Here is a 61,889-nt window from a genome sequence, read left to right as displayed (position 1 = left end):
TCTATGGGACCCACCATGATGCATGTGTTGCATCCAAGCCATCCAACCATTCTGAGAGCTCATTTTATGGCATGAGTTAAAAACTGAGATAGATCTAGGATCAAGTGGACCACCCAACAAAAAGGCATTGGGGATTGAGCTTCTGCCTAGGGGTGCACATAAAACCGGCAGAACCGTGGAACTGGACTGGAACCGTTGGATCGGTCTAGTTTGGTCCGGTTCTATATAGCACCGGTTCCGGTTCCAAAATTTGGAGAACCGTTGGATACGGATCGGTTCCGATTTAAGGTTGTGTAGAATCGAACCGAACCGTTGAACCAAACCGTTGATCCGAACCGTGGCCCGAACTGTAGATCCGAACCATTACCTGAACCGTCGATCCTGACCGTCAAACCATGCCTTGACTATAAAACAAAAAAAAACCCCTAAAGGTGTCTGGACTCTCTACTCGCTACTCTGTTGTCGCCCGCCCCTTCCTGCCCTCTTTCTCTCTCAGTCTCTTTCCCTCTCTCTCGCGCCGTCTCTATTTGGTAAATCAGGCCAGCCCAGCAGTCCCTGCCCAATCACCGAAAGTCCCTGCCCTATCATCGTGCATCCTGCGGCGTAAGCCCTGCCCAATCACTGTGCGGCGCCCTCCCTCTCGGTAACTCTCTCTCTCTCTCTCGTCCTCCCATTACTATTTTTGATGTGTTGCTGCACTTTTCTACCCAAAGATGTGAGATTGTTGATGTGTTGTCGAGATTAGAGACAGAAATTGCAGGAAAAAAGAAACCTGCCTAACCCCGTTTCTGATTACCATACTGCTAAAAAGCAAAACCAATGTTTATTTTCAGGTACATCCAAACAGGACCTAATCAAAACAGGCAGTCAAGATGTGAGATTGCTGCACTTTTCTATTTAAAGATGTGAGATTGCTGATTCCCATATTAACTATTTTTTAGTTCCTTAAAATACTATTTTGGATGTGTTGCTGCACTTTTCTATTCAAAGGATTTACAATCTGCCTCCATACAATTTGGGTTAACCAGATAGATCGATTCCACTGAACTTGAAAGAAATGGAGGAAGAAGAGTAGAAGGCCCTCTTAAATTCAAAATTTTTAATAAGCCTTGAAAGATAATGCTCCCTTATCTGAAACAACCGCCTTTTACCATAATGCGGCTCTTCATCCTGCATGAAAAAACATCTATCTCTGAACAAATCTTTAACTGCTTCACAGATATTACAAGAAAGAAATTCAATACTATTTTTTCAGTGTATTGAAACATGATTTATTTTTATTTTTTTGGATTTTCCCGGTAAGGCTAGAACCGTGGAACCGATCCAGAACGGAACCGGTTTTCATGGTCCGATTCCGGTTCAGTTCCGGTTCTAAAAATGGTGGAACCGTTAGGAACGGTTCGGTTCCGGTTTCACCCCAGAACCGGACTGAACCGACCCGTGTGCACCCCTACTTCTGCCATTAAAACTCCTTTGTTGTCACAAGAGTTTGGATCATTAGGAATTTTGTTTTCCTCTTAATCCAAGTCTGTGTGACCTTATGACCAGATTGGATAGAAAATAATATTATGGTGAGCCTTAAGAATTTTAATGGTGGAAATCATTGTCACCATTGTTATTTGGAGTGTGGTTCAGTTGATCTTTTGATATGATTCATATATATATATATATATATATATATATATATATATATATATATATATATATATAAGGCCCATGTGATTGGCCCATCTTGATGTATTTGTGGCCTGTTGTTGAGGCCCACTTTAATATATATAAGGCCCATGTGATTGGCTCATCTTGATGTATTTGTGGCCTGTTGTTGAGACCCATTTGATGTATTGAAGGCCTATGGGTCAAGGCCCAATGAGATGTACATAAGGCCCATTGTAATGTGATTCCACCATGGTTTATATGTTGACCTTTAGAGCGGGTTATGCCTTGGGAGCAATGATGGTTTGACACCCACATTGTAAGTACAATGTTGGTTAAATGTCCGCATTGTGACTCTCCCTAGGGCCCAATGATAGGTTCATACTTGTTGTGCGTTGGTCGTCTAGGCCCATCTTCATTATGAACAGAGCCCATCACCACATGACATGTTTAGTACAGCTCCATGATTCATGCTCATACGCATCATATGTATGCTTGATATGAGGAGTGACTGATCATAGCATATGCCTTCGAGCAGATTGTTTATGGACTCCCTAATAGGCGAAGTTGCTCTACATGAGCACGCAGTACGCGTAGGATTGTTGCATGTCTGGTAGGGTGATTCATGCACTTGCATTTGTGTGATTGTGACTATTGTATGCCCTAGCGACATCAGGGCCATAGCCTCCACAGACACATCGTGGGTGGTTGGATTGGATACCGAAAATACTGTTTCTAGCATCGGGGCACCATAGATGTCCCTGGGTGAAAATTCCTAAACCTGATGGTACCAGAGGATGACTACAATGTCGAGACCGAGTGGATATTGAGCGCACGAGGGCCGAATACCAGGAGGTCGCGTCTCCCACTGTGTCGTGGTCAGTTGGAAAGGTGTGTGGCCTTACTCACCTGAGGGTAGAGGGCATTATTAGGCTGAGTTTGACCAGCTCGTGAATGGGTCCACTATCGACATGCCGGATAAGTATTGGCAGATTATTGGCCAGGCAGATAATGAGGTTTCTTACGCTCACTTGGACTGTGTGGCTGGGAGAGGGGCAGTGTCATTTGGAGTGTACGAAACCCCGGTGATTATCCATAATGAGAACTGTACTGATATTTGATGAAGATTGGTATACTTGAGTTACATCATACATCGCATGGTCTTGATTTGGCCGATAGCATTCATATCTTGCACCTCATAGCCTCGGTACGGCTGCTTGCATTCATGTACTCATCAGCATGATTCTGCATTACTCTGACCTTGCATTCTGAGCACGCTCATATTGCGCACACACTTACACCACCCTCTAAGCTTTCTATAAGCTTATGCACGATTGATGCGTGCAAGTGACGCCCGGACGCAGCTGTAGCCTCGTCAGAGTTGGAGCGTGCAGTCAAGCTTTTGGAGTTTCTGTTATTATCATTATCTTGTATTTTCTTTCATATGCACTGTATTCAAAGTTTTTGATCATAATGGATTTTGTGATGGTATTCTTGTGGTTATTGTTCATGAGTTATGCTTATGGTTATGCTTATACTGAAACAAAATCATATTTGAAATCCTCCTTGTAGGATCTCAGGATCAGAACCAGGTGTATGGGTGTCGGGAGCCGAGAATGGGGTACTATGGAGGCTGTCGGTGCTGGATTTGGTGATCGAAAATTTTGTGAGCCCGGTTTCCGAGTTTGGGGCGTGACACGAATGCTGACAGCTCTGTAGACATCATCTTTGCCAAATATACTCAAACAAAAACAACTTCTTCAACTTTGCTAAATCCAAAATTAAACCCTCTAAAGCCTGTGCCTACGCATGTCTTTAGCCCTCGATATAGGCAAGAAGACGATTATAATCCTTCTGAAAGTGATTTTCTCCCTCATGTCAATATGATTTCCGTTATGTACCAATATCTATCCTCCTTCACTATAGATATTGAATATCTAAAAAAGGATTTCCAAAAACATCCATTAACAAAATGGTACTTCAAAAACATTCCTAAAGATATTAAAAAAGATCTCAAAGAAAAATGTTATATTCACATGAACCAAAATCAGACAACTATTCCCTTTTTCACTTGGTTTAAAACCTTTAGTGAAAGTTTGCCAAATAATATTCCAAAACAAATTCTTATGCTTCAGAATCTCACACGAAAATGGGATGCTCAAGCAGGAACTCAAATAAGCCAAACTTTTCCTCCCTTTCAACCCATCAAAGTTTCGGGTACTATCGCTTCTCCAATCAAACTTGCTAAAAAAAATGAGTGCTGATAGACCTGTTACCCCAAAAGACCTTGCTCCTATAGTTGAACAAAACAACTATACAAATACTTTCCTTCATACTCTCGGAGAACAATTGACTTTGCAAAAGATGTCATTTTCTCCATCTACACCTTCTTCTTCTTCAGATCAAAGAAAGACTTCTGCCTTCTTTCTTCAAAAAGAATAAGCTAAACCAGCTTTTCCAAATTCAAATATTGTTCGTTCAGATTTCATTGCTGAATTAGCTAAAGAACTAGATAAGGTTAAAAATCCTTCTGTCAATGTTCTTTGTAAATAATCTCATCTGGAAGATGAATTCCAAAGTCTTCAGCTCACTTCTGACGATGAAATTTCTAATCTAGATTCAGCTGAGTCTGATTCAGACTCTAACAAATCTATTTTAGAAAAGGCAAAACATCAATTCCTTGAAATTCAGTAACCCCAAATCCAACCACCTCAAATCCAAAGCATAGTCAAACCAACAAAACATTATTATCACCAACCTACTCTTGTTGATCTTCAAATCGAAGAACAACAAACTTTCTCTCGCCTTCATTTTGATGAAAATCATCTTTATGAATGAAATATTAATGGAGTGACTAAATACCAAATACTCTAACTTTGTACTCAAATGTTGATTTACCAAAATTCTTGCTTAATCTACCATCATTCTATTGTCAACATAGCCACGACCATAGCGTAAGGCTTTACTGGTCAGCTATATGGATGGTGGACTTATTATCTTTCTTAAAATCAGCGTGATGAAATACTCACTGCTATCAAACTTGATGCTAGAGGAACTCCCATCCTTGACGACTAAGGACGAGAAATAGGTGACCAAGTCACTGTCCTTCTAGTAAACATCATTCAACATTTTGTAGGTCCAATTGATGACATCTCTGAGAAAAATAAAGAACAACTAATGAATCTCAGATGTCGGACTCTTACCGACTTTCCTTGGTACAAAGATATTTTTCTTTCCAAACTCTACAAAATTACTTCTTGTAATGATGTCATCTGGAAAGAAAAATTTATCTTAGGGCTTCCTCCCCTTTTTGCTGAAAAGTTCAAAGCCAAATTAAAAGATTCAAATTTCGATATTTTAAATTACAACCGCTATACTTTTGGTGAATTAATCCAAGTAATTTGCCAAGTCGGTTTAAGTATTTGTACGAAAATGAAACTCCTAAAACATCTTAAACGTGAACAATCCAATGGTAGAAAAGAATTAGGAAGTTTCTGATATCAATTTAGATATGATGCGATCATTTCTCCCTCCAAAAGAAAGCATCCCAAAGCCCTTGCTCCTCCTCAAAATTTTATGAAAAGAAAATCCTGATATACTTTTCAAAAAACATTCTCCAAGCCAAAACCTCGCTACAAGCAAGCCACGAAAAGGGCTTATTCCTCTACCACCAAATGTTATAAATGTGATCTTCCGAGTCATTATGCCAATCGATGTTTCAGATCTAACCCTAAAAGACGCGTTAGAGAAATTACTACCGAGCAACGGTCTTCCTCTGATCAACAGTCTCCCAAAGATAATAAAAAATGCAAATGTATCTTTTCTTCTGACGAAGAATCTGATCATTCTTCCTCCTCTTCCAAACTTAATGTCATGGTAATTTTTGCCAAATAACAATTAATTCTTGAACTCATAAATCAAGTTTAAGATCCCAAAGAAAAGGCCAAATACTTAACCAAAGCTCTTGAGCATACTTTACATCAAGATCTTCCAAAAGAAAATCTTAAAGAAAAAGAAAAACCTTTTTCTTTCAAAAAACCTATTGCAATCACTTCTATGCAAGACGTCTATCAACGTCTTACCTTGCAAGATCTCTATGAGGAAGTAAATCTCCTTAAAAGAGAAGTTGTTACACTCAAAAGGGAAGTCGAACTCTTGTAACTTGCTAACCCGGATATGGTGAGACAAATTGAAGATCAAATAGCTAAATATCTTGCTCCTAATATCGTCAATTCTCTTACACATATCGGTTCCAAAAATGCTATACTCCAATCACTCTTGTAACTCCAAACTTCAAAAAAGAAGTCATTGCCTTGATAGATTCTGACGCTAACTTAAATTGTCTTCGAGAAGGATTAATTCCTACTCCTCTTTGTAAAAAAACTAATAGTACAATTTACACAGCTAATAGTCAAGAATCTCACATCGAATATAAATTGCTAAATGTTCATGTTTGCAAAAATAGAGAATGCATTCCGCTCTCTTTCATAATTGTAAAAAATCTGCAACATGATGCCATTCTTGGCACTCCTTTTATCCTCAAAATCCAACCCTTTACTACCACAAGTAAAGGCATCCAAACCAAAATTAATTATGTGAATTTATTAAACCACCTCAAACTGGTTTAATCTCTAAAGTTATTAATTGTGTTTCTTATAAAGAAACTCAAATCAACTTCCTAAGAAATGAAATTTCACACATCCGAATCCAAAAACAGCTCCAACAACCAAACTTTCAAAATCATTTGAAGAAATTCCAAAAAAAGTCTTGAAACTCTTTATTTAGAAGTACAAATGCCTCCTGACACAAAAAAACTCATCTAGTCTCCCTACTATGTGTAGAAGACTTTAATGAAAGCCTAATCCCTGCTAAAGCTCGTCCTTCTCAAATGGACTCTCGACTTCTTCAACTATGTGATGAAGAAATCAAATCTCTTCTCTAAAAGTGCCTTATACGCCCTTCTAAATCTCAATGGAGTTGTGTAGCTTTCTATGTAGAAAATATTGCCGAACTCGAACGAGGTGTCCCACGGCTTGTCATAAACTACAAGCCTCTCAATCATGTCTTAAAAACCATAAGATATCCAATTCCAAACAAAAAAGATTTACTAAATAGACTGCACAAAGCAATTTATTTTCTAAATTTGACCTAAAATCTGGATTTTGGTAAATTCAGATTCACCCAAAAGATTGATACAAAACGGCTTTTACAGTTCCCTTCAGACATTTTGAATGGAATGTAATGCCTTTTGGTCTAAAATATGCCCCTTCTAAATTCCAAAAAAAATTATGAATGATATATTTAATCCTTATAAAGAATTCATTCTCATTTATATAGATGACATCCTCATCTATTCTCAAAATCTGAATCAACATTGGAAACACTTAGAAATCTTTAAGGCAGTCATTGAAAGAAATGGTCTTGTCCTTTCTTCACAAAAGATCAAGCTCTTTCAAACGGAAATACAATTTTCAGGTTTTAACATTTGCTAAAATACAATTAAACCAATCCAAAGAGTCATAGATTTTGCAAACAAATTTCTTGACAAAAAAAAAACTTCAAAGATTCCTCGGATGTTTAAACTACATTTCTAACTTTTACCAAGATTTAGCTAAAGATAGAGCTCTTTTACAAAATCTTTTAACTAAAAATTCAAAATCGCTTTGGTCTGACGACCACACCAAAGCCTTCCAAAATATTAAAGCCAAAGTAAGACACCTTCCTTGTCTTAGTCTTTTTAATCCTGATTTTCCAAAAATCATCCAAATCGATGCCTCTGACTATGGTTATGGAGGTATCCTTTTACAAAAAACGCCAAAAAACCAAGAACAACTTGTTCGGTTTACTTCCGGAACTTGGAACCCCACTTAACAAGATTATTCTACCATTAAAAAAGAAATTTTATCTATGGTTTCTTGTATCCAAAAATTCCAAAGTGATATCTTAAATCAAAAATTCCTTTTACGCGTCGATTGCCAAGCAACCAAAGAAACAACCAAATCCTCTAAACTAGCCAAAATTGCAAGTGAACCAGCTAACCTAGCCAAATATGGAAGATTATCAGCCAAAAGGAAAACATAGGGTTCTAACTCTATATTCTGAACTTGCCAAATTACCAGAGGAACTTCTTATTCCCCAAATCTTCCTCCCTCATAATCATTTTCATCCAAAACATCCAACTCTCTCCAGAAAATTCTATGAAGCCATTCTGGTCCAAACTTATAGTGCGATCTTTGAACACCGCATTAACATAAACCAAACAGAATACTCTTTCTACAAAATAAAAATAGTCAACATCATTTGCTAAAATGAATGGGAAAAATTTCTTTCCCAATTTCAAAATGTCCAAAGCCCAAATGGTCAGTCTCATCCATTTTCTTACTGGGACTACATGGTAGCATGGAAATTTGCTCTCCTTTTTCAAAATTCAAAAAATGGCCATTCATGGTTTTTAAATTTTTCTAGACCATATAGTAAAGAAATTTCGCCTTGGTTTTATACTCAATGGTGGATTTTATTTGGTGGCCAATCTTCAATTTTATCAACGGAACTTCTCTCTCATTATGCCAAAATGGAAAAAATGCAAAATCCTTAATTTCCCAGACATTTTTTCATGTAATATTTTACCACACATGGACTTCCATGGATTCTTAAATGGAAGTATGAGGTTCTACCCACAAAATATCAAAATGCCAAATTCCTTTTTCAATATACTTTCATCAAATGGTGGAACAAATTTGATTGCAACATTGTTCTCGACGCAACAAATAAGCAATCTGCTGCCAAAAGAGAATTGCCAAAATTATTCAAAAAAGTTATCTCAGCTCCTAAACCAAATGACACTGCCAAATTAAAGCAAGAACTAGCAGAGCTCAAATCTGCTTTTATTGCTCTTCAAGATCAGGTGTCTAGTCGATATGGCTCCACCTATCTTGAATCTGAAGGATCTTCTACGGTCGTCCCTGAAACTAATCCGGATGAAGAAGATGTGTTCTTTTAAAGTTCAACACCGCCAAAATATCTACGCTAAATTCACGCCAAAACGAAGCCAAAATCAAGAAGCCAAAGTCACGCCAAATGAAAGCCGCCAAAGTCGAAGCCATCAAGCAACGACAAGCCAAAGTCGAAGCCATTGCGCTTCGACAAAGCACCGCCAAAAACTGCCGAAAGAACTCCTGTAGGGAATCTACTGTAACACTTTTACTATATCCAAACTAAGAATTGTTTGCTCATGGTTTTGAACCCATGGTTTTATGTACAGTTCTGGTTTTTATTTTCTGTAAGATCTCTATATATACAGATCATTTCATTTGTTGTAGTAAAGTTCAACTAGCGAATCAAAATTCCGTCCTAGAGAGTGCTTGAATAGCAAACAAGTGTGAGTAAGTGTTTTCTGTTCTCTCTTCTTTATCTTTCTTCTCTGTTTTAAACTGTTTGCAAGCTGATCCTACGAAATTAGTATGTGTGTGTGTGCGCGCGTATATATATATATATATATATATATATATATATATATATATATATATATATATATATATATATATATATATATATATATGGGAAAAGGTACTATGCGCTCAACCTCACGAGTCCGTCCCATGAGGTCGAGCTGTGTGGGCCCCACCGTGATGCGTTTCGAACATCTACCTCATCAGTTAGATGCACCATTCCATCGTGGGCCTAGGTCTCAAAAATCAAGTTAATCGGTGACTTGTGTGGGCCACACCACATACAAAAGTGGGGAGGGGCCGTGCACCATTAAAACATTCATAATAATTTTTTGGGCCCACCGAGATGTGGTTTACAAATCCAGCCCATCCATTATGTGTGTCCCACTTGGATGAGGGTTCAAACCAAGTTTCAGCAGCATTCAAAACTTAGGTGGGCCCCACCAAGTGCTTTTATATGTTTTAACGGTGTCTTCACATGATTTTAGATGGTATGGCCCACCTGAGTTCCGTATACGGTTGATTTTTGGGAAATCCCATAATTTAGAAGGGACCCATCAAATGCACAGTGTTGATGGTCGACACGCATCACGGTGGGGCCCACACAGCTCGACATCACGGGAGCTTATCGTGAGGTCGCATAGTACCTTTTCCCGTGATGTCGAGTTGTGTGGGCCCCACCGTGATGCATGTCGACCATCAACACCGTGCATTTGATGGGTCCCCTCTAAATTATGGGATATCCCAAAAATCAGCCGTATATGGAACTCAGGTGGGCCATACCATCTAAAATCATGTGAAGACACTGTTAAAACATATAAAAGCACTTGGTGGGGCCCACTTGAGTTTTGAATGCTGCTGAAACTTGGTCTAAACCCTCATCCAAGTGGGACACACATAATGGATGGGCTGGATTTGCAAACCACATCTCGGTGGGCCCAAAAAATGACTATGAATGTTTTAATGGTGCATGGCCCCTCCCTACTTCTGTATGTGGTGTGGCCCACACAAGTCACGGATTGACTTGATTTTTGAGATCTAGGCCCACGATGGAATGGTGCATCTGACTGATGGGGTAGATATTCGAAACGCATCACGGTGGGGCCCACACAGCTCGACCTCATGGGACGGACTCGTGAGGTCGAGCGCATAGTACCTTTTCCCATATATATATATATAGTTATGCTCCCCTGCGCACCTATGCACGTGCGCACCTTTGCACACGTGCTATGGGTGTCTAATCTGAACGGTCCATGTGATGCGGAGTCCCATAAAATCCCATGTGACAAATTTTCACCCTGATCTAATATTCTGTTGGGCCATAGCAAAGAGAAATGCAAATCAAGGGAGGAAACTGTTTTCATTTTTCATGGCCCATCAAAGTTTTAGATCAAAGTAAAACTTGGGCCCGTAGGTTTTAGGAGGTGCTGCTTCACATGAATGGTTCAGATTTTGGATCCACATCACGTATGATGGGTTCTCAAAAAAGTTTGTACGTAGTACGTACGAACTGATTCGTAGGTGAGCGTTTCCGTGTGTGTATATTTCTAACAGCTTAATGAGAGCGGTAATAAGTTCAAACAAAGCTGGCCTGACTGGTAAACAATGAACTTGGGGGCAAACCCAAGCTTAAGTAACTAAATTAATTGTCTTTAAATATAAGTCTCTTTCTCAGGTCCTGTCTTCACACGGTGAATGTTAAACTTAACTTTTGACAAAAACATCACTGAAATTACTTTAAAATTACAATTTTTTAGCACTTGAATTAAAATTTAAAACTTCATTTTCAAAATTTCAAAAGACACTTTGACTTTGGGGCCTTGGGCACATGCAAGCCGCCAAATGAACACCAATGATCTGTCACACGTGTGCCTTTCACCACGCGGGACTGCGTGTAGCTTCGAGTCTCTCTTTCGTAGAAAACGACACACTCGCCGCTGCAAATCCACGTCTCCTAGAACGCCGCCCCTGCAACAGAATCCCCGTCAAAAGAAAATCTGTTTTTTTTTGTCAAAAGTCTCTCTTATTTCTTTGTTTTTAGTTTTTACTGGCCCTCTGTCTTCCCGGACAAAAATTCTCAGTCATTGGGAACCGGATTTACTTTTGCCGTTTCCCCCCTCTCTCTGTCCTTTCGAATCCCAAGACCCCTTAAAAATCTCCATGTCCAGTAGATTTTTTGCTGTTCACGGACAACTGTGTTTTCTTTCTTCTTAACCCCTTTGGCTTTCCTCTTTTTCATTTTTCTTCGTTTGTAACTGTACTTTCTTTCTTTTCACCCCACCTATTCTCCATTCCTAGGAGATATGGAAGTGGGTTTTCTCTCTCTTTACACCGTGTTGCTGTAATTTTCAAATCCAAGACCCATCAATCTCCATTTCTTGAATTTCCTTTTATTTCTATATTACAGGAAAATGGATTTTCTTTCGTTTTCCACCATGGAAATGGTTTTTCTTATTAGACCCCTGTTGTTGTAACTTTCTAATCCATGGCCATTAATATCCATTTCTAGAAGATTTTTTTACATTCACAGGAAAGTGGGTTTTATTTATTTGTCAGTCCCTGTTGCTGTATTTTCTTTAAGAAAAGTCCATTTCTAGGATCCCCATTTTCTCAGAGATGATTCAGCTATTATTTCTGGTTCTTTTCGCTGAGGGTGTGGTGGCATTGCTTCTGATGGTGAAGATTGGTCCCTTGAGGGAGCTTATGGTCAGGGGCTTAGATCAGCTCAAGATAGGCAAGGGCCCAGCGACGGTGAAGACCCTGGCCTGCACGATGTCACTGATCTTTGCGTCGAGTGTCACCAGCATCTTGAAAATCCAGAACCGTGGGGTGAAGCTCGGGACGCTCACGCCTATGGATCAGGTCCTGTGGAGGACACATCTGCTCGAGGCTTCACTCATCGGTAGGATTGAATTCACAGCCATTTTCTTCCATTTTTCTTATTTATGTTGCCTTTATTTTGTTATTTCTGATTTGGGGTTTTACGATATCGATTTGAATTGCTCATGGTTAGGTTGTCCCATTTATTTTTAATTTACTTTTGCTTGAATGGATGGTTAGGGCTGCTCATTATCAGCGTTAGTACTAATGTCGAGAGTACTGCATATGGAAATTATGAAAAAAAAAAGAAGCATGTTATTGGATCTATTGATATATTGTGCTTGATCCTCGACCGGATGAATTGACAATATTAACCCAATTAGGAATGTGGCTTACCTTGGTTCATTGTGCTCGAAATCTGTTGCTTAGCCTATCGTGATGGGGTCCATGTCATGCGTGGGTAGATGATTCAGACTGCCCATCTGGTGGGACTCACAATTCATTTTCCATGGGTAAATTCGTGTACTAGATTGTCATATTATTGTAATTTTATAGTTGCCTGTTAGGAGGGCTACCAAAGGGATAGTTTGGATAATCTGACCATAAAGCCATGGGTGCTCTATCAAGGACGTCCGAGGGCGATGGAAATAAGCACTATGAAGTAAAACCTCAAATTATTACAGTACTCATTAGACCTTGTATCCATTTCATGTAATGATTTGATTTTGATGATATGGATAGTGTTTTTAATTATAGCCGACTGAAATGAGAAAGTAGATAATTATTGGATTGGAGACATGCACTGCAACTGCCGCTTTGATGCAACTTGAGTGTTGAATCAAGTAATATGGTGGGAAGAATCGAAGTTTTTGATGCCACAAGTGACTGACATTGAAGCCTTCACCTGCAATTCATTTTAATGCACTTGGGTGAATTATACTGGCATTCATGTGTTATTTATAGGTGTTAAAGGTGGTATGTGGATGCTAGTTTATTCTCACATTTGGACTGGGTTGAGCCTCATAAGAGGCAAAAACTCAGTTTGGTTTTCCCACTCCTCTCCTGCCACCTCTGGTGTTTTCTCTACAGCCCCATTGGTATATAGAACTAAAGAACGAAGCTGTGTAAATATGTATGACTTTGGAAAATAGTGGCTGAGTTACCTGAATTTCCTTGTTTGGTACCTAACCTGTGTATGTGGGGCCTGTGGTTGGTTTTTCTAAGCCGTTGATATGATGTCATGATGTATGAACCATGCCAAAAAATCTCTTTATTTAGTCATCTCCAATCTTTTCATTTGGTCATCTCCAATGTTTTAAATATCGACGATATCGGCTGATATTTCCCATGATATGTCTTGTATCCCACCCGTGCGATACAAAATGCACGGGTAGTGCTAATATATCCCACATGTTCGATTTGGTGAGCATTTTCAATTTTTGATCTATCTCTGTTTTTTTTTTTTTGGTTGAAATTATGTTAAATCAGTGTCAAATGGTTACACATGCATTGGTTCTTCATGTTTTGCATGAAAAATCATGGAGTTGGAGCTTTGATTTCGATATCCATTGGTTATTCATGTTCTCCATGCTTCTTTTTTTTCGAAATTTTCCTTCAACCAGCTTTCAATTGAGATTGATTTCAAAGTATTTGGGAGTATTTGATGAAATGATCATCAGATACACTATAATTTTTGGAATTTGAGTGTAGGTGGTCCGATTTGGGAAAAATTCAAAATTTCCCCAATTTCTCCCAAATTGCTTGCAATGTTATGCTCCAAACACAATTATACATTATTAATTAAGGTGGTTTGCTTAGAAAGTTGTTGATGTGATAATTATTTGATTTGGTTTATAACTTTATATATATGGATTGGCTTTTGATAAGTGATAATTAATAACTTTTTTTTAACATGCTTGAAAAATGAATAATCTTTTTAGGCATTTTTATATTTATATTTATATTTTGCTTTTTTCTTATTATTTATCATTTTTTTTCATATTTTAAAATTAAAAAAATAGAAGTATCGTGTAGCTCACACTATGCTATTTGCAATACACGCTATACGGTGTTGAACGCTACGCAACACGCCACTGCTATTTAAACCATGGTAATAATAACATTCATCATTTCATATATAAATTGCAGTATGAGTTCATCGATGAAACTATATTAATACAGAATGTATATATTGGAGTGACGCACATGATTCTATCCCTAGCTTGTCACACATTAGGGAGGAAGTAGTGTACTGCATACCCATTCACATACCATGTACGAAAGGAGCTGGCAATGCGATACAGGTAACCTTGGTCTTAGGATGGTAGGAGATGGACAAAGAAATGCATTCCAGAAAATTCTTGAATGGCCGAGTCAATGAATGCCTGCCTCTAATCTATTGAAGATGAAAAATGCAATATGGGCATTTGAGTGACATCCCGGGAGTGACATGTCACGGATCCTCAGGTTAATACTAGTAAGGATTCATGAAACCGCTCTCTTAGACAATCATAGTTACCAATACCGGTTAGAGGTGATGTGCATCACAGATATGCACGGCATCTATATACCAGCGTGTACCCCATGCAAGGAAGGACCATGGGCACCTGCTAGTCCTACGCTGAAGATTCAAAAAGTGTGTAAAAGTACATGTTGAAGAGTTCATTGGTAACATAAAGCTTATGTTGTCCATGACTGGGCAGAATCATTGGAAAATTATTTTGAATAATTTCAGATGATCAAGGAAGTCAAGGTACAATTTGCCATTTCAAAACTAAAGGGGGCAACCCTGAAATGGTGGAACTTGCCAATGACAGATTACAAGGCCTTTTTTTTTTTTGGTTGGGGGGTGGGGGGATTATAATCTGACGTCGGCATGTGATCTAGCAGGATCAGGAATGCAGCAGGTAACTCATTACTAAAGAGGGCTCAAAAGAAGCATTCAAAACAGGATGATGGAGGTCCAACCATAAACTATGAATGAAGCCTATTAGATTGTGATGCAAGTGCAGGAGAAGCACATATGGATGGCAACTGATTCCTCTAATGGCTGAGAGTCTCAGGTCTTATGAATTGTTTGAGCGATATTCATATTAACGAATTGAAGAAAGCCATAGTAGTGAAGATGGGGCAATGTGCAAGATTCTTTTTTATGTTTGGGCAGTTTGGATCCAAGGTTACCTAGACTACTGGTAACTTTTCTTGGGTACGTTGTATGCTAGGGGTAGGGTCATGTTGGTTTGCTCCAGTACAAGCACTAAGCAGATGCAATATAGTTCTATTTAAGAATTGAAATTGTGATTTATGTATGAAATGGTGAATGTTATTACATATCCTGAATGCATAGTATTATACTATATGCATTCTATCTCATAAATTAAAAGCATAAATTTCTAGATTCTATGAATAATTCTCTGTGACAACTTAATCAACACCAAGACTAGATTTCTTATTCTCCTCCTCCTCCTCCTCCTCCTCCTCCCTCTCCTTCTTCTCCTTCTTCTCCTCCTCCCTCCTCCTCCTTCTCCTCCTCCTCCTCCTTCTCTCCTCCTCCTCCTTTAAATAAATTTCGGATGAACAGAAAAATTAAGGGGTTTGTCAATTTAGATAACGTTGTCTGGATCTCATGTTCTCATTCTTTTCTATTTAGGGGGGAATTACTGGTCCCAGTCATGCAGGACGTTTATATTGTCTTGAGATGTCCTAGTGCATGCAGAGGTTTGGTAAAATACACACGTGATCTGATGTGTCCCTCCTTGGATAGGGTGTCCCATAAATCTCCCATATTGGAAGTTCCTAGCCATCCAATCTCAGACTGCACTCCCTCCCCCCCCCACCCCCCCACATTGACTTTAGGCGCTTCAACATCCCATATACAGGAGCAGAAGAGTTCCTCTTATTTAAAACACAAATATCTAGGTCGACATTAATGTGTCAGCACATTTTCCATTTTGGTCTTGCAGGCTATTCTCTCTTTCTCGGATTCACCATTGACCGCTTGCACCTCTATCTCCGGAAACTGACAGGTCTGAGGATGTCAGTCAGAGCGTCCAAGCAGGAAATCGAAAAGCTTCGGAAAGAGCATCTCCATCTCAAAGAGAAGGAAGAGAGAGCTTCCAACGATGCAAAGCTGCTACAGGAAGAAGTCTCCAGCATAAAAGAGAAGCTGCAGAAACTAAAAGTGGAAGCTGAAGAGAAGGAGAAACAGGTGGCATCTGCAGAAGCCCACGTTGTTGCCCTTCAGAAACAATCCGAGGATCTCCTCCTTGAGTATGACCGCCTGTTGGAGGACAACCAAATTCTTCAGAGCCAAGCTCTTGGATTTCAGGACTTGAGGTAGCCCATCTTAAGAGTAATTTGGGAACTACAATTGCTGGATTGAGTGTCAATCAAGAAAAGAAGAACTGGGTTTCTTTTGGGTCGATCAGATGTCCCACCGATCAGATCGGATTTGGCTATGGGAACTGGAAATTTTCATGTAGATGAGCCGAAAGTTGGAAACAAAACACTTGTTCTCCAAGCGGCATTTCGAAAAATCTTGTAATTCCTAAGAATCTAGGAAGATTTTCTCATCTACCCTTTGCAGTGTGTTTTTGTTTTCATTTGGTTCCATGGAACAGAGCTGATTTTGAATTACAGTGGAAGAAGATACCTGAGATAGGAGAGGGAAATGAGGATTATTAAATGGTCTTTACTTTTAACATGTTGTCTTGAAAAGGTGCAAGAAAATTGTCAGTGAATGATGGCTTGGTTTGTTTCCAGTTCTTGTGGCATATGAATAGTTTAAAATTGGATGGATAGATTTGTATTTTTTATTTTTTGGTGTGTGCATTGGGTAGCCCAGCCTATTGGATCAACGGTCTAGATCACTGAACGATGAGCCCTGCTCTTATAAGTTCACCTTCGGTTGGTTATCAGTCATGGCACTTGCACATGCATCTCTCATATTTTTGTGGCGGAATTTGAGGGTTATTCGATGCGTTATAAAGTGAATGGTTATCACTATGGGCCACTTTAGTAGGGGGTTTTGGCTCCGTTGATATGATGGGCCACAAGTAAACGGGGTGAACCCAAGTTCAGCAGAATCTCGAGCTTGGTGGGTCCTTTCCTTCACACGAGAATGTAGCTGTCGGCTGTGCATGCAGAAGCGTCTTCTTACTTGGATACATGATTTTATCTGTTGCAATGGAATTCACAACCAAATGTGTCTCTGTTCCAACCACGCTTTAAGTCTCCCTACATAGGATAGGCTGGTTCGCTTGAGGAGAATATTTTCTATGGTCAGACCCGAATTATGTTGTGCATGAACAGGCTCCATAAAATCCGGCAGAATAATGAGCTAGAGATATTCAACCAAGGGATAGGAACTATATTAAAGAAAGTGACTAAGCATGTACTTCATTTTTTTTTTCCTTCCCTTTTCGAATAAATATTTAAGTTACATCAAATCATCAAGTTACTATGTAATGTGCAGCTATGCAAGATAACGCGAGTAGCACATGGACATTTTTACTTGATTAGTTTTTCCATAGGGAGAACTTGAACATTCAAAGGATAAGGAAAAACATTTTAGATGAAGTTGAGGATATTTTGGAAATTAAAAATTATGACTAGCCATTGGAGGTTCACCCACTACACGGCAAAAAGCGAGTATTTGCATTTAAGCCATTTGGATACCACCAAAAAAGTTAATTTTTCTACTTACAACAGTAGATAAGTGACTTATTTTAAATAAGTTTGGTTTATGATTAGTTATAAGTAACTTTTTTTTACTTAAAAGTACTTAATCACTTCAGTTAATTTTTTTAGCTTTTCTGCTATTCATAAGTTGTTGAAGAGAGGCAAGAGAGATGAAAGAGAGGAGAAGTTGGTAAGTATGTTGTTTGCCAAACATGCTTATTTTCTTAATAAGTATAAACTAAGATGAGCTACTTGTGGAATAAGTAGCTTATCTTAAGCAACTTAAGATTCAAACAGGCCCTAAAAGTAGAAGAAAAAAACAGGAAAAACTGGAGTTGTCGCATTACCTGAGACATTCATAATAGAAACCAGAGAACAAAAGAGTTTTGTTGAACTAATAACATGGCTTCTTGACTGAGTATGAGTCAACTCGGATGGGTCGCATTCGGCTTTGACAAGTTGGCAGTCCATGACTAATGCGCTACTGGTCCTGTTTGGTTGCCACTCATAATGAGTTCATGTCATTTTTTTACAGTAATCATGTATTAGAGATTGAAATGATTAAAATTTCTGATAACCCATAACTAAAATAAGATGAAATTAAGTTGCTAAAAATGGCTTAAATTGATGGCCATAAATTAGATTTTAAGATCAATTTCAAGCCATGCTATATCAAGGGGCTTGTGATTCTAGATGGTTTAGATCTTGCATGGCTAGGCTTGTCCAAGGGGTGGCCCTGCTTCGGACCATGCTTGAACCTGTCATATATGGCCCAATCACTTCTCGGGCTGGGCCTAGTATTAGGTTATTTTAGCCAAGCCCCACTTGGTATGTATGTGTTCTATTCAACAAACATGCAAGTCCAGTCTGATTAAGGGATGCATTAGGTCAGGCCCTGTTTGGGTATGGCCTCAGGGTTTGGGCCTTAGCATCAAGATAAGGCCTAGCCCATATGTGGCCATGGCCATCCCTGGCTTGTTTGGCACATGACCTGACCATGGTATTTAAGGAACTGGTAACATGTGGACATATCCATCAAATGTGCCACCCCCATTATCCTAGGGCCCAAAAATCAGCTCAGGTGGGTTATAAGTAGGGGTGTACATCGAGTCGAACCGGGTCGAGCTGGCCTCAGCTTGACTCAACTCAGCCACTAGCTGACCTCAGCTCGAACTCGGCTTGGTCCTCGAGCCTGATTGGCCAGCTCGGCTCGGTTCGGTCAGTAGCTTGGGCCAATTCGAGCCAAGTTCGAGCCAATATCGAGCCAAGTTTGCCATTGCAGCATTTTCACGAATACCTGGACTGCACCTTCAAAACTCACTATATTTGAGATAGCGGCTATGGTTTTATAGGTATTTTATCAAACACCTTCTAAGCAACATAAAAATCAAGAAAAAAAGGGCATCGGCTACATATACATACATTCCTTGCCACCAGCCACACTTCTTTGAGTCATTTCATCAAAGTAACCGAGTCATTGAATTGGTTCGATCCAAGTTCAATTCGAGCTGGGTTCGATTTGAGTTGAGTCGAGCTGGGGCCAGCTTGAACTCGGCTCAAACTCATTTTCGAGCTCAAAAAATCAGCTTGACTCGGCTTGAACTCAACTTCAAATCGAGTCGGATTGAGCTTTTTCGAGTCAAGTCGAGTGAGCGAACTGAGCTAGCTCAGTTCGTGTACACCCCTAGTCATAAGGGAGCGGAACTTTTGAGGCAAGACAAAAATCAAGCTGTACTGCATCTCAGCATCTCACCTTGTTCCCTTTGTTGTGGCCCACTAGAGTTTTTGATGGAGCTGATTTTTGAGCACCATAGATAATTTGAGGGAATGCATCTGATGTACAGGTTGGATGTGATATATACACCACATAGGCCCCACATTACACTTAAGTAATTCCATAATTAGGCCATTAGTGGCTAAGTAGACAGTGGTACAAATTCAATGAACTGTTATTGCGTGGAATTAAAACAAAAAATCCAAAGCATGCTTACGATCTTGTTCGGATGTCAGTATTTGAGAAAATTTACCTTACCAAAAAACACAACATGATCTATTATTAAACTTCCTCTTAACATCTCCTCTCATTTTTTTTTTTCTACACATGCACACACCACCAGACACTCACGCCGTAGTGGGATTTCACCACCTATGGATACTTGAACCCTTGACCGGGTGTTGAAACTCCCGAGAGTCTACGACCGGAGCAAGAGTAAGGATCCTACGTTATGAACAATTGGAATAGATGACTTAGAACTCTATTACAACAAATGAGAACTGTGCATTTTCTTAGCCATTGATTGGATTGCTAGAATTATCCAATTAAAAGAGATGGACAACCAATTTGTTAGCCTAACGTGATGGATGGTCCAAATCACTAATTGAACCCTATCTAGTGTAATAAATGTGGGCCATCCTTTCTTTCCACCAGTCATTGATCAGAACCTTTTTTTTTTTTCAAATGGATCGGCAACCAAAGGCATGATGTACATTTATCAAGTAAAGCTAGCCAAAGGTTATATAAGATCTTGACTCCTCCCATGGTCTGCCAACATTTTGAAAATGGTGGTGACTCATCCTTACCTCACATGGGGCATTCATGTAGTGCATCCAGACCATCCAAATAGTGGGACACATTACAGATGGGGCATATCTCTAAAACCACACTAATCAAGCGATCCGATCCATCAAATAGACTGCCATCGGAAAAAATAGTGTTGAATCTAAAATAGTGACTGATCAAAATCAAATGGGTTACTACCTATCTCACTGTATATTTTTGTTTATACATAATCCACCATTAGGTCCATGATTTGAACGGTCTGGATTGCTTGTCCAACTATTGTATATGCATGTTTGAAGAGTCACCACCATGTATCAAGCAGCTCCAAAGATGAATGGTAGAGGTCAAAAGACCTAAATGTATCATTGTCTGATGTGCGTCCCCTATTTTTTGTCTCCAACAAGGCCCATGGGCCCCACGTCATGGATCATGCAATTCCAACCAATACAACCATTGGTTTGCATGTGAAAATGGCATCACCCATCAGACAAAAGAGCCAAAGGGATATTGATTGGTTGATGGTGGTTACACAAGGAAGGATGATGGTTTGCCACCACATACATAAGCATCAAAGGAGGGAGGGGATTTCGTTTTGCCTCTGTCGCGATTTTGATTCCAGCGTATATCGCCAACCACTGGGGCCCACATGCTATGTGGTCTCACAATCGGAGCCGTCCATTTTGTGAATCCGTTCCACTATAGGAAAATTTCTCTGAAGAAATGATTTTGACCATCAATCTCTGTAGATGAATCTAGAACAATAAAAAGAATTATTTTCAATGGCTGGATTTAGACTCATCAGTGAAGCTTGAATATTGGGAAATTTCTTACTTGTAGTAGTAAAGGAAATACGGACGGTTCAGATAACCTTACCATCTTAACATGTGGACCCTGGTGGGCCGAGATATTTCGGCCAAATGAACTGAGCGTGAGCGTGAGTGATTTCTTTCTTTCTTGAGCTAGATAACAATGTGCGTTCGTCACGAGATAATTTGTGGTGTCAATAATCCAGATACACGTGGCAATGTGGCATCGATGCAGTGAATCCACGCTGTTGATATTGTCGGAACAACTATGGATGGTTTAAAACATAAAAGATAGGACGATATTAACCGTATAGTTGGTAGCAATCAAAATGGACGGTTAAAAAATTGTCAATCTTCCAGACTCAATTCGGGCAGAAATCGATGGTTCATATCATTGGATCAATTAGATTCTGAGATTTTACGGCCCACCGCTAATTTAACGGTCTAGATGATGGGCACGTATGCGTGCTTGCATTCTTTGGATTGCCATGGTAATTTTTGTGGCAAACGCGTATTGAAGTCTTAACCTTCTTTATATTTTTTTAAAAACAAAGGCCAACCAAAGATCATGTGCCATACCGCTTAGGATCAATGGGAAAATGGATGGTCTGGATCAAACTATAGGTGTGGCCAAAATAATGAATAGATCAGCCTTATTTTCAAGATGGGTGATCTTTATGGTGGGGCCTATCATTTTGATGGTTCTGATTTGCTACGCAAATGCCAAGTTGGTGGGAAAGATGGTAAATTTTCAAACGTTGCATGGAAGTGATCTACTCTCTTTGGGGGCATGATCGATTATATGTGCGGTCGGGATTTGAACCGTTTGGATTACGGACACCGTAGTCTTATTTATACAAACTGAAAACGAGCTGAGTTCTACACCACATTAGACCCTCCAAAATGTAACTTTTACAAGTGGGGCCCACTGCTTAGTGATCAGGGCTGTTGATCCAGTGGCCTCCAAAGTGGGCGTCCTCCCGTACATCATCCTGAGTGGAAGACCGGAGCATTAAATGGATAACCATCTATTTATAAAGCTTTAACTCACAATGCCTTTGTGTGGGGCCCACTGTGATGTGTGCATAACATCCAATCCGTACATCACGTGCGTCCCCTCATTTTCACTTTGGCCATTAATGAATCAGGTCCATCCAAAAGTCAGGTGGGCGACACCATAGGGAGCAGTTGGGATGGAAACGCCCACCATTAAGAGCCTTTCAAATTGTGTGGTGCTCACCTTGTTTTGTATATGCCATCCAATCCATACATAAGATGGAACCCACCAAGGGGCATGGTCACCTCAAAAATTATGCTATTCCAAAATTCAGGACGGCCACATTACCCAATTATAGAGCCATAAGTAATGATTTTGCATGGTGTGGCCCACCTAAGTTTTGGAGTGGACTCATCTTTTGAAATCCAAGGTGAACACGAGGGTTGGTACATGATGGACGGATTAGATATCATGAACACATCAAAGTGGGCCCCACAAACCGATTTGTAGGCAAAGCACAACCTCCAATGCTTTGCAGAGGATCCGATCAAAGGGTCCAGATTGTTCCATCATGTATAACTGCTGTGGGTTCCACTTTAAACAGCCCCACTTGTGCCTATTCCAATGTGGAGTGGCGATAAAATGAGATAATTTCAAAATATCGCGATAAATGGCTTGCGCGGAAGGAAAGCGGTCAGATCGCATAGAGAAGCGGGCACCCTTGAAAAGCGAAAAAATCAACTAACAACCTGGCACGTGTAAGCATCAGACTGACGTTAGGCTGAGACGGACCGGAAACCTATACAACACCTGTTCTGGCACCGCGCAAAACGCCCAACCTTGTGGAGCCTACCATGTTGTATATGGAAAATCCATTCCGTCCATCAGGTTCTGTTTCTGATTTAGGACCTGGAATAAATAAAATCAGAGATATCCATAATAAAAGCGGGCCACACCACAGGAAACGATAGAGATGGGATTCAATCCATACGTTTTTGTGTGGGGTCACCATGGATTATATTTTTAATCAAAACCGTTAATCGGATGTAACTCACGAGGATGAATTGTAAATAAAAACATCAGTATGATCAACGCACTACGCGAACAGAGATTCTAGGAGCAGTTTTACATTATTCCCATAAATGTAGCGTAAGAGAGCTTTTTATCGATCTGATAATCTGTATATACGATTAAAATGTCTCTCACCTGTTGGACGGAGTAGATTTACATATAATTCAATGTGGGCCCCACATAGCTTGGCTGTTTTACGAGCTGTGTAAAACACTCCTCAGACGCGTGTGGTGTAGATGGCCCCACCTCATGCCACGTGGACGATCTGAACCAGCTCCCCTACCCTTCTCAACCTCTCTCTCTCTCTCAGTCTCCACCACCTTCCTTCGTAGAAGCACCTCTCTCTCTCTCTCTCGTTGTGCAGAAATCTCTCAAAGGAAATCCCATGCAACCCTCATCCATGCAACTCTCTCTGTTATTCATGGAAAGAAATGAATTAGAAGAATCCCTCCTCTAACAAACTCCTGTTTTTAGAATCATAGCTTTTGTAAGACTCTCTCTCACAGTTTTCTTGTCATTTTCACAAAACCCATATAAGAACCCGTAAGGAAATCTCTCTCTCTCTCTCTCTCTCTCTCTCTCTCTCTCTCTACATAATCTTTCTCTTTTTAAACAAAACCCATAAAAGATATTCTCTCACTTAAGAAAACCTTCCAAATCCAAATCCTCATTATATATATAGTATAGAGAAACTCCGTCTCTCTTTGTTTGTAAACATCTATATATATAAATATATACATCTATTAATCAATAGAGCGACGCTATTCATATCTCGGCAATGGCTGGGAATGAATGGATCAATGGCTACTTGGAGGCGATCCTGGACAGTGGGGCGGCTGCGATCGATGATCAAAGTCCGTCGCCTGTCAATCTTCGGGAGAGGGGCCATTTCAATCCGACCAAGTACTTCGTCGAGGAGGTAGTGACGGGCGTCGATGAGACCGACCTCCATCGGACCTGGATCCAGGTCGTCGCCACTCGCAACACCCAAGAGCGCAGTAGCCGCCTCGAGAACATGTGCTGGCGCATTTGGCACCTGGCCCGCCGAAAGAAGCAGGTTTTGATTTATTTTATTTTTTAAATACAATTTTCTTTTCTTTGTTAGTTGTATGAAAACAGAGAATTCTGATTTTGTTGTGATTCCTAATTTACATTTCTTTCACATCTTTCTATTCTAATGTGTGTATGATGTATTGTACATTTTATTGTGGTATAGGAAAATTTCCAAAATTCGGTTTTGTTGATCCATGGCACTGGTTTGTTGCGTCCCACCGTGGATTGATCATGCCCAAAAAGTTCCCTTGATAGGACAATTGCAGCCCTTCGATTTCTGGCCTACAAATAGACGGCTGTAAAGGGGAATTCCATAACGGTCCACTTTCAACTTAAAAATGTTCAAAGATTTGTTGGCTAGGATCTTCCAATCTGTGAGATTTTGGGGGCAAGGTCCATTCACACTGGGAGACTACACAACGGCGACCTGTATTGCCAAATCATGGGCCCCACTTGGCAAAATTGAGAACCTAGATATACGGTGCGAAGTGCCAGGATGCATATCCTATAGCTCCTTTTTTTATCAATGAAAGCTCCTTTTTTTTATCAATGAAAGATGGTTGATTTCTTTCAAATTGTAGCGATCTTGATTTTCTGATTACATTTGTTTATTGGGCGGTTGTAGGGCAACACAAATTTTGGATGGTAATTAGGAAAAGAAATGATATTTTTTTAATGGATAGATTTTTAGCATTTTGAGCTCAATTCGAAAGAAAGATGGTCGGTCAATTTGTTAGTATTCATGGAGAGAGAGCACAACAGTATCACAATTAAAATCAATATCAGAAAATGGGTTTTATTTTATTAGGCTGCATTTCGCTCATGGCATTTCCGAATTGGAAAAAAGCAGTTTGTGATTTCTGAATTCGTACTCTTTAGTAGAATTTTCAAATATTACAAAATGGGGCTCTTTTAGGCTGTGTTGTAAAGAAAGATCTTTCTTTCTTCTTTTTTTTTTGGTGATTTTTTGAGATTCTACTGAGAGTAGAAACAAATTGTTTTTCTCGTAGCCAAACCAAACGCATCCCCAAACAAAATTTGTAGGCATTGTTTGAAATTCCATAGATTTGAAGCATGATTGAGCAATGTGCAATACAGTTCGAAAAATAATTTATGAGTGAATACACTGTTTTTTTCTAAAAAGCAACTGATTCCAATCTCAAAACAACGCATGTGGCCAAACGAGCAGCTGGAATGGGAAGATTTTCAACGAATGGCAAACCGGAGGCTGGAGCGGGAGCAAGGTCGGAGGGATGCGACTGAGGACATGTCGGAGGACTTATCGGAAGGGGAGAAGGGGGACACGTTGGGGGAGTTGACATTGAGCGAGACCCCAAGGCAAAAGTTTCAAAGGAACCTCTCCGGTCTCGAGGTGTGGTCTGACGATAACAAGGGGAAGAAACTCTATATCGTCCTCATCAGGTTTGTTCCTCTCGAATAAGCTGTGACGTCGGAGTGTCAATTATATGTGTTTCACCTATCTATCGATTTGAATTTGAATTATTTAGCCCGTGTTTGGGTGCACAGATGAAATTGAATTCTGAATATCCAGTTCAATCAAGACGAAATGACAAATTGTGATTAGGGGCCTGCTCATCTCCGTTTCTAATTATTGCAATTCGATTCAACACAGCATCCAAACACAACATTAGTATGTGAAATGAGAAATGCTCCAGTGATCTCGGAGAGTACTATAAGTTTCCTTGGACAGTACGATCAATAGATCTGAATTGACCATTAGATACAAAACATATCTCATAGGCTACCATGCAAAAATCACACCCATCCGATGATCCAGTTTATCCCTGATCTGGACTCACTTTTATAGCCATCCCGTTTTTAAGCCATGGATGGGATGGTTATGAATTCTGATTGCCTAACAAAATTGATTCTTTAAAATCACAAGAATCCATGATGGGCCGTAATATATGGATGGAACAAATTGTTGATTGGACATATTTACTTTTTGTAATTGGTCTTAACAGTCCATATTAAAGCCCACTGATCAAATGGTTGATATTTGTGAAATTATATGATGTTTGCATGATAGCCCATGAAACGTGTGCTGGACCTAATAAAAAGTCAAGATCAATGGATTGGACTATGTCCCCAATGCAACGACGAACACTATAGCATACCTCTTCTATTAGAATCTGCATCCGTTGTCTCCAACAACTGAATGTGGATGGTGATAACGATACTGATTCAAATACAAAAAGGATCGGATTAATCCTTCTAAGTTTTTTTTTTTTTTTTTTTGGGAAGAAGATCAACAGAAATTTGTAACTTCTAAGTTTCCATCGAGGACTCCTTCATGGATGGGTCTCCTTTGGTGTCATCTGTGGATATCCTCACAGATGGAGAAGACTAACCGGACATACAACACAGGCCGCATTTGGATGCTTTATCGGAGTTAATTGCGATAATTTATTCAATACAGAGGAAATTTCCAAATTGTCATTACTGTCATTAGTGTGTCCGATAAAGGCTAAGATCTGCAACTATGTTATTTTCAAGTTGGAGTTGAATGGAATGCAATCACAATTTAAGGGCTGGTTTCCTCCTTATGAATATTAGGGTGATTGTGTTTTGGTCATTTCCTCTCTATTGAACTAATTCTCGCAATTTGGTTTGATAATGCATCCAAACACGGCCTTATATTGTGAGCATTGTTACATGAATATGGCCAATTCACTGATGATTCCACTTCATTTACCAGCTTGCATGGTCTAGTCCGCGGAGAAAACATGGAGCTGGGCTGCGATTCTGATACTGGCGGTCAGGTGGCTTTTCTATATCCTGCTATGCTAAATAGGAATGGTCACAGACACCAACAAGTCATGTGACATCGAAGCGATAGGAAAGGTGGGCCTCACCAGAAAGATCAACCTGGCACAAGACCTGGGCTATTGGCTGATTAGACCCATATGGAAAGGGTGGAGGGTTTAAATCAGACCTGCCAACAATCTGGTCCATTGCACCTGCCTGATGAGTGGACCAGACTGATTCTACACCAGGTGATCTTCATCATGGGGCCACCTTTCACATGACTTGGATGTCATCCATATATGATGTGTTGGTATGTGTGATATGGGTGTGCTGGTATCGGCTCGCATGTGATGGGCCTATTTGGTACAATTTTCAGGTGAAATATGTGGTTGAACTTTCTCGAGCACTCGCCATGATGCCGGGGGTCTACAGGGTAGACCTTTTCACTCGCCAGGTATCATCGCCCGACGTCGACTGGAGTTATGGAGAGCCCACGGAGATGCTAACCTCAGGTTCATATGATGGTGATGGTAATGATGTTGGAGAGAGCAGCGGGGCCTACATCATACGCATACCATGTGGCCCTAGAGATAAATACCTCCATAAGGAATTGCTGTGGCCCTACATTCAAGAGTTCGTAGACGGAGCTCTGGCCCACATACTTAACATGTCCCGGGTGTTGGGCGAACAGATTGGTGGGGGCCAGCCCGTTTGGCCCTACGTGATTCATGGTCATTATGCTGACGCGGGCGACAGTGCGGCCCTCCTTTCAGGCGCGCTCAATGTCCCGATGGTTCTTACGGGCCACTCGCTTGGGAGGAACAAGTTGGAGCAGCTTCTTAAGCAAGGACGTCAGTCGAAGGAGGATATCAATACAACTTACAAGATAATGAGGCGTATAGAAGCTGAAGAGCTCTCTTTGGATGCTGCGGAACTTGTCATCACAAGCACTAAGCAAGAGATCGATGAACAGTGGGGATTGTATGATGGATTCGACGTCAAGCTCGAGAAGGTGTTGAGGGCCCGGGCCAGACGTGGAGTTAACTGCCATGGGCGGTACATGCCAAGGATGGTGGTAAGTGCAATTTCAAGCAGTGTTTCTAGCTTGATATGGTGGGTTTTTTTTTTTTTTTTGGAGTTATATCTTCATCGAACAGAGGAAACATATAGGTATGATTGGGTGGTGTTATAGGAGTGGAGTCCATGTTTGGTGGTCAATACTGTTGACCAGGCAGGTCCCACAGTGACAGTGGCCCGAAGATCTCGTCAATGGGATAATCATAACCCTTCCATTGATAGCCTGCAAAGAGATGGTTAATACAAGAAATACAGCAATGGTCCACATTCAACCAAAAAAAGGCCAATGATTAGGTAGGTAGCCTTGTTTTCCATTTAAGGAGATTTTTGGTGCCCATCAGTCCATGGTGGGGCCCATCAGATCAGAGGTCCAATAGAACCATGTCTGCTTGTCCTAACTACAAACCGAATACATGTTGATAGGCCAGAAAGCATATTCATATTGGTGTTTCAATCATATAGAGGAAACTGGCCTGTTAGAATTTGTACCAGTGGGCCCCCATTGGTTTATCAATCCACATTGGTGGGATGATGGGCTCCATGCCAAATGGGACTTGCCTGGAAAAGCTCCATGTTTGAAAAATCATCACGATTCAATCGCTGGCTTCTTTTTCTGGTGAAGGTGGACTGGTGTTGTATATTTTACTTAACCATCATTCCAAGCAGAAGATCAAAGGGTAGGATTGCTCCATTGGACATCTCTCAAGCATGGTCCACTAAAATCATTGGTCTAGATCACTGAATCCTGGGCCCAGTTCAAATTCATTCAAACATTGATAGCCGCTGGAAGTGGCCATCATCCTAATGCATGTCACATGATATTTACAGGTTATCCCTCCTGGAATGGACTTCAGCAGTGTTGTCATTCAGGAGGACACAGTTGAAGCTGAAGGAGAGCTCGCAACACTCGTCGGTACTGATGGGAGTTCTCCGAGGGCGGTCCCACCCATATGGTCTGAGGTAAGTGGCCCATTTTGACAACCACCTTAAATGTGCCCATTATCCATGTTTACAAGAGGTAGTGTATGATGATCGATCGAAAGAAATATAGTGGTTCCTTCATCAGACGGTCCTAGCCATCTGATAGAAATGGACATCACGACTAATGCTTTGGACTCATGGGGTTCCAATTGGACAAATAGGATTACTCGGTGGGAGAGATTTATGGATCATCTCCCGTCCCACCAAGAGACACACTATAATAATGACCTGGATCATGAAAAGGTGGGGCGTACATGTGCAATTGCCCACAATTAATGGATGGACTGTTAGGATCATCCAATGAGGGAGTATCTTCTCAAGCCACTTCACATCCACCTTGGTATGCATCATTATGATGATTGGGGTTACCAAATGGTGGGCCCCACATGCACAAGATCACATGTTTCCTTGCTAAATGAATCATTATCCTGCAGGTGATGCGGTTCCTCACGAACCCCCACAAGCCAATGATCTTGGCCTTGTCACGTCCAGACCCAAAAAAGAACATCACCACGCTCTTGAAAGCCTTTGGCGAATGCCGTCCATTACGAGAGCTTGCAAATCTTGTGAGGACATTGCTATGGTAATTCAGCATCATATTAAGCAATGGTTTTGCTTATATTGATCTAATGCATATACGCAGGTATTGATAATGGGAAATAGGGACGACATCGAGGAAATGTCGGCGGGAAATGCCAATGTCCTCACGACAGTTTTAAAGATGATTGATAAGTATGACTTATATGGGCAGGTGGCCTACCCGAAGCATCATAAGCAATCCGATGTCCCGGATATCTACCGCCTTGCCGCGAAAATGAAGGTTTGTATAAATCCCATTTTCTATCTAACTTGATTTTTTGAATTAGAATGATATACACCTTATATTTGTTAATCCACACACCCTTTTTTCTACTTATGGTGGACCATTGAAAAGGGATGGTTTAGATTTTTCAAGTTTTAATCGATAAAAATTATGGCAGGGAGTCTTCATCAATCCGGCTTTGGTCGAGCCTTTTGGCCTTACATTAATCGAGGTTAGTTTTGATTGTAATATCCAATTCTCAATATACTCTTTTGTTCAACACATGAAAATCTCTAATTGTTGGGAAACAATACAGGCGGCTGCACATGGTCTTCCAATGGTGGCTACTAAGAATGGCGGGCCAGTCGACATCCATCGGGTAAAAACTAGCCTATATCTCATTTATATTCAGCCTATGATGCTCTACCAAACAGAACCTTTTTTTCCTGGATATCCAGATTGTTCACCTTGTGGGCCCCATCGTGGATGGGCCATGCCCCAAAAGTCACCTCCGTAGAATGATGTTAAGTACTTAAGATGGGACCTATGATGTAGGACTTTTTTTTTTTTTTGGTTTGGGTTGCTTTTTTGGAGATCCAGCACTGTTCATCCAGTGGTCCACATTGTGGATGGGCAATTACCCAATGTCTCCTCCATAGAACAATGCTAAGTTCTTAACGTGGGGCCCACCAGATGAAAGTTTACGAAAGGTGGCCCTCTTTACGTTTGGCCAGGCATTGTCTATTAATTGCAAATATATGGTTGACTCTGTTCCAATGGCTGTGATGATATTTTTTGTTATGGCTTTCGGATGATTCTAGGCACTGAACAATGGGTTGCTAGTGGACCCACATGATTATAAGGCCATCGCGGACGCACTACTGAACCTAGTCGCGGAGAAGAACCTATGGCTTGACTGCCGGAAGAATGGATGGCGGAATATACACCTATTCTCATGGCCGGAGCATTGCCGGACGTATCTGACGAGGGTGGCTGCATGCAGGATGAGGCACCCACAGTGGCAGACAGACACGCCGCTGGAAGACATGGCTGCAGAGGAGTCATTAGGAGATTCGCTCAAGGACGTCCAAGACACGTCTCTCAGGCTTTCTGTTGACGGTGAGAAATGTTCACTAAACGGATCGTTGGAGAAAAATCCCACTGAATTACAGAAGGTGGCTGCAGGAAAGGACGATCCCGAGCTCCAAGATCAGGTGAATTGGATACTGAACAAGATAAAGAAGCCGGTGGTGGACGTGCAGGAGGCGGATCCCACAAAGAAACAGCTCGAGAATGCGGTTAATACATCTAGTAAGTATCCAATGCTGAGGCGAAGACGGAGGCTGTTTGTGATTGCTGTGGACTGCTACAACAATGACGGGTATCCCGACAGGAAGATACTACAGGTAAGAATTTATAATAGGGTAATGATCGGTGATTTCATTTATACCACAATGGGACACTTGGACACTCGATCGATCTGGACTGCCCATTAGATCTAGCATACGTTTCATGGGCTACGATGCCAGAGAGAGAGAGGGAGGGAGCTGACCATTTTAACCATCCAATCGATGGCCTATAAGACGATCTATTTCCAAAGAATCAGTTTTCTGGACAGTCGGAATGAATCTTATTCATGGCTTGCAAAATGGTTATTATTATAGCAGCCTTTATTATACTTCTTTTCTTTCTTTTCTTTTTTTTCAGGTCATACAGGAGACATTCAAGGCCGTTCGATCAGACTCTCAAATATCTAGATTTTCAGGATTTGCACTATCGACAGCAATGCCTGTCTCTGAGGTGCTTGAATTTTTGAAATCCGGAAAGATCCAACCAGCGGACTTTGATGCTTTGATCTGTAGTAGTGGAAGTGAGGTGTATTACCCAGGTAGTTATCAGTGCATGGATGATGGAGGGAAGCTGTGCCCGGACCCGGACTACACATCTCATATTGATTATCGGTGGGGATGCGATGGCCTTAAAAGGACCATCGAGAAGTTAATGAGCTCACAGGATGCTAAAGGTTCGGGTCTGATTCAAGAAGATGTGAAATCAAGCAATGCACACTGTGTTTCTTACATGGTCAAGGCTTCCACCAAGGTATGGCCTTTTTTCAGCTCAGCAACTTTACAGGTGGGACGCACCTTTTAGGTGATCCATGCCGTTCATCTGGTGGCCCATTATATATTGTACGTGCCCAAATGACCATCCGAATCAGCTAATCAGAGTTCTGCAGACATTGACACTCAGCTAGAGAAGTTTCAATAGTCTCATATAAGGAGGTTTCTCATACATAAATGTCAATGTGTTCAATGTGTATCGCATCCAAACCTGTCCAAAAGGTGGGCCACACCACAAAGAACACCTAACAGGAAAGTTAGGCAAAGCCACTCAAATGGTGGGATAGTAAAATGCAATGGGCAACCATACAATTGGTCCAAGGTGCACAAGTGGCCCACATTATCAGTGGATTGGCCTGATTTGTGTTAGATGATCTTCATGGTGGGCCGCCCAACGCGTCGGATAGGTTGGATGTCACAACCACATGACACAGGCAATTGTGCACTGGATGCAACTTGGTTTTTTGTGAGACTTCTATAAGTGAGACTTTTGTGGCATGGATTGTAGGGCTGAAAGTCGGCCAGGATAGGTCAGGGTGGTTCCTATATCTCAATCCTAACCCAACTCAACCCAACCTCGGGTTGGGAATTCTCAACCCAAGCCCAACCCAAGCGGGCTTGGTCAGGTGGATACATGCTAATATTTTCATTATTACATTAGTTTATTATATTTTCAATATACATCTTATTTTTTGTATGTATGATTTTATTAATTATATATGTAGTTATTTATCATAAAGAACTCTACCGTATCTTGTTAGCTTGAGTCATCGGAAATAACGTGGACCAATGAAACCCGTGATCTGCACTCAATTTTAATTTATAAATAACTTGTAAATATCGATCTGGTTCGGGTTGGGTCGGGCAACCCAAGACCTCAACCTGAGCCCAACCCAAGTTTTATCGGGTTGGTGTTTGTATAGCCCAAGCCTGAGACCGAACCCAATACATCATGCCTGAGCCCAACCAAATATCAGGTCAGGTCCGTCGGGTTGAACCCACCCGACTTTCAGCCCTAATGGAGTGTACATGATGGGACCTACAAGATGAACTGTCTGGATTAGAGGGTGATCAGCCTAGCATTGTATACTTTTTACTCACGGAGAATTTACTGGTTTTGGTTTTGTCTGATGTTGGGGTTGGGGTGGCCCACTCATTCAGGCAAAGAGAGTGGATGATCTGAGGCAAAAGCTAAGAATGCGGGGACTCCGCTGCCATCTGATGTATTGCAGGAACTCCTCGCGGATGCAAATCATTCCACTCCTCGCATCTCGATCACAAGCTCTCAGGTATGGACTTTCAGATCAACAGCAATTAATACTCTCCATGACGCATGGACTAAAACGAAATTCAACATGCCACGTGTATGGTCAACGGGCCGTTGATATGCTGGACCATCATGTGGATGTATCGTAACTAAAAAAATCAAGGTGATTGGACTGCAGCAGCCATCTGATCCAGACCATTCATGTGGTGGGCCTCCACACTAGAGTAGACAATTGATCAAATACTATCTAGTGGTCTATATTCAACTGGATTGGTCGGCCGAGATTTGTCTTTCACCAATCTACTGTGGGCCCCACCAAATCAAAACGGATTAATCTCTTCTCATGATCATTAATTAGGTACCTGTTTGTTCGGTGGGGATTGAACGTGGCGAACATGTTCGTGATCCTGGGTGAGACGGGCGACACGGATTATGAAGAGCTGATATCGGGGTCCCACAAGACGGTGATAATGAAAGGGGCGGTGGAGAAAGGTTCTGAGGAGCTGCTGCGGACGGCTGGGAGCTACCAGAAGGATGATATCGTACCTGGGGAGAGCCCGCTCAGAGCCTACGCTAGCAAACCGACAGCTGCAGAGATCTCAAATGCACTGAAGGCTGTCTTTAGATCTCATTCTGGAATGCGGTAATGCGAGTTTCAGATAATCGATGATGCTAGTGTAAGTCTTTCATCTTTTATATATATATTACTGTGAGCTAGACGCGTATGATCTGTTCCGGTAGAATGCGAATCAGTGTCCACGAAGAAAATCATTACTCTCATATAATTACATAATTATGATCGACGTGTAAAAAATCTAGTCTTACTTTGTGGAATGGACGGTCTATGATTTCTTTTGCTGTAGTGTAATTCTTGTGGGTAAAAGATCACTGAACGTTGCTGAATGTTTCTTTCTTCTGGAGTGTAATTCCTTTGAAAAATTGCATCTAGTTTATTGTAATTGACTGAAACTGGCTATGGTTATTCTGTTTGACTCGGTGAGTCGACTCGAAACTCGACCGAGTTAACTTGAGGTGGTGTGATTTTTGAGCCATGACTCATTCGGGTCTTCACAAGATTCATCGAGTCAACTCAAAAACTTATCCGACTCACTTAAGCCCGGTCTGCTGTCGGATCGGAAGAGCCAACCTCAGTTATGAAAATGAGGTTCTACCATTCGGAGTGGGGCCTGCGTCCAGGAAGGGGCGCTGGAGGGCCCACCATGATGTACGGGTTTTATCCATGCTGTCTTTCCATTTTTCTAGATTATTTTAAGGTGTGATGTCAAAAAATGAGGCAAATTCAAAGCTCAAGTGGACCACACCACAGTAAGCTGACCGTTGAAACCTTCCTAGGGGCTACCTTGATGTTTATTTTCCATCCAGCCTGTTTATATGGTCATATAGAATTGGATGAAGGGAAAAACACAACTATCATCTCGATCCAAAACATCTGCAGCCCCCAAGAAGTTTTTTATGGTGGGCGTTCAATACCCACTGTGTGGTCCACTTGAGCCTTAGATCCACATCATTTTTGTGTTCATACCCTAAAATGATATGGAAAAATGGATGGACGGCGTGGATAAAGCCCATACATCACGGTAAGGATTCACGGGGGAACTCAACATCCAAGGGGACTGGTTTTCATAGCGGTCCTCTATGGTTACTGGTGGTGTGGCCGGCAGGTGGACAAGCTTAACCAACGGTCCAGATTCTGCGGGGTAGGATTTTCCCATTGTAAATATTTTGGTGGCAGCGGCAAGTAAACCACTCATGATGAGTCCGACCGGATGGTCCATCTGGATTACAGAAGGATCGTGGCCACTGACCCACACAGATGGTCCACACATTTATCTTGAATGCTGACGACCAGAGACCGTTAAACCATCAATCATCATGATCCTCTTGGTGATTTGATGGTCCTGTTCTTTGCCATATTACAAACAGGTGGGGCCCACCTGCACATCTGTCCGATTGATGGACATTTGTTCGTTGAATTAGGATCAATGGTTATTTTATTTCAGTTCCAACTTCCCACTTGACTGCCAAAGACAGGCAGTTGGAATCATTCGAATGGCTAACCTACAGTGGGCCACGCCCAGCCCCGTGGCCTTGGCCCTAAAGAGTGAGTGAATGATCAAAGGTCTGAAGTAGTGCATTGCGGCCGAGTTTCCCGTTTGTCATGAACAGGCAAACTTCCTTGTTTGGTACTAAATCTGTGCATGAAGTCGGATGCCTACTGAATAAACTCTGTTGGGCCCACTGTGAATGTCTGCAGTTTATCCACTCCGTCCATCTGTTTTTACAGCTCATTTTAAAGGTTGAACCCAAAATTAAAACATATCCGTAGCTGAAGCGGACATTTCCACCATTGAAACCTTGCTAGGGCCCACAGTGATGTTTATTTGTCATCCAACTTTATTTGTCATCCAACCTGTTCTTAAGATCACACAGACAAGGGAAAACACAAATATCAGCTTGATTCAAAACTCCAGTGGCCCCCAAGAAAGTTTCAACGTAGATGTTCAATTCACACTGTTTCCTGTGGTGTGGTCCACTTGAGCTTTGGGTATGCTTCATTTTTGGGCTCAATAAAATACATAAATCATGGTGGACCCCACTACGCAGTCCGCTTCCTTTATCCAGGCCATTGATTTGATGTCTCGCATCATAGATCAACCATGCCCAGAAAGACTATCGGTGCATTTCTTCTTAACCATGTATATGTTTTTACAGGTAGACAATGGAGAACTAGGGACTCAATTTGCACGGGTTGGGTTCAGTTGAGGGTCAACCCAAGCCCAACCACAAACATCAGGAGGATCCAACCTGTAACCTAACCTGAATTTTGGATCACATGGATGGTTCAGATTTTACACTCATATCACAGGAGATGAGTTCTCAAAAAGTTCTCATTAGAACCCGTGAGCATTACTTTCTCTATATTTAAGTGTGTATCAAAAATATAAAAAATTAAAAATTAAAAACTCACCAATCAGCCTTTTGCCATCAAATCATCCTTTTGCCATCAACACATCCAAGTTAACCATATAATTAAGGATTCTTATCTTTCCTTTATTTTGTCTTTCAAAAAATTTCCCTTTAATAATTTATGTTCTCATTACCTTTCTTGATGGAGAAACCCTTTTTTTTTTTACACACGCACACATCTCACACACTCACGCACTCAACCTCATGTTAAAACTCTTGTGAGTCTACCACGGAGGCATGAGTAGAGACCCTTAAAAACATTATTCCACAATATTATTTAATCTTTTATAATAAATAAATAATTTACCTTTTCTAAACAATTCTTTTTCAATTTTAAAAGTCTTTTTATCTAAATGATTCTCAAAGTCCCCCACCAATTTAAAAACAGAAGAGGCAAGCCAAGTAAAACTTAAAATAGAAGAGATTGGAGTATAATTTGAATCTTGAATCCTAAATCATGATTCAATCACAGGATTCAAATGATAGAATTATAGTATTCATATATAAAAAGAGATTCAAGGTAGGATTTAAATCGTTTTGCTTTATATTCAAATCAAATCATAGATGGTAGGATTCTGACAACACCGTCTACATGGAATATTTTTCCCTCCTCGGCTCTTTTCCCTTTGTGAGCATCCTGCCCACAGATGGGCCGGCCTTTCTAGATTATGGCAGGGACATGTTCCCGCCACGCCCATTGGATGAATAGCCTTCAACACATGTTACAAAGAAATTAACTCATCAATTCAACAAGACAATCGCAATGCCATTCCCCATAGGATCCTCAAAATGAAAAGACAAAAAATTAAAAAAAAAAAGGAAATAAAAATTATGGGAAAACAAAAAAGATTAGTCCGCCAGTCTCTCGGGATGTTAGCGGTTAATCTGAACAGAAATTTACAGCAAGGTGGATTTACATATACATGAATGTATAAATGAAAAACAAAACAAAAGATAGACGCTATCAAGATGATGCCGGGACCCGCAGCTTGTCTGCAACATACAGGAGGTGACTGATATTCGTCGACGATGGGTAATTCTGCAGCAGCTTGAGGTTAGACGTGAAGTCGCCTGCCAGTAGACGTCTCCGTATGAGTATCAGCATTGCACAGCATACTCGAAGCAATGTTTCCTGCACCCAAAAAAAAAAAACTTTCCTCATTGGTTTCAGAGGAACTGGAGATGAAACAGTTATGACCTGGCCCAACTCAGTCAGAAGTACTGTATCAGTCCATCTCATTTTGGACCAAAACCATGATTTTTTAACCATGCTCCCGACGTTACATTATATCCATTTTGAAGCAATCAATGCCCATACACTGCCAGGCATCCAGGCTGTGCACCAGCTGGGCCCCACCGTCTATGTAGATAGACTGGTCCAAGAATCATGCCAATCAACTGCTCAGGAGGGCTTCCAATTTAGAAAACAACTGATGATTGGTGGATCCTGCCTGTTCGTTTGGCCGGGTCATCTACATGATTAGGCCCACGCGATGCACTGCATGGTGTCCCACACGGGTGTCGGGTTGGCATGTGTGATGGTGCATGGAGCTGTGTAGGCTCCCATAAGCAAATCTGGAGCATCCCAAATCCACCGACCAATCGAAGAGAACTCACCTGAGGACCTTCCGGGTCACTCAAAAGCGTGTCCCAGATGTGGAGGCTATCAGCAAAGTTGAATTCCTGAGTAAGCAGGAGAGTTATCCACCTAAATGCATAGAACTGCGGATTGACCTGCAATTTCCAAATGAAAGAGAAGCTAATTATTTTCAGGATATGATGGTTTAGTGATCCACAATTGTTTCAATCACTGAAATGCTCAAAACTGGATTCAGATGCAGTAAATTAACAGCCATCAATCAGTTTCTGAGTTGGTACAAGGCAAGAAAAATTGCATCAAGCACGGTGGTACACAGAGGGAGAATCCGAGCATCTAGACAGCCCAAATCGCGGACCCCCTGTGAACAGGCAAATTCCTCTACAACAGTTGCAGAGGAGAATTTCATACAACTAGCTGCATGTGGGGCCCGCAATGGTGGGTACACCCCAAAAAAACCAAGCCAATCGAATCTTCATGTCACCCACTGCAAGAATTTGGAGGTTTTGGGGGTGGTGGTCCATCGTTTTCTTTGGTGCAGCCAACTATTTTTGGAGCATCCCATTTTCATCATGGGAAGTCCCTGCTGAATGGCTTGGATGCTATACACACCAGCAGGACCCCCCATGCTGGCTAGTTGCATGAAATTCTCGTCTACATGGTTCATTCTGCATCGGTTCATCAAATACCACCCGAATCTTGCGTTTTGATCCCCGTAATAGGCCTACATCAAATATAAAAAGGGTTTTCAAGCTTCCTATATGTTTGAAATGAAGAAACATGTGAACAAAATAAAGAAGGCAGGATTTTCTTTTTTAATCTTTTTGAATTGGCCATTGTGGCTATATCGGCCAATACAGCCCATTGTTTCCACACGGACTGGTTCACCCCTGTACATCTTCGATGGACCAATACGGATATGATACAGCTGATACAGCTATATCATAACGGATATCTAAATCCATGAATACAAGCGATACTTTTTTCTTTTTCTTTTTTTGGAGAAGATGACACTATCATCGATCAATCATCAAAAAACACAAAGCACAGAGGTGACCCTGTTGTCACTCCAATGCGGAACAGAAACAAAAGCAGAAAACAGAAACACTAGCAATGAGCAAATAAAACAAAACAGCAGCCCAAAACTTCAGCCTATCACCCAAGAATAATTGGCTCCCAGTTACTCTTAAACTCAGGCACCGAGATTCCAGAGAATTCTGGGAGACAAACTGACCCAATTCAGAACCTTTGATACAAGAGAGAATATGACAGAACCAACTGAACGCAGGTGATACTGATTTGGGAAGAAAAGCGCCCTGGCTGACTGAAAAATCCCGGACATCTAAATGCTAGACTAAAACAGAGGAAATATTACAAATAGCTAACAACTACAGAAGCATGCAGAAGTCCAGTAAAAAATCGTGATGTCACAATCGCACCCCCTTCTATTTTTCAAGTTAACATACTGTTGGCAGGCCCAAATGCCCAAATAAACCTCCCCCCAGCCTTTGTATAGTCAAGCATTTATTCAGCACAGGCATACATTACATGCACCTTCAGGATTCTCTCAGAGTGCAACTTGCAAACACAGCAATCAGTGAAATCAAAATAACAGATGCGCCACCACTAATTAAGAAGAGAACAGGAAATAATGAGACACCCAAATCAGAGATAAATAGTTTAAGTTTGAAAGTTTAATGAGATGTTAAAGTATCCAATGCTGGATGCAGATATCTTAGCTAGTTATCAAGCTCTATATAATGAATCAAATGTTATGTGTGTGTACGTATATCAAGCACTCTTACATCCATACCCATGGCCTGCATCTTCGAGATCCAGACCATTCATCTATTTCGGTCCACAATCATGGGTGACCCATACCCCAAAAATCAAAATGGTTGGGCGATTCTAGTCACTGATTGGAGGGATCTTGCCCATTGAATGCTGACAGTTATTGAACTTCATTTCTAACCACCCATTACAAACCACAGAAGTCCTCCAAATCAGGACCTGCAACCATCCAACCAGTGTGCTTTTAGGGTACACCTGTCCACGGTCGGGGACCCAATAGATAAGAAACATGGATAATTCATGTAGTGCATGTGTAGGATATAGTGCTTGATAACTGGCTTGGATACTCATGTCTTGGACCAGATACTAGTGAAATGTAGCGCATATTTTCAGCATTAAAATCATTTCTTACTTTGGTTGTGACCTCCAAATGCCGCCAGAGCTCTTCATCATGTTCTTTCAAAAGCTGCGATAACTTGGTTATTGTGGAACGGATGCCCACGACGCTATTGTCAAGTTGCTGGCAAAAATGATCCCGGAATCCACTTAACAACTCAACAAAGCAAAAAAATGTGTCTGCTTCTGCATTGGCCTGCAAACAAGAAATAGCTAAAAGTCAGCAGTATGAAGACAAAATGAATGACAAGCATTTCTTAAAAAGCCAACTTGCAGGAGGGATGCACCAGGGCATCCTCATTTTCTTTTCCTTTCTTTTTCACTTCTTCTTCTTCTTTTTTTAGGCAGCGTAACTTTATTAAAATGTTATAAGAGCTAGGATACAGCATCCACAACCGATGGAGAAGAGGAGCTGGAAACTAAACATGGATTACTAACCCCTTTCATTGCAAGAAATCCTGCCATTTTCTTGGGAGGAATAAAACTAAAGAGGGATTATTAACTCATTCCTTTGTGAGAATATCAGCCACTTCGTTGCAAAAAATCAGTTTTGACAGTCACTTCAATGTGCTGGAAGCTATTTCCATTTGTCGTGGGGGAGCTGTCTTCGAGATGTGGAAGCTCCCATGGCGCGTGGGGGGTGGCTTCAATGTGGTCAGATTCTAATATGAGAAGCTCAACAGTGACCCCGTCTTGAGTAGAATGCATGGGCTTCTCTGACTGGGTCCAAAGGCACGAGCTGATGGATTTGCCAATTGGAGTTAAGTTTTTGTCATCCAATAGCTAGGAGAGGGCTGCCATGACAAGGTTGGATTGTTTCTGGTGTCTCCCTTGTGGCTAAAGAGTTTTCTTTTGGTGCTTCAAAGGGGCCTCCGCAGACCTGTCTCTAACCATTGCCCAGTGCTCCTGGAGATGGATGAAGATAACTGGGCCTCAAACCCTTTCACTTCGAGTTAGCCCAGAGCTCGATCTGCAGGAGCAGGAAATGGGTTACATCCTACAGGATATCCACGAGCCGGATGTTAAAGAAGCGGGAGGGGAGCTCTCGGATGCAAAAAAGAACTATAAAGGAGAAGCTAACCATTGTCTACAAAAACAGGCTGAAAGAGGAGATCAAGTAGCGTCAACGGCCGAGGGCTACTTGGCCTAAGGAGGGTGATAAGGACACCAAATTCTTCCACAAGATTGCCAATGCCCAAGCCAGAGCTAACAGGATCTCTTCCCTATTGGTGAATGGAAGGAGACTTGCCCTTAAGGGCCTCACACGTCTATATGTACATTTAAGCGCTTGTTTGGATTGAGGGTTACTACTTAATACTTTAATGTAGTAGATAAAACCCAGATATGCGATATCGTGGTCAACATTTTAAATCTCCCCTCAGGAGAGAAGTGGGAGCGGCCAAGTCTGGATAATTTGTTGTTCAATAGAATCTTGGAGGAGGAAGCAATGACCTGAGAAGCCGGTTCTGGAAGCAGGAGTCAAGGCTGCAATGAACGCACTTGGAAACAATAAAGCTTTGGGGCCGGACCCCCGTAGCCTTCTTCCAAGTTTTTTAAGAGATGGTTAAGGCTGATTTGTTGAGTCTCACTCATGAGTTCTTTGATTATGGCCGCCTTCATTCATAGCCATTATTCTGAAATCTGAGGGAGCTGGGAGCCTAAAAGACTTCAAGCCCATCAGCTTCATCGGTAGCCTCTATAAAATTATTGCTAAAATCCTAGCTCAAGGTTTCGATTTGTCCTCTCAAAAGCCATATCCCCTCCTCATAGTGCTTTCATATCCAGAAGGCAAATTCTAGATGGCACGTTGGTGGCCAATGAGTGCATCGACTCGTACCACCACTGTACCTGCAGCAAAGTTATCATCCACAAGCTAGATTTGGAAAAAGCCTATGACCACATCAACTGGAAGTTCTTCGACTATATCTTGTGTCGGTTGGGTTGTAGGGTTCGATGGAGGAAGCAGATCCAAGCATGCATTTGATCGGCAAAATTCTCCACTCTGATCAACGATTCCCTATTCGGAGTCTCTGGCAGGGAGATCCCCTTTCTCCCTTCTTGTTCGTGGTTGTCTCAGAGGCGTTGGGCAAAATGTTGAGTAGGGGCTTAGGCCATGGGTTTCTTTGAAGGATTCAAGGTGAAAAATGTTGACTTCAGGACTTCCCACCTCTAATTCACAAATGACACGATCATCTTCTGTGAAGCTATTGAGTTCATGGTGGACAACTTGCGTAAAATAGTGAGGTGCTTTGAAGTTGTCTTGAGCTAAAAGTCAACATCTCTAAGAGCGAGATCACCAAGGTTCACTTGTTCGAGACAAAAGTTTCTAGGATGGCTAGTCTTCGGCTACAGAGCTGGCTCGTTCCCCAATTCATATCTTGGTCTCTCTCTCTCTATGTTGGCAACCCGCCTAAACATCCATGGGATAAGGTTGTTGGGAGAATGGAGAGGAAGCTCTCGCCTTGGAAAAGTAGGCATTTGTCCTAAGGAGGTAGAATTATGCTTATCAAAGCCGCACTCTCGAAATTGCCCCTATATTTCTTGTCCATGTTCAAGTGCCTGTCATTAGTCCTAGCTAGGATTGAAAGGCTGAGAAGGGATTTCCTTTGACAAGGCGTTCTGGCCAAAGGCAAGTTCCATCTGCTGGATTTGAAGTGTGAAAGCCGTAAAAGGAAAGTGGTGCAAGTATTAGGTGGTTGGAGGATGTCAAACATGTCAACCATGTCAAATTGGGCAAGCAGGTTTGGAAATTCAGGACTGAAGAGGACAACCTTTGGAGGTCCATTGTCACAGGTTGTGGTGTTTCTACCATGGCTTGGTGGACCAAAGCCTCTACCCTCTACTGAGCATCTCACCTTTGGAAGGTGGTTGCCAGGTTGGCGAGCAAAGTCTTCGAGAGGATTGGCTTTTCTGTTTAAGATGGTGAGCGGACTTAGTTTTGGGACGACATCTGGATCGGGGAGACCTCACTTAGATCGGAGTTCCCTAGCCTTGTCGCCCTCTCCTTTCCTCCGGCTTGATTGATCGTCCAATGCTTCTCCAGACCCAGCAATGACGGCATTTGCTTGGCACGAAGACAGACCTACAAGGAGAGGTATGTTGAGATGGTAGTTGGCCTTGCTTGCTTGTGGTCCATTTCAGGAGAGGAACAATCGTTGTTTTAGGAATCATTGTAGGCCGATTTCGGTAGTTAGCAGCAACACTTTAATGTATATCAAGGAGTGAGCTCCCTAATTTTTTGGGTTCCTTTTTGCACATCGCTGCTTGCCGCTTGTATTCTTTCAGCCTAAGGGTTTTTCCTCAATAAAATTCATTTTTTAAAAAAAAATTATATATATATATATATATAAACAAGAGTTTCGACCAACTGCATCAGTAACTACCGAAAGGCAACTGATACACCCAATCTAAGCTTTGTTTCAATTCTAAACAAGTGATTAGGATTTCTTAATCATTGTCACTTAGATTTAGACAGTTCGGATGACCGTATTTAAGTGCCAAACATGCAAAGGATGAGTCACCATCTTGGTCAACATTCCTATTTCAACTAACAAGTACCCATGAATCAAAGGTTAGGATCGTTCAGCCAATCCGATGCTTGTACTTTTGACTCAGAAACAGTGGGATGCACAATTTAGTTGGCACATGTACCATTTCCGCATGCACGTGTATCAGGTGTCATACCCTACCAAAGTATCAAATACTCTGATAGTTGTCTGTGAATTTAAACCTAAGGCTGGATCTTCCATAACATTTGTAGAATAAGCTTATTCTACAACATCGTGTGTCGGCTCCATTGGGATGTAGGGTCCACATCCAATCCATCCAATATGTGCACCCCTTCAACTTATCCCTATATCCCAAAAATCAACTTCACAAAACACAGGCAGGTTACACCATAGGGAACAATTGGGATGGGACCCAACTATTGAAACATTCTAGATTGTGTGGGGCTCACCATGTTTTGCATATGCCATCCAATTCATTCATAAGATGCACCCCAGCCCCACTATGATAAATCGAAACCCCAAAAAATAAGTTCATTCCAAGACTCAGGTGGGCCACATCACGGGTGATGTTGTAAGTTTCGGGCATGATTTTACATGATATGGCCCACATGAGTTGTGGATCGGCGTTAGTTTTGTGCTTAAACGAGAGCTTGAGGGGCTATGTGGTGAAGCAGCAGCTCATGTACACGCCACATAGCCATTATATTGGACAGTTTGTAGGGCCATTTTAATGCATGTGTGGCATCCAAACCATTAATCCTGTTTGACCCACCATAAAAGTAATGCACCCCAAAACTCAAGTTGATTCGATTCATTCAAGACTTAAGTGGGGCACGCCGAAGGAAACAATGTGAAATGAGCCCTAACCTTTAAATCCAACTAGTGTGGCCCACCTAAGTTTTGGATCAATCTGATATTTTAGTAGGTCGCCTTATCTTTACAAGGATCAACTTTTTGAATGAACAATTTGGATGGGTATATAAACAGAGCAGTGGGCCCCAAATTCAATGTTGGTGAGCATTCTCCATCATTGTCCCCCACTATTGTAGCCCGCCTGGGTTAGATTTTGGCCCGAAATATAAGTCAAGGTCAAGTCATGGACTAACACACCAAATGAACAAAATAAAGACACATGGGCATGGTTTAAAATCAGTGTATCAGGTATCTTATTGTTCACCAATGATGCAGGCTCATATCGCCACGTATAGCCCTGTCTTAGGTTGATATTGTTGTATAGTTCGTGGATGATACTGGTTGGTATCAGGCAATACATACCGGTTTTGAACAATACTTTTAACCTTGATTGCAGGTGGATCCCACACAGCTAACACAAAGATGGTGTGGCGAGCTGTGCAGGGGTGACTCGGTCTAAATTTTCCCAAGTGATCCAAGAGGAGGCGTCAACAGGCTGGTTTAGGATCAGGCCAAGCTCTGTGCAACAGGCCCAAGCCCAGCCCGGGCTCGTGACAGGCAAAAACAATCCAACCTGAGCCCGGCCTGTAATGTTTATGTTGGGCCCGAGCCTGAGGGTTGGTCTGGTGTGTGTGTGTGTGTGTGTGTGTGTGTGTGTGTGAGAGAGAGAGAGAGAGAGAGAGAGAGAGAGAGAGAGAGGATATGATGAAGATGTGGAGATGGGTGAATGAAATCACCGCTTTCTTGGGCAAACAACTCCAATGTACTTCTCCATTCTCCTTTAATATACTCGGATACCAATGTCTTACCTTGCAATCCATAAACTCTTATGCAATCCCACTTTAGAGCAACATGGAGCTCATCCCATCAGAGAGAGAAAGTGCTAGGAGGAGAGAGTTCTTGCTTTGGGGTCTGGGTTAGGGTAAGTAAAAGTGGTTTTTTTTAAATATTGTATATTACAAAATTGCCCTTGCAAACCCTAATGGACCGAACTCGGACCAAGCTAGTGGCCTATTGTACAAGTTCCAAACCCATCCCAGACCTCGGGCTTGATACTCCAGCCCAAGCCCGACCTAAGGTGAGCCATGCCTAGAAGCCAGACAGGCCAACCCGGCCCATTGATAGCCCTACATCCAAGTTATGCAATATGGACAAGTCAGAGACGAGTCAGCCCAAGTCTCCCCCTAATACAGTATAGAGATGGGGTTATCTCAAATTGTTGGGGGCCGATACAGTTCTAACAGGGCGATGCTTATCAGTTTCAATTGATTTTTATTTTTTTTTAAGTAACTGAAATATAATAGAAGGGGAAAAAAAAGAAAGCAACAAGGCTGCTGAGATAGCAAAAAACAAGAGGAGAGAAGAAAACTATGAGCCTAGAAAGAGAAAATCAAAGCCAGAGAGGATAAGCACATTCAACGCCCATTCAATTAAAAGTCTTTTTGCCCTCGATCCCACGGTCGTTGCCGAGGCCTGCGCGTTGTTGAAGCAACGCTCATTTCTTTCCATCCAGATGGACCACCACATAGCCAGAATGGCCATTTTCCAAACCTTGGATCTCAACTTCACCAGCCTGAACCTGTGCCAGTAAGCGAGAAAAGAGGGGGTTGAAGAGGGAACACACCCAACGACGTTGAAGCGGGAGAAGAAATCGTGACGAATCTGGGATACAAACGAGCAGTGAATGAGAAGGTGATCGACCGATTCCTCATTGTCCATACAGCAAAGACAGATGTTGGGAAGCTGCATCCCTCTCTTCTTGAGGTTGTCCACTGTGAGAATTCGATTTTTAGAAGCTAGCCAACCAAAGCAAAGGTATTTAGGGGGGGTGGGGTATCTCCAGATGAAGGGGGGTGCCGTCGAATCTTGGAAATGGCACTGAGCCAAAATAGAATAAAGGGATCTGACTGAGAATTTGGAGGATTTGTCTTTGGTCCAAACGATTATATCGGGTTCCGACAAGGACAAGTTAGCCTTGGCGATACAGGAGATGAGGCCAGCATAATGGGTCACCTCCCAGTCGTGAAGGTTTCTGCGGCATCTTATATCCCAAACATTTCCTCAATCGTCGATGGAATAAAAAGTATTAATGGGCCTGCTTATAGAGTCGGTCAGGCGGTAGATTGAAGGGAAACATACCTTCAAAGACCTCTACCCAATCCATATGTCCTCCCAAAATCTAATCGCCGCTCCATTCCCAACCTGGAAAGCGATGTTATCAGTGACCGCCTTTTTATAACGAAGGATGCCTTTCCAGATGGAAGAAGCTCTATAAGCTGTGGAGTCCCTTGTCCACCAACCACCCCAAGAGGAACCATATTTTCCTTTGATGATAAGATTCCATAGAGCTTCCGATTCGGATCCCAGTCTCCAGGTCCACTTTCCCAACAAGGCTTTGTTCATGAGCTTCGAATTGATAACACTAGCACCTCCATTTCTGAAATGTTTGCAAACTTCTTGCCAGTCCATGAGGTGAAATTTCTTCTGATTTTCCTTGTCACTCCACAGGAAATCTCTCCTTAGCTTGTCAATCGTTCGCATCACTGTAGACGGACAGATGAGAAGAGAAGAAATAGATAGAAATGTTGGACATCGCAGCCTTGATCAGCGTTAACCTCCCCTCTATTGACAAGTAGCTGCACTTCCATTTGGCGAGCATATTCTGGGCTTTTTCGATCACCCTGTCCCACATGGATATCGGCAGGGGGCCAACAGCTAGCGGAAGACCCACGAAGAAGGTAGGAAGAGCGGTGGTAGAACAACCCAAAATCTGAGCGAAGGACTTGAGCTCCAGATTCGGGACGTTGACCCCAAAAAATTTGGATTTGCCCATGTTTATGCGCAGACCAGAGACCGCCTCGGAGCATCTGAAAGTGGTGTGAAGGTTATAGATAGCTTCCGAATCCGCTTCACAGGTAATCAATGTGTCGTCTGCAAATTGGATATGCGTGATCGGGATTTGGACCCCGGGCATCGAGATACCAGAGAATAAACCAACATTGTGGCCCCTAAGCATCACCTGGGAGAACGCTTCAGCTACTGTTAGAAACAAGAGCGGAGATAAAGGGTCACCCTGTCGGATGCCCCTCGAGGTGGTGAAGAAACCATTCGGAACACCATTGAGCAGCACGGAGAAGCGAGGAGATTCTATACAGGCCTTCATCCAGGATCTCCATTTCGCCCCAAAGCCCATACGATTCAGCATATGCTGCAAGAAGTCCCAATTGACGTGATCGTAGGCTTTTTCTATGTCGAGCTTGCAAAAGACCGCTTTGATCTCGGCTTTATGACAGGAATGGATAATTTCATTTGCAATTAAAGTTCCGTCAATGATCTGACGGCCTTTGATGAAGGCGTGTTGATGCTTCGATATGAGGCTGTCCATAACCGAACCCAGCCGAAGGGAGAGAACTTTCGCTAGGATTTTATAAGGGCCCCCAATAAGGTTGATAGGCCTGAACTCCAAAAAAGAATTTGCACCTTGAACTTTTGGAATTAAAGCGATGAACGAAGCTCCAATGCCTTGAGATAGCTTTCCCCTTACATGGAACTCGTGTAAAAAATTCATGATATCCGTCTGAATAGAATCCCAAAACGCTTGGAAAAAACACATTGGAAAACCATCAGGCCCCGGGGACTTCTCGCCTTCCATTTCGTCAATGGCTGCTTTAACCTCCTCAACCGAGAAAGAGGCTTCCAAACATTCAGCTTCCCAAGAAAGAAGTGAGCGGAAGTGGATCCCATCCAATCTGGGTCTGGCCCAACCTTCGGAAGACAGGAGGGATTTGAAATGGAGCACCGCAGCTTCTTCAATTTCCTTTTTATCGTCGACCTGTCTTCCATTGATATCAATGTTGTGGATGGCTTTTGTTCGGCTTCTCATATTAGCAATGCTGTGAAAATATTTGGTGTTCTTGTCACCCTCGGATATCCATTTTGCTCTCGACTTAATCTTCCAAGAAATTTCGTCTTCGAGAGCACCGGAGGAAATTGATTGGATGATCTAAATGCGACGGGCTAGAACCTCCTAAGGAATGTCATCTCCATCGTTGCTTGAGTCGATCTGTTGAAGCTCCTCCAGCAAGGCCTTTAGTTGGCGGTCTCTGTTCCGAAATTCGTCTTTCTTCCACTCCTTCAAATTTTCCTTTAGAAGGCAGAGTTTGCACATTAGGCTATGACCAACGTACCCATCGGATGGATAGGAATTCCACCAGTCCACAACCTTCTGACGGAAACCTTCTATCAGAACCCACGCCGGGTTGAACTTGAAAGGTTTGGGACCCCATTCCGTGTTGATCACGGAGAGGAGAATGGGGCAATGATCTGAAGTCGTCCTAGGCAGGGTGATTTGAACCGAAGACGGGAATTGGTCCATCCAATCCATGGAGATGAGGAACCTGTCTAGTCGCAATTGGATTTGATCTCTTCATCCGTTGGTCCAGGTGAATTTTGCACCGAACAGGGGCAGATCGACCAGCTCCTGGGCCTGAATCCAGCCGGAAAACGAATGCATGGAATAAGTGGATCGCCTAATACGAGAATGCTCCTGAGGAAAACGAGTCACGTTGAAATCGTCCACGATACAGCAAAGTCCTGAGAATGACTCTCTAATGGCAGTTAGTTCCTCCCAGAAAGTGGACCTGAGGGAAGCATCAGTAGGACCATAAACAGCAATGACGATGCCACAAAAAGGAGAGTACTTATCTTGGAGGATGACCACTTTAGAAAAGACCCCGGCCAGGAATAGTTGAAGATCCCATTTGGAAGATTTCCAGGCAATAAGAATGCCTCCCGAGGATCCCGCAGAATCGAGCGAAACAAAACTAGCGTCCCGGACGTCCCATATCGTGTTCAGAAGGCGCTGCGAGAAAGACGGGACTTTAGTTTCCTAAAGGCTGATAACTTTCGGATCCTTTCTCCTGATAGAACTCTTGATCAGGCTCCACTTCTGCTTAGAGCCAATTCCCCTCACATTCCAAGACAGAACAATCATTTGGAAACCGAACTGCCCTGGAAACCCGTTCTGCTGCGTCTGGATGAAGAGTCGGAGGCGAACACGAGGGAAGAATTAAGGCGGAGGAGTTCTTTGTTGCTAGTGGAACGAGAAGCTTGCCTGATGGGGGTTTTCGGAGTAGGGAGAGGTCTACCCCTGTTCTCAATAAATTGGAAAAGTTCCATGTAATCTTCATCTCTATTGCCGAAAGAGAGGCCCAGCAATCTTCCAACATTACCCACCGCATCTCTAATCCATTTTTTATCATGAATTTTCTTGTATATTTGATGTTTGTTCTCTCCCTCCGAGGGAACCACCGATTGATCTTCACGTTGAAGTTAAGGACGAGCTGAGCACATCTGAAGCGGTTCAACCGAGATCACTTCGGACGGGTCATCGCCATGGAAAAGCGTGATAGGGCCAAGCCCAATCTTTGGACGGGGAGTGGATAGGGGCGGAGGGTAATGATGAAACAGAGTGGGATTCAGATCGGAGGTAATCTGACGCCTCATCTTGCGAGATATCAGTCTCAAAAGCGGGTATTGGTTTATTGCCGGGGGGAGATAGGGTGACTCCGGATGATGCGAAGAAGAAGGTTTATCGGATCCACCACCGTGACGAGTAGTAAACAGGGAGGAGGGATTGAGGGGGACTATTTCGGAAACCTTCAGAGATCCCCATTTGCTCGGGGATAGACGGATATGGGCAGAGAACGGACCCGCCTCTACAGACCCGACATCGATGAGGGAAGTAAGCCTAGCAGATGATGGCACGTGTAACGTATCTGAGCTGTTGGGCAAAATTTCGAATGATACGTGTCGAGATTGCTCCGATCTGATGTCAAACCGATTTAAAATAGTCGGCTGATTTGAGGTGGGGACGCTACGTGGCAGCACTAGAGACATACGATGTGAAAGAAGGTCCGTCTGTCAAGGCGGCGACAGAGCCCCCAGGACACGTGGGGAGATGGGGTTGGGCGCGGATCTCTTCGCGCCGGCTGACGAGATATCGTCAGACGGAAGATAAACGAGAGGAGATGGGGGGTCGCCACATGTAATCTAAAAAGCCCTCTCACTGCTTCTGAGGACAGTCGTTGCAGAGGCACTAACGCGTCACATATCTGGTAGTCCGCTGGAGTAGGCAGGTGGTGCTCCGTCGCTCCGCGTTAATGGCTGCCCAACCTTCGTCGGTTGGCGTTTTGATTCCTTGGCCCTCCAAACATCCCTCCATCTGGGATACGAAAATATCGGAGTCTTTCTGGACCGGAAGATGAATGATGCGGTTGTCAATCGTGACGTTAATATGAGCCATGAGGGGAATTCCCTTCTTCCTTCTCACCCTAGCTCGAATGACTCCCAACTCTGTCCCAAGGTGGGTTTTCGGATCTAATTCCAGAAGAAATCCCACTTTGGATGCGGCTTTGATTAGGAATTGGTCGTACCAACACTCAAGAGGGATATCCCATATAAGAATCCATATGTTTTCCTTGCCAAACATAGAGAATTCTTCCCATGGTATAATTTGTAAAATCGGACCATCACCAAGCAATCGGTCCGCCATCGATGGGGAGCTATGATTAGGCCAGATTTTAACCCATAGGATATCCTATCCCATAGGTTTGAACTCGAACAAACCTAGTTGGGCCCCGGAACACTGTTTAATCCAATCTTTAACTTCTGAAATAGTGGCGCCTTCTATTGTTTTGATCACCACCGATGTGACCAAATCTGCCCGCTTCTTTTCGAAAGTGTCCTGGTCAACGATGATAGAGCAGTCAGATTGATCATCAGCAGACTCCTCGTTATTTGAGAGAGGAAGATTTTCCTTCGATTCTTCCGATTCGTGTGGTGCTGGATGGATCTCCGTTGGGAGTTAAATTAAAGCATCTCTGAAAGAGCGCGCCTTAGAAAGTGGGACAGGTCTATAGACACTAGCAGAGACCGGAGCCTTGAGATGAGGTGTTTTCGACACTCCCTGTGAGGATCGCGCCTGAGGATCGGGAGCGGATAAGGACTCCGAGCCATAGCGTGCCCTTTGAACTAGCATTTTCTACCCGGCGTAGCTCACTCCATGTAGCATAGCTACCGCCCTAGCCAGTTCCGCCTCGCTACCCATATGAATTAGCGAGAAACCCCGAAATGCACCAAACTCTGTCTCTTGGCATAATAACGTCCATTACTGCTCCAGCACGGCCGTACACTCTCTCAAGGTTGAGAGGTAACCACCCATGGGGGTACCCTTTCACAAAAAGTGTCGGGTAAGATGCATATTTCCGGTGGCCATCAGTACCAATTCGTTTGTTCTTGTTTCTAGGCTGAACATGCCTCCAGTCATGGTGTCCACCTTCCCCAACCCTTTCCATTATGCCACAAGAAGATACATTGATATACGTCGACGTCGTAGCGCGTGGAGAGCGTCGTCGTCGTAGTCGTCTCAGCGTCTCAACGAAAGTTCAATGTAGCCATGATTTAGGTTGTAGGGCGTGGAGAGCATCGTCGTCGTAGTCGTCTCTGCGTCTCAGCGTCGTCTCAGTGTCTCAACGAAAGTTTCAGTTGATATTTTAAACCTTGGTTGGGAAGAATAATCAGCTACAACTGTTTGTACACTGCAACCCTCATTATTTTCCATCAGAAATCTTTACTTCGAATTTAGCCCTTAAATATTTTAAATGGAATGGTTGTAAAAATGACTTATAGGTTAAGTTGTAGGCAATCTGTCCTCTCTCGGTGGCTTCCCTAGGAATGAGCCAAAGCCTTATTAGGACGAAGAGAGTAAAAAACAAAACAACAATAAGGGAGAGGCAACAAAGAATAGCTAGACTTATTATCTTGCGACGATGAAGAGCAACTTCCATGGCTCCTTTTTTGAACCAGATTCGTAAGAAATGGAACTATTCGAATCTCTTTCGACAACTAAGGGCCAGTACAAGATTCTTCCACCAACTATAGGCCCTTTGAAATTGCTCAAATTTCAGCTTCAGCTTATCAAGCCCCTCCAATGGGACCTCAAAGGCATCCATGAGGGTATTTTTTTTACCCTCCATGGATATTAATAAGGTTAGGAATCAATCAAAAGAGCTGACATGTTGAGGAGATCATATACTTCTTCACCATTATCATCATAGCCCCATCCCCAACTACTTGGCGTCAACTTTATGGATCATGTTTCACGAATCCCATTTAAGGCCCTATCCTCAATAATTGCACAAGCCTGCATATCCTCACCATCTCAATGCAACACTCCAAAGGCACATCACTAGAAACATCTTCATCAATCTCCCATCCTTTTGAATAAAAAGCAAAGGTGATGAAACAACTCACTTTAAGAAATCTCTTTTGTTCTTGGCCTACACAACCACTAGTTGAAACCTCATACCTAGGGTCCTAGACCACTTGCATAAAATCCTAAGGGATCATTTGGTAGCTTGTATTTGGTATCAATTGGAATTCAAACCACAATTACCATGAAATTCATGTGAATTTGAACCCTCAGTTGTGTTTAGCGGCCTGTAATTGGAATCCATTGATATCCAAAATTTATGTTTGGCAACCTGTAATGGAATGCATTGGAATTCTATAGTATATTCCCATAAACTTGAATATGATTAAAGTAAATTAACTTTAATACCCCAAATTAGTGTACATATATGACATTTGACATAAATATTGTAATAAGCCCATTGAAATATATACTTTGGCAAAAAACGACAAAATTTTGAGCCCTAAGTGGGCCACTTTTGTGGCCCACTACTTCTGAGGTCAAATAGCCTGATTTTCGAAGCTAGCATTGTTTGAACTAAATGGAATTTTATGAATTCTCACATAGGCTCGTTATGATGTTTATGTGAATCCACCCTAACCACCACGTGTCACCCCACATTAGGCCCAAAGACTAAAATGCAAGCCATCCGTGATTCAGGTGGATCACATGATGGGAAACAATGTACAAGGAATGCTACCCTCAAAACTGTTTCCCATCATGTGGCCCACATGAATCACGGTTGGGTCAAATTGTCCCCAGACATAAATTTTAGCATGGCATCTAATGGTTGAAGTGAATTTCATATAATCATCACGACGGGCCCTGAAAAAAAATAATCAAGGGTGGATATCTCTCTCCCAATTGTTTCATTTAGCATGGCCCACTTGAAGCTCAGGTCAACCTGATTTTTTTGCCCTGGACTAAGTTGCGATGACACATCTAAGGAGTCGTTTGACAAGTGTGTTTTAGAGCAAACTGCAAAAAGTAAGTCATTGGGAGTTGCAAATTGGTGTGAATTGGAATCCAATTTACCACCAAATCGACGCTTTTGAAACCTCTCCTAGAGGCGGGTCTCTGTGATTTCAATCCCATTTACCAACGATTCCTCCAACAGTCCAAATTTTGACAATTGGAGAGGAGGGATTTTTAAATAGCTACATAAGTTGGTGACGCAAAAGTGAGACCTAGGTCAGGTGGGCCCTATTGTGATGTTTACGTGAAATCCACCCAACACAAGAGTGAGACCTAGGTGAAGCGGGCCCCGTTGTGATGTTTACGTGAAATCCACCCCCAACAACCAAGTGTGTTGCCCATGTCATGCCCATGGCACAAAAAGCAGCCCATTTCGTGATTCAAGTTGGCCGTACAAAGGCGAATAGTTGGGAGAGGGGCGCTCACCCTTGATTTTTTACTTGGCCCACTGTGATGTTTATGTGAAATCCAATTTGATCATTAGATGCGTCATCCCAACTTAGGTCTAGGACCAAAAAACCAAGCTTGACCTGGGCTTCAGGTGGGCCACACCAAATGAAACAGTTGGGAGAGAGACGTCCACCCTTGATTTTTCTCATGACCCACCGTGATTCCAACCATTAGATGCTACACTAAAAATTATGTTTGGGGAGAAAAAATTAAGCCCAACCATGATTCATGTGGCCCACATGAAGGGAAACAGTTCTGACGGTTAGCATTCCGTATACATTGTTTCTTACCGTGTGGTCCACCTGAATCACGAATGGGGCTAAATTTTAGTCCCTAGGCCTCACATGGGGTGACACACATGGTGGTCGGGGTGGATTTCACATAAACATCACGATGGGCCTGTGTGAGAATTCGTGGAATCTCATCTAATTTGAAACAACGCAAACCTAAAAAATCGGGTCATTTGACTCCAGAAATAGTGGGGCCACTTTTGTAGCCCACCTAGGGCTCAGAATTCCTCATTTTTTGCCAATGTATATATTTTAATTGGCTTATTGCAATCATTATGTCAAATGTCACATATATAGACTTTGGGATATTAAAGCTAGTATACTTTAATCATGATTAGGTTCCTATGAATATACTATAGAATTCCAATGCATTCCATTATAAGCTGCCAAATTTATTTTTTCCAATTACGAGCTTCCAAACATAGTTGAAAGTTTTATTTCACATGAATTCAATGATAATTGTGATTTGGATTCCAATGCATACCAAATACAATATACGAAACAAGCCCTAATGGTCAAAGTAGATTTAACGTAAACATCAAAATGGACCATGTAAAAATCAAGGGTGGACATTCCTCTCCCAATTGTTTTCCTTTATATGACCCACCTGAATCACATGACAAGCTGATTCGTATGCCACATGCCTAACATGGGGTAGTGCACCTGGTGTCAAGGTGGATTTCACATAAACATTACAATGGTACCCACCCAAGGCTGGGCCCACTTTTGCATCAGTAATGTCCGTGACGTTTTTTAAAACCTTCCTCTACAACGATCAGATTTTGTACCGTTAGGAATCGGTAGTAAATGAGATTGAAATCACAGCCTCTGGAAGAGATTTCAAAAGCATCGATTCAGTTGTAATTGGATTCCGATCCACACCAATTTAGAGTTCCCAGACGACTTACCTTTTGCAATTCACACCAAACCACACCTGTTAAACGGCCTCTAAATCTCTTCCAAATTAGAAAGGCATGTGGCAGTACTCTAAGAAATCTCTTGACCATTGATTCTAACTAAATCCTTGTCCATTTGTACTAGAGTTGCATCCAAATATCCATCTTGGTTCAACTAGTCTTTAAGCCTCTACTGGCAAACATTATGGTACCCATCATATAACCATCATTTCAAGGAGGCAGGGCCCATCATTTCTGCCTGTGGCTAAGCGGTAGTGCACAATTTCAGGTACCTGATGCTTGAAGTACATAAGAACCTCTAGCACAACATCTCCGTATCTATCCACTCATAAATACAGCAATTAAAATTTATTTTTTTTTTTTTAAAAAAAAAAAAACAACACGGTTAAGAAAAACCATAGCCAATGCCAAGATTACTACAAGAAAGATGCACTTTCCTGGATGTTTTCAGCAAATTTGGCAAATAATCTACATGTAAAAAATTTCTTGACAGGAAGCAGCCAAGTTCCATGCCAGATACAAAGTGCTTCCACATAAAAAGCCCGAATACATTCATACGCAATTTAGTCTATGTCCAAGAAAGTGAAGCATGTTAGAAGTGAATCGGAAGTAAAAAAGAAATACTTACAGCATTTTCCTCATCTGGATCATTCCGGAAGACATAGAACAGTGGAGCCAAAACTTCATTCATTCCTTGTACGTATCTTATACCAGGATTTAGCTTTGCAAACACAATCAGTATGTGCCTTAATGCTTCCTGAAATACAAGAAACAATTGAAGTTAACTCAGCTAAATCAATAAAATGCCTTAAGCCCTGCATCACACCAAATAATAAACTTCACCTGATTAGACTTGGCAAAGGATGAGTCTCCAGAGAAGAAATTCATGTCTGGATGAGTGCGCTTCACATCCCGGTCTATCTGTTCTATGATCTCCGTGTCCTGACAAACATTTGGGCTATGTTAATGTATAGATTTATACACATGCAGTGCATACAGTCCTAAGTACACCATTTGCACAGCTAGAGCGTGTATTGAATGCAGCCAGAACACAAAGCGTAGGCTTAGCTCATAAATAAACAAGTGAAGATACTTCAAATAAGTAGCACTCCGTGCGTGTCCTTTTCCTTCTATCGATCATGCAATCTCAATTATTATGGACATGATGTAATCAGACACCTCTGATGAAAAATAAATAAAGTAGGCACAATTTGTTGCTCCATACAGAAATGCCCATCCACATGCAACCAAAACAACCAGAATCATTTGGATTGGACACTTGTGAGCACAAATCATGCGGCGTTCACTTTCTGCTAGAAGCATCTGACATATCGTTCATGTGGTGTTTCCCACATCTTAAGCAAACTAATCATGACTTGCCCACAATGATGGTATCTGAAACTAGCATCCCCAGCACCCCATGAAAATTACCTGGAAGAACTGATTCCAAACGCTGGTCTTTCCAAGGCTTAATGGGTGCTCCCCGTGAGTTATTTCTGATCTTGGAAGCAAGCCACTTCCTTCACAATTTGATTCGTCATTTCCAATGCCAGTGGATTTGTCCAACCTCCTTGCTATTTCTGACTGACTAGCAGCATAAACATTCAGAAGGGAAACGCTCGAAATGAAAAAAGAAAGGAAAAGGAAATCAAATGTGTGAATATGTAACAAAAAGAAATAGAAATACCATCGAAATATTCTAATTCCTATCTGCAGTGCTAAATAACCTTTTCTTTCTCCCAGTCACGAGAACAATACTATGAAATACCCATGCAACACTCAATTCCCATGAGTGACCCAATTAAGTGGGGCCCCAACACGGAGTCATTTGTTATCTCCTTACGTGCACCCTGTTCAAGTGCAGTAATCATGGGGTGGTGTATGAATTGGTGCCTCGTAAGAGTGACCATTTCAGTGGGGCAACAACATGGAGTCATCTGTATTTCCTTACATGCATCCTGTTAAAGTGCAGTACCTCGTAAGAGATGACTTACCGGATTCACCAGAAGTTCCTCTTTGAAAAGGGTGTATTGAGATCGCTTCTTTGCCAATTCAGCGGCCCATAATCCACGGTCATTTGGTAAATAACCCAAGAGAATCTACCACCATCCAGAAAATAAATTTAACATCAGGAAAGTAGAATGGCATTTTTTTAGACCTACTCCTGCATTTCTTATCTTATCTCGACAGATTACCTATCGAAGGGGAGAGGGGAGAGAGAGAGAGGGAGAGAGAGTCATCCATTTTACCCATGCCATGCTTACTCATCATATCCTCTCACATAAATTTGGTCACATGGCACATTGGTCTAGCAATTTGGACCACTCGTCCAGTGAACCCCACTATTCATGGATCACAGCCCAAAAGAAAACCCCACCAATTGGATAATCATAATGATCCAGAGGTAACCTACACATGGATCGCCAAAAAGAACATGAGCAATAGTCCATATCCGATGGGACAGACCATAGATGTTCACTGACTCATGCAGTTTATGGCCTGCGATCCACCCATCTAAAGGCTCATCAGATAAATGGCCCAGACCACCAGATCATTGTCCCCCATGGCAAGTGCTCATGAGAACAAATAAGTAGAGTTGTGCTTGCTGCACATGATCGATAATCTAAGCTGAGAAAAAATCCAAAAAATAAACTGATTTCAAAAAAAAAAAATCTGACTCTGCCTACAATTCAGAGTACTCGTTTTAAATTAGATCTTTCAAACATGAATTACCAAAAAGAAATATGGCACAAATTACCAAGTCTTGAAAAAAGACAAATCAAATCAAACTGAAAGGAAAATGAAAGAAACGAAAACAGAAACATTCATTACCTTCCATACAGTTGAACGGATTCCAGCACCATCAGGTATCCCTTGCGACGCCAATCTCCTCAATTCCTTCGCATTTATAACCTTCTTTGACAACTGGTAGATAGAAAAAAAAAAAAATTTAAATTAAAAACAAAATTAAAAACAAATAGAACCTAAAAAAGCGGAACTACTAGTTCCTTGTGCATCAGGCATGTATAATATAGTGCTTCGAAGCTTCCACCGCATAATAATAGTGAGGCAGATGGCATTTATCAGGCATATAAAGTATGAGGAATGTCCAAAGTGTTAGTGTTGTGTGCCTGTAAAGCTAATGTGTTAATCTTAACCTTTGATTGGATGATCTTGACCCTAGATAATGATAATTATAGGTCATATGTGGACATGTCATTAATGCCATGATTGCTCATATGTGGGTATCGTTGGATTCATGTGTTAGGATGCGGTTGAGATCCATATCATCTGACAAGGGATCTACTTTCTACTTGTCTCCTAGGAAGACTCTTATGGCTAAGATCTAGTAAATTGGACCATCCATCAAGTGATTTTTCACCAATACCGGTACCCTAAAGGTTTCAAATGATTTTATGAGTGTTTTGAACCGATGATCATTTGATTTAACCATTAAAATGTTTTCATCGCACTTGATGGTAATTCGGACAGCTGGGATCTTGTCATCCATCGCTTGATTTGCAAGGGAATTGGATTAAGGATAGACGGCTATGTTTAGTAGAGAGGTGGAGGGTTAGGCTAGATTCCCGACCTTATATATAGTGGGGTATACCAAAAATTGTAGGGTGGTGGGGCGTCATACTGGCCTCTCCCTGAAAGCTTAGATCCTTATGCATAATAACCTATCTCAAAGGGAGAGGATACACAAAAAAGAGAGAACCTCAACACCTAAATCCCCTAAGGCATCACCATTCAGAGAGAGAAACAGGGAGAGACACCTAAATCCCCTATGGCATCACCACTCAGAGAGACGGAGAAAAGTGAGAATGAAAGAGAGAATCCGCACTCTCATTCTTCCCTATGTTCACATGTCCACACATGAGTGGTCCACTATGCATGCATCTCTGTGTGTTGCCCTAGCCCCACTCATAAGTTTGTTTCATGTTGACTTTCCTCCTCTCCACGTCTGAGATATACCTATAAAACAGCTTCCTAATTTGAGAGTATGACATCGGCAATTGAACAGTTTTCAACAGCAATGATCGAAAGGTAACTAAATCTTTGATTTTGGTTTTTCTATAAAAACTTTATGATATCTAAACGATGATCCTTAAGGCTTAATCAATTAATCGAACCTTTGAAAATATTTTTTTTGTTGCATTTGCAAAAATCTAGCTCTAAGAGCCTCATGCTAGAAGATCTTACCCATCTAATCTTTTTATTTTTCCTCGTATAGTTTTGTGATTTTTCATAAACATCCACATGTGGGCCACCAATCATAGGGTTGATCTCCCCATCTCAAAGTAAACAGGGCAACCCTATCCATAGTGCACCCCAACTAGATCAATGTCAAGATCACCGATTAGAGTGCATCAACTAGACCAAGTCCCACATCGACACAATATATGCATCGAAATGAAACAGGATACTTGTCCAGCTCGTTAGTAGCATGGTGTGCCGTAAAAGCCGTTACGTAAAGGTAACGGTGGCAACCGTTACACGTTACGGGGTCATAACAACCGTAAGAGCCGTTATGGAAAAAAATACTCGTAATTGCTATTAACGGCACGTTACATCCCCTATAAAGGCCATAATAGCTCTGTAATAATCTATTACGGGACATATATACGTTTTTCATACTTTTTAATCAACATTACGGGACATATATACGTTTTTCATACTTTTTAATCAACATTACGGGGCATATACAGGTTTTTTGGGGGTTTTTTCAATAAATAAAAAATAAAAAAGAGAGACTGTAACAGCCGTTACGGGGCCATAACAGCCGTTATGCCCTGTATCGTAAAGGTAACAGTGGTGGGCGTCTGCCCTGTATCGTAAAGGTAACGGCCACCATTACCGTTACGGAACACCTTGGTTAGTAGAGATGGTAGACACAATGTAGTGTGTGAGGGATCCAGGGTTTAATCCTCGGTTGTTCACATTGTAGACCTTACAAGCATTGGGGGGGGGGGGGGGGGAATAATAAAATTCTCCTTTCTACTTTTCACCATATCCTTCTGTGTTTTTTTGTAAACCGTCCACATGTAGGCCACTAATCAAAGGGTTATGATCTCCCAATCTCAAATATATCCAGAGCAACCCCCTATCCAGAGTGCTCCCAACCGGATCAATGGTCAGGATCACCGATCGGAGTGCATAAATTAGACCAAGTCACCACATAAACACACTATATGCATCAAAATGGAACCGGATACTAAAATTCTTCTTTCTAATTTCTCTTATCCCTTTTTTTCCTGCAACCGTCCACATGTAGGCCACCAATCGAAGGGTTAAATCTCGAAGATATCTAGGGCAACCCCCTATCCAGAGTGTGCCCTACTGGATCAGTGGTCAGGATTACCGATCAGAGTGGACCAATCAGACCAAGTTGCGACATCAACACACTATATGCGTCAAAATGAAACGGGATATTAAAAATTACCAGAAAATAATAATAATAATAATAACCCTGACCTCTGCTAACAACTGAGCCTGGCGAGAGATTTCATCTGGTGAGGACGCGCTCAAAGAGCTCGGATCGTTGTCGTAGGCAGGCGGATCATCCGATTCTAGGGTTCCAGCTCTCGACGGCCGTTTTTCTTCTTTTGGTAGGGTTTGGGGACGAGGTGGAGGAGGGGGAGGGGGAGGAGGAGGAAGAGGATCTGGAGCTACGGTTTCGGGTTTTATATGATATCGGTCGTTGTGAAGAGAAGATGGATTGGAAGAAGACCAGAGAGAGCTGTTCAGCCACTCCGGAACGCCCTTCTTACCCATCACTCTCTCTCTCTCTCTCTCTCTCTCTCTCTCTCTCTCTCTGCCTTTTGTACCAAGAGTTTTGAGAGTTCTCTTGAGATGGGACCTTCTAGGGTTTTCAGAGCTCTGGACTTTGATCTGCTTCTCCTGTGTCAGCAGAGAGAGAGAGAGAAGCTCCGTCTGATAAGCAGTCATCTGGAAAAGAGGCGCGCGCGCGCATAGTAACTACCAACGTTACTTTCTCAAATCGAGCTATACGATTGGAAATTTAATAAGATCCACTCCGTCCATCAGGTACTACGCATCATTTCAATCATTGAGTCCAAAAATCATTGCCATAAAAAATTTACAAAGGCCACGCTACGGGAAAGAGTTGGGATGAAACGCTCACCATTACTTTTCTGTAGGACGTACTGTGGTGTTTATATGCCATCCAATCCACCATATGTTATATATATATATATATATACAAAATCGCAGTATGCTGAAGCTCAGATAGGCCATCCCACGTGAACTTATAGGTTTTAGGTAGATTTTTTCTTATGGGATGGCCCATCTTAGCGTTGAATCGTCTTTATTTTTAGAATAAAAATTCCCATAAAAGGGTGTAATATGTGATGGACAGCTTGGATTTTATGAACGTCAGTTCTTTTCTTCTGTGTTAGTGAAAGTAACCCCAGCAGTACCCAAGCGCGAGGTACCCTAGTGTTTTAATTTGAGCAACAGGAAGTTATCTGATACTCCCGCTGCCTATGACGCTTGATACGCGGGAACTCAGAAATTGCAGACGAGGCATGCACGCACGCACATTATCGACTTACAGTCGCTTGGTTGGGTCGTAATATCGGATTCGTGAAACAATCCTAACATCTGAGATTCGTGGGACGATCCTAACATCCGATACATGGCTACTTGTTTATTGAAATATAGACCGTTGGATGCTTTCATTATTA

General features: G+C 41.9%; 3 protein-coding genes and 1 long non-coding RNA gene across 8 annotated transcripts; 3 read left to right on the top strand and 1 right to left on the bottom strand.

Moving 5' to 3' along the window:
• The first annotated feature begins 11,040 nt into the window (after positions 1–11,040).
• LOC131246848 (uncharacterized) lies at positions 11,041–16,660 on the top strand. 2 transcript variants are annotated; one of them, XM_058247287.1, is made up of 2 exons: positions 11,041–12,003; positions 15,947–16,660. In XM_058247287.1, the coding sequence occupies exons 1-2, from the start codon at positions 11,718–11,720 to the stop codon at positions 16,258–16,260; spliced, it is 600 nt and encodes a 199-aa protein (XP_058103270.1). In that variant the 5' UTR covers positions 11,041–11,717; the 3' UTR covers positions 16,261–16,660. The 2 variants fall into 2 exon arrangements, with proteins under 2 accessions (XP_058103270.1, XP_058103269.1); XM_058247286.1 differs by having other exon boundaries at positions 11,049–12,003; positions 15,884–16,660.
• Positions 16,661–23,378: 6,718 nt separating this feature from the next.
• LOC131246847 (probable sucrose-phosphate synthase 3) lies at positions 23,379–33,862 on the top strand. 2 transcript variants are annotated; one of them, XM_058247283.1, is made up of 13 exons: positions 23,379–24,091; positions 25,277–25,509; positions 26,807–26,870; positions 27,233–27,931; positions 28,762–28,893; positions 29,349–29,480; positions 29,558–29,734; positions 29,895–29,948; positions 30,033–30,095; positions 30,538–31,122; positions 31,424–31,816; positions 32,998–33,125; positions 33,462–33,862. In XM_058247283.1, exons 1-13 carry the CDS (start codon positions 23,813–23,815, stop codon positions 33,748–33,750), a joined length of 3,228 nt encoding a protein of 1,075 aa, XP_058103266.1. In that variant the 5' UTR covers positions 23,379–23,812; the 3' UTR covers positions 33,751–33,862. The 2 variants fall into 2 exon arrangements, with proteins under 2 accessions (XP_058103266.1, XP_058103267.1); XM_058247284.1 differs by lacking the exons at positions 23,379–24,091; positions 26,807–26,870 and having other exon boundaries at positions 25,395–25,509.
• Positions 33,863–36,891: 3,029 nt separating this feature from the next.
• Positions 36,892–61,073, bottom strand: LOC131246844 (TBC domain-containing protein C1952.17c-like). Of its 3 annotated transcripts, XM_058247280.1 has the most exons (9): positions 60,658–61,071; positions 58,012–58,104; positions 57,174–57,278; positions 56,611–56,763; positions 56,023–56,121; positions 55,808–55,936; positions 39,892–40,071; positions 37,709–37,825; positions 36,892–37,223 (listed from the first exon to the last, which is right to left on the bottom strand). In XM_058247280.1, exons 1-9 carry the CDS (start codon positions 60,955–60,957, stop codon positions 37,056–37,058), a joined length of 1,344 nt encoding a protein of 447 aa, XP_058103263.1. In that variant the 5' UTR covers positions 60,958–61,071; the 3' UTR covers positions 36,892–37,055. The 3 variants fall into 3 exon arrangements, with proteins under 3 accessions (XP_058103263.1, XP_058103265.1, XP_058103264.1); XM_058247282.1 differs by lacking the exon at positions 39,892–40,071 and having other exon boundaries at positions 60,658–61,073; XM_058247281.1 differs by lacking the exon at positions 56,611–56,763 and having other exon boundaries at positions 60,658–61,072.
• Positions 44,817–45,206, top strand: LOC131246846 (uncharacterized). Its single transcript, XR_009171520.1, has 2 exons — positions 44,817–44,932; positions 44,996–45,206. It is a non-coding gene; the product is annotated as an uncharacterized LOC131246846 (long non-coding RNA).
• Positions 61,074–61,889: the final 816 nt, after the last annotated feature.

The sequence above is a fragment of the Magnolia sinica genome, chromosome 5, assembly GCF_029962835.1.
Source record: "Magnolia sinica isolate HGM2019 chromosome 5, MsV1, whole genome shotgun sequence".
Classification (NCBI taxonomy): Eukaryota; Viridiplantae; Streptophyta; class Magnoliopsida; order Magnoliales; family Magnoliaceae; genus Magnolia; species Magnolia sinica.
Note: the sequence above shows the minus strand (reverse complement) of the source record. Positions and strands in the feature narration are given on the sequence as shown.

Excerpts from the sequence above, each read along its gene's own strand:
- LOC131246848 (XM_058247286.1), top strand. The coding sequence starts at position 11,718 with ATGATTCAGCTATTATTTCTGGTTCTTTTCGCTGAGGGTGTGGTGGCA. Across the intron at positions 12,004-15,883 it reads GCTCGAGGCTTCACTCATCG|GCTATTCTCTCTTTCTCGGA; the intron begins GTAGGATTGAAT and ends TTGGTCTTGCAG.
- LOC131246844 (XM_058247280.1), bottom strand. The coding sequence starts at position 60,957 with ATGGGTAAGAAGGGCGTTCCGGAGTGGCTGAACAGCTCTCTCTGGTCT. Across the intron at positions 57,279-58,011 it reads TCCGTTCAACTGTATGGAAG|ATTCTCTTGGGTTATTTACC; the intron begins GTAATGAATGTT and ends GGATGGTGGTAG. Across the intron at positions 40,072-55,807 it reads ATCCAGATGAGGAAAATGCT|GCCAATGCAGAAGCAGACAC; the intron begins GTAAGTATTTCT and ends TCTTGTTTGCAG.
- LOC131246847 (XM_058247283.1), top strand. The coding sequence starts at position 23,813 with ATGGCTGGGAATGAATGGATCAATGGCTACTTGGAGGCGATCCTGGAC. Across the intron at positions 29,735-29,894 it reads GCCTTGCCGCGAAAATGAAG|GGAGTCTTCATCAATCCGGC; the intron begins GTTTGTATAAAT and ends AAATTATGGCAG. Across the intron at positions 29,949-30,032 it reads TTGGCCTTACATTAATCGAG|GCGGCTGCACATGGTCTTCC; the intron begins GTTAGTTTTGAT and ends GAAACAATACAG.